The following is a 72,089-nucleotide window of genomic DNA, read 5'->3' as shown; positions in this document are numbered from 1 at the left end:
GCTTCATGAAATGTTTTGTGAAAGATACATTCATTAAATTACAATATTTTCCTCATGTCTTTGTGCTTCTTTCGACCAAAAAAAAAGGAAAGACATATTATTTGGGTTATTAATAGCAGAGTATAATTTTAATGGTCTGACCCACTTGACATCTACCGAGGCCGTATGTGGCCTACAATGTGAAATGAATTTGACATCCCTGATGTACATGGAAGAAAATGCCAAAAGCGCCCTTGTAAGATATGTCAAAACCAGAACCGGAATCAATATGTTAAAGGTGGAAAAAAAAAAAAAAAGAAAACCAACAAAAGAATCCCAGACGTGTATAGTTTCATGAAGCAGGTCTACACGGCGGATGTGGTGTCGGTGATGCCTGATAATCATCCATGATTTGATGTAATTGGGCAATTGGGGGTAATGGGCTTCCACTGTGGTCCGTCCTCTGATCTCATCATAACAAAGCGACATGAGTGGATTGCTACCTTTTATGTCACATCGACACGCTGTCCAATAATAGGACGGGCATCTACTGTAGTAATTGGCTCTGTTTTCATTTCAACTCGGGATAATATTTGGATTGTAATCGGATAAGTAGGTCATCGAGCATCAGACATAACAGCAAAATCCAACCATCTAACAAAAGCTACATTAAAAATGATTCCTTTAAAAAAATACTTATTGTGATGTAACCCTCACTGCTGCCGTATTGTATTTTTGTTTACCTTATTTGACTATGTCTAAGTGGTGGTCTACGTGGATGTAACTGAACGTCTAAACTCAAACTTGAACATCTTGAGACAGCAAAATGAGTTGGCCAAACATCGCACCCCATTTTGCCTCAATTTGTCGAGAATGTCAGGCGTCCGGAAGGTTCCGGACAAAAATCCGTACCCTACAAATGTCGACTCAGGCAAGTTGATTGAACAAAAATATTTATGCACGAAAAATAGGCACAAGGCTGACAAAGTACAAATATTGATGCTGGACAACAAGCCAGGATTAATGGGAAGAAAACAAAAAGCGCTTGCACTAGGCAAGGTGCCTTGAAACATGAACAAAAATAGCTTGTAACAAAAGTACAAGAAAGACCTAACCACGTGGAGAAACACACCAAGAACCACTTACTCGAATAACAAAGAACATAAGCAAAGGCAAGAGCAAAAAAAAAACAGAGAAATGATCAATCAAAACCCAAAAACAGAACAAGAGTAATAAGAGAGCGTCTCGACAAAATGCACATGAGCAATGACTTGAGAAATTATCTGAAATCTTGACTTGAGTCCATGAATAGTTGCAACAATTGTGTACAGGTGAGTGGCAGAAAAAACGGGAAGGCCTCTGCCACCTACTGGACACTAACAGAACATGATCATGACAGAGAAGATGGCTAAAATAATCATTTATAATAATAATAATAATAATAATACATTTTATGGTCTTTGCCCTGTTTTTTTCATTGTTCTTCATTGATCAGAATTAAAGTGTTTTTTGTTTTTACTTACTATTCTTCAATACAGGACACGTGAGAATAGTAAAACATTAGATTCATTTATGTCTTTCTGCGAACTGGTTCCTAAAGGTAGGGAAACCAAACAGCAGGTTGCCAATCGGGAGCAGTTTTCTCCTTTCAATAAGAAAGATATAAACCCTTTATGGTCACTCTTTGCTCAATGTGAAAGCTTTTTTGCCTACATTAGCTAAAGTAGAGAATTAACTAAATACCAGAGTGCGGTGTTTTTGTAATAATGAGGTAAGTGTAGCAAACCCCTGTCAGGAATACACAGATGCGAGAAGTATAACGTATCAAAGCCTATAAATGGATGACGTCTGACTTCGCAAGGATTGAACTCTACTGCCATTACAGCTTTAATGATACACCGGCCGGTGAGCATATTACTTTTAACACCCTCATCTGCATAATGGCATCAACCTCACAATAGTTGCAGCTGAGTGATGGCCTCCCTCTTTGCGATCGTTCTCCCTCACCTTTATCTCACACAGGCAGACGCCATAATGCAGACAAACAGGATTTAATTAGCATTAGTGGGCACTTTGCATAAATAGAAGCACTCGAAATGTGTTGCTCGCCATTTGTTGTAAATGACCAGATGTCACTGTAACACAAAAGCAAAGTGAAAACACAAAAACGATTATATGTTGTGTTGAAAGAATACCACAAACATGGCAGACATGCCTTCAGAGAAAATAGTTAGCTATTGTTTTGAACAGGAATCAAAAATAAGTTTGGCTTCTTATGCATTGGAAGCACAAAATTCTTACAGAGTTCATTCTTGAACACTCCACCTATATGGTTGGATTTTTGAAATCCATGCAAATGTTCTTAATCGTTGTACTTGAACCTTTTCAGGGACAGTGGTTACTCATGTTTTCAGTCACATTTCAACATTAGCTGTCAGTGTGGAAAAGCAAGAAAAATAGGCTCTCACACTCGGTTGTGCAGGCAAAATTTGATGCCATGCTCTGTCCATGGTGTTCGATTTTCAGAATCAGAATCATCCTTATTGGCCAAGTATGTAGAACACACAAGGAATTTGTCTCCGGTATAACACGCTGCATTAGTATCGTCGTAAACAACAAAATCATTGAACGATTGAACAAAATGAATGATTTTAGAGTAACCAGTAGTTTTGTAGTACAAGAAGAGTGACTGTCAGTGACTGTTTAAGGAGTTAATGGCTAGAGGGAAGAAGCTGTTTAAGTGTCTACTGGATTTGGTGCGCATGGATCTGTAGCGTCTGCCTGAGGGGAGTGGCTGGAAAAGGTGGTGGGCAGGGTGCGGGGGATCCAGGAGGATTTTCCGTGCCCTTGTCTTGATTCTTGCAGTGTGCAAGTCCTCAAGAGTGGGTAGGGCGGTGCCAACGATTTTTTTCCGCTGTCCTAACTGTCCGTTGAAGTCGGATTTTGTCCTTTTTTGTGGCGGCCCCAAACCAAACCGTTCTGCTGTAGGCATTTTGTACTATGCAAACAGTGATGAGTTGATGGTGACCTCAGTGATCCTCGAAAGCAATGATTGAACATGACAGCCGTTGTTACTGTCTGTCCACAATTCAGAGGTCATTTTCTATGTATGATTGGTCACTTAAATGATTTTTTTCGCCCCCACCGAATCTCATGGTGTGTGTTGGGTGACAATGTATGCCACTGGTATTATCGCTTAATGTTTGGTGCTATTTTGTGTGGAGGGATACCGTGTTATGGGGTGTATATAAATAAAGGGGGTGGAGCTTCCCTGCAGTTCGCTTCTGGCAGTGACGATGCATTGAGGCACGTTGGGTGTTCAGCGACTCAGTGGTAGCGACCACAGAAAAATGCGAAACGTCTCCAGTCTTGTGCCTAGAACATCGTGTAGTCGCCAGCAATGATGCCTACACATGAACCGCGAGAGACTTCCGCAGTAGTAGGTTCAACAGTGTGAAGGTAGGGAAGCTGTTCAAGTGTAACAATAATCAATTAATAATATGGTACTCGAGTGCTCACTGTTTAGTGTCCATGTAACAAACGACACTTAACAATGGAGTCGACCACAACATTCAACAATCTGCTGCAAACAAAGGGCGGAGTAAACTATCTTTATATTTTCAAAGCAGAAAGGTTTGACTCAAAGCTTATTTCATTTTGAACTCTTTTTTTTTTCACAAGTTTCAGTTTTGGGCTGACATGATGATGATTTCTGAAAACAACCCATATACCTATTGCACATCTGTCCGCCATCATCCCATGCCCATTGCGTGCAGCATATTCTATACATCCTTTGAAACTGGCTTATGTTTTGTGCATTGGTTGAATTCCTGACTCTGTAATTTAACAGTTTCACACCGCAAATCGAGAAACAAAACCTTTTTCCTGATTGTGTACATGTTTATTATTTTAAAGTTGTTTTGAGACCATCCATTTGAATTATCTTCGCTCTTCCGAAAATGATTTGGAATGCTTTCTGGTATCATTTTTGGCCTTGTCCATTACTAGTGCTGTGTGATGTGATCCAAAATATATATTATGAAAAAAGAGTTAATGAAGTCTTTAAAACAATTTGACAATGTTAGTAAAAACACCTTGAAGTCTAAAAGAGGTAGATTCACCAACACCAGTGAATCTCTGCAAATGACACAGATCCCTGACAATGTTATGCCATTTATCAAGAAGATTGCCACTTTCCTTTCATCTCTCTGTCTCTGCCCAACCCGTCTCGCAATATGAACTGCTATAAAATTCCCAACTGCTCATACGTGACCTCCATGTCCGCTGTGAAATATACTCGCTGCTTATTCTCGGCAATAATTCAGCATTAAGCATTGCAGCGGGAGCCATAAAATGTCTGTGAGCGAGGTCGTCCCTCACCTGGGGAGAGTGGTCGAGCTTGATGAGCGCCGTGTCCTTCATGCTTGCCAAAGGTGCAGACTTAGTGCCACTCACTGTGCTGCCATTCCAATATGCCATTGCTTTTTTAATTCATTCAAATACGTTTAAAGTCTTCTGTCATATAGGTACATCCATCCATCCATCCATCATCTACCGCTTATCCGGGGCCGGGTCGCGGGCGCAACAGCTTTAGCAGGGAAGCCCAGACTTCCCTCTCCCTAGCTACTTCTTCCAGCTCTCCCCGGGGGATCCCGAGTCGTTCCCAGGCAAGCTGGGTGACATAGTCTCTCCAGCGTGTCCTGGGTCTTCCTCTGGGTCTCCTCCCGGTGGGACATGACCGGAACACCTCACCGGGGAGGCGCTCAGGAGGCATCCGAATCAGATGCCCAAGCCACCTCATCTGGCTCCTCTCGATGTGGAGGAGAAGCGGCTCGACTCTGAGCCCCTCCCGGATGACTGAGCTTCTCACCTTATCTCTAAGGGAGAGCCCGGACACCCTGCGGAGAAAACTCATTTCAGCCTCTTGTATCCGGGATCTCGTTCTTTCGGTCACGACCCATAGCTCGTGACCATAGGTGAGGGTTGGGACGTAGATCGACCGGTAAATTGAGAGCTTCGCTCTTTGGCTCAGCTCCTTCTTCACCACGACAGACCGATACAATGTCCGCATCACAGCAGACGCTGCACCGATCCGCCTGTCGATCTCCCGCTCCCTCCTACCCCCACTCGTGAAGAAGACCCCAAGATACTTGAACTCCTCCACTTGGGGTAAGAAAAGAAAATATAGGTACATGTACATAATATTTATAAGGCCAAATTTAATGGTATACATGCATGTAGAAGTACATTTTGAAGTAATTCACATATGACTTAATACTGTATACTAATAGATATAAACATGTACTGTATAAGTTAGGTTAGTTTATTAATAACAAAATACAGTAAACATATACCGGTACATGTATGACAGTACCGTTTATGTTGCTAATGTGACTCGCTGTTGTTTTGCTGACTTTCGCTGCTTCTCGCGGACCTATTGCGGACTTAAGAAAAAAAACTTTTTTATTTTTTATTTTTTGGAAAGAAATCTGTGATGCACTGAAGCCGCGATAAGCGAACCGGGAAATAGCGAGGGATCACTGTAACATGATGACCAACATGCCCACGGATTTGCCAAAGCCTTTTTTTAACAAGATGGCTAAAAACCAAACTCAGCTTTTTCTGCCCTGGGTTAGTGTGACTGACATAACCTAGACAGTGAGCTGAACTCCAAGAAAAAGGCATGTTGTTGTTGGAGCCTTTGTCTTGATCTTCTTCCTTTCTCTTTTTTTTTTTTTTTTGTAAAATTGTAACATACCGGCAAAATAGAGCACGTAGGTGCTCCTGCATACACAAACAACATTACAATGTCGCCAACATCACTTCACACCTGCGTAGCACCTGAACTAACATTAACTTTAGCATAATTTAGCAGCTAACGGCTAACAGTATCGGCCTACTTCTAGAACTAAAGTTTCTATATATTGAAAAGATAGAGACCAACGAGAAACCAAAAATAAACCAAAACACAATATAACACCACATTATTATTGGCATAGCTTTCAGATTATGCTCTGTGAAATCAAAGTTCAAATATGAATATTGTCCTGCTTTCAACCTCTTGTGCGGTGGCTTTATGAGCTTCCAATTATTTGGCTGCTGCTTCGAGTGCTAAGCCTTGGCTGCTCAGTGGTATCGTGAGAAACAATCAAACACAGAAACAGATATACTAATGGAAATTGTGACGTCTACAAAATAAGAACAGCACTGTTGTTTTACTCAGAAATGAGGGGCAGAAGAAAGCTTACTGTTTAACTTAAATTGAGTGTAACATTGGTGTTTTACTTTTTTCAGCGTGAAGAATGCCATACACCAGCACTGAAAAAACTTCTCATGTTGGAATTCATTCTGCTCTAACACAGTCATACAAAAAAAATGCATTTTTATGAAATTCAATAAAAACACCACAACTGGGAAACAGATTTGGGCACCGCAGAAGAATTTCAAAGAAAAAGAAAGGACAGAAAACAAAACATTGTAGATCAAGCAATGCATGTTTTATGAAATTGGTTATGAAATCTAATTCCAACTGAATATTGCTAATCAGAATCAGAATCATCTTTATTCAGATTATTATAATTATCTTTTTATTCAAAGAAAATGCTTTTTTGCTTTGTTTGCCTCGGACATGGTGTGACTAAGATTCATACTTGGTGTCACAATTTTTTTTATGCCCCCAACCCCAAAATCGTGTTCTCATGAAAGATTCAAACCTTCAATTTGGTTGAATTACACCCATAGTCATCTACCATCTGGTCAGGCAAGATAACGCTAAATCATAAAAAAAACTAATAGGTCATTCAGATATTTCCTTTGACAGAGAAGCCCAGGCATGTTGACCTATCAGCTCAAATTGTTTGTTTAACAAAAGAGTCACAAATAGCTCTGGGAAATATCCAAATTGAATGGAAAAGTGACAGGGCCTTTTGGTCATGCTTTGTAAGTACTATTCAAAATTTCTCCATGTACCGAGTTTTCTAATTCTGATAAAACAGGAACCCGGGCAACATCTGGGCCAGCCATTGTTTTAAAAATTCTGCAATAATTTCATATGGAGACCAGACAAAGCAAGTGGCGCGTTCCACTCCTAATTTGTGCCCAGTCCTTAACAGCTTGAAGCTGGGCAAGATGGATTGGTGAAATGATGTACTCAGTGTGTAATCTTACAAATCCAGCTGGTGCGACTCTACTTCCAGGCGATGTAGCCCTTTTTAAAAGCCACGAATCATCGATCAATCAGACAACTGATTTAAAATTTACCGACACGCTATGTTCAATGGGTTGCTTTCAAGCTGTGCTGAATACATTTTGCAATTCCAGCTGTTCCACCAAAAATGCATTGCTCTTCAGCAGATGTCTGGGATTCATTACGGGTAAAGGTGGCAAAAGTATTTCACCCCAAAAAGTTCCTCTCAGCTTTGTTTTTGTTTGTTTTGTCGTTTGAGTTGTCACCAAAGCAGAAACAATTGTTGTATCCAAGGCACTGCTCTTGCCGAGTTTATTATCACAAAAAGTGTTTTTTCTTGTCAGAAACCCGTGTGTTTTGTGTAAAATCAATCCAAATTTGCTAATTTTTGTGCTATATTATCAAAGAACACAAAAGACCAATGGTCTTAAAAGATTCGTCAAAATGCAGTATTGGGAACTCGGCTTTGAAAACAACTGGCAGTGAATGAGATAAGTAAAAAAAAAAGACTGAAATATACTTGAAAACATAGAATAAGTATGTTTTTACAATTAAAACCTTTTTGATTAATTTTGTGTGTACTCATTTTAGTTTTGCTTTCATATAGTATTGCTCATTCAGAGAAGACAAGAAAAATCACGCCGCATTGTTTAAGAGCTAGCACATTTTGAGAACAAAACTGATGGAACAAAAATTCGGTTGGTGGTATGCATGGTGAGCAAGGTGGGCACTTTCCAATGAGATTCTTGTAGCCGACAACACCAACCAGTTGTCTGAAGTTACTCTCCTTGTTTTTGTAGTTGTTGTTTTTGTTGTTGTTGGGGTTTTTTTGGGGGGGGGGGGGTATTTTTTAAAGTTATCTTATTTTGACAATGTAATGTGTAGAGAATACATGTGTGCATTTGTAAACGTGGGGAGTGAACGTAAAATGTCATCATAAAAATAAAACAGACACCTCAAAAATTGTGGGGATTAGTGCTACATCGGAAAAAGTTAGTTTTCATTTTCAATGCAACAAGAATAATCTGGTTGTTCATTTTACATTCCAGTTTATACTTCTTGGCATAATGTTGTTGTTGTTGTTGTTGTAATATTCCTGTTTATTGCCTGTTCTCGTATTAAACCCTGGACAGACTTTATTTTGTGCAACATGTTTGGCTTGAGGCCTTGGCACGCCAATAAATAGAAGCACATTGTGCCTTTTATGGCAAAAGAAAAAGCAATTGTTTGCTAAACTGCCAGTTGGAGAACAATGAAGTGACATACCTGAATAATAATGAAACTGATCGACTCTGATGGCTTGTTGGGTTAGAGCAGGCGTGTGCTGAACACACTCAAATGGACACTCTTGGAGCTGCTCTGGTGTCAAATCTTCAACGTGAGCTCTTTATCTCCTGACGCTTGTTGAAATTATTTAATGTATGGCAGAGTGTCTACATCCAAGCCATCATAGCGAGATGGAATTTTACAACACCGGTTCAGTTCAGATGGATACCTCGCAGTCAAAGTACGGGTATCTTTTGAGTTTTTTTGCTTGCATTTTACTTTTTATTCTTTTGTTTGTCTGCTTTTGTTGGGTAGTTTGCCAAAGTTCTTTTTACTTGATGGCAGCAACTACAGTCACTTCACGACATCCAACCACCATCAGTTGACATGGTTACCGCACAGTGAATGTATATGTAACGCTTGTGTTTTGTGTTCAGTTTTTTTTAAACATGGGTATTTTGCCAAATGTATTTTCTTTCAAAATGGGTCTGAAGAAGAATCATATTCAAATTTAGATTTGTGTATTAGTTCCAGAAGGACGAAGTTATTTCTGTATTTCTTTACATAATGCAATACAGACTGTTATTTTCCTTCTTCCATTTAATTCAGAGGGAAAGTTAATTTGAGATACAACTGATTTCAATTACGACCGTCATATACGATCAAATAAACCCATACATAAAGGTACCCCTATAGAATTAAAATGAGTAAAAGAAATGTGACCCCTCCACCCCCCCCCCCCCAAAAAAAAAAACCCCCAAAGCCAATAGTCATTCCTGTTCATGAAAGCCTCGGACACATGAGGAACGCATATTCACGCACTAATAAATAACAAATGCTGTGTGGAATATTATCTCTTCTGGCATCGGGCGCAGGCAAAATTGTAATCTGTGATGCATTACGATTCCCGCTGACTCGAGCGTGTATTTAGTCATACTGTATGTCAAAACTGTTTGGAAAGGCTGCATGCTTCGCATGCTCCGCTGCTCAACCTGTACTGTGTTTTATTGTTTTGTCTGATTGTAAAGTGTCCTTGGGTGTCTTGAAAGGCGCTTATAAATAAAATGTATTATTATTATTATTATTAAAACTATATCTAACGAGGTCCAATGTAAGGCCCGTATCAAAACAAAAACCTCATCCAGAACAAATTAGTTACGATCGTTTTCACAACTGCCAGTGAGATGTGTTCTATTGTCTCTTTTAGGTTCGATTGTTCATGTGGATTGTATGCAAAAAAAATAAGGTTAAAATGCTTCATGTTGTGACCAAACCAAACTTAAGAAAATGAAAATAAATAGAATTTTACAAATAAACTGAAAAACAAACTAACAAAAAACCCTCAATAACTCTTGAGTCCCAAGGCCGGATAAAGGAGGAGGGTTGGAATTGTGACAATAAAAGAAAAAGAAACGACAGAAGAGAGTGCATTTGTAACTCTCACGATATTTACCGTAGCGTCTTGTCCGCACTATAAGGCACACCTAAAAGTAGTCAATTTTCTCAAGAGACAATAGTGCGCCTTATAATCTGATGCACCTTAAAATGGATCAATATTCTGATATTTTGGACATAGTATTTTAAATGCTCTGTAAATGTTCTTTGTTCGAGCTGCAGCGGTTGTGAAAGCTCTATATAAATAAAGCTGTATTGTATTGTACTCCCTTTAGCATAGCTCCATCTAGTGGATGCATAATGCAACCTCAGCCACTATTGTAGCTTCTATTCTATATGCCTTATAAGGCGGTGTGCCCTATATATGAAAACAATTTTAAAGTGGGGCATTCATTGAATGAGTGTCTTATGTTCCGAAGCGCCTTATAATGTGGAAAATACAGTACTTTTATTACTCACCTTTTGTCTCTCCCATGGCATTATTCATTATTGGTCATTTATGCAAATTAGGTAATGGTGTCATTCAGCGAGGAGTTGGCTACACTGGTTGTTTTTCCTATGTCACCCAAAGTGAAAAGCGACACCCCCAGAGGTCAGACCTTGGACATACCTAGTTTAGGACCTCCTATAAAAAAACCAAAATGGCCGCTTGTGCGCCAGTGTGTTCGGCGACGCTCCTGCCATTTCGGGTTTTTTTACTTTTCGCAATGCTTGTTACCTCCCTAACAGCGTCTCGGTTGGTTTATGATCGCCGATCGTTGTTATTGATTCAACAACACGTCGGAGATTCGGCCGCGTTTTGGCAAGACGGTGGTGGAAAGACGCTACCTCCGTTCTTGGCTAACCTGCCGGCTGATCTCTTCCGCGTTCGCTCGCTCCCTTCACGAAAGCGCCGCCGCGGCAAACGCAGTGGTCAGCTCGTGAAACTGAAACGGGATCTGAGACACACTTCGATCGCTCCGGCGTGGTGTGCCCTCGACCCCGTCGCCTCGTGCTTGCTAACAGTCGTTGGCTCTCCCATCGTGCCACGGCATTTCTACCCTGCGCGCCTTTCTCGGGGAGGAATTCAGCGAAACCTTTTGAGGGAATTCCCCCGGGCTCGGCGATTGACAGAGGGAAGCCCTCCCATTGTTACTTCCACAAGGATCGCGTTGTTAAACGCCCGGTCGCTGACGAACAAGACCCATATTCTGAGGGAGTATTTTCTTTCCAATGACTTGGATTTTTTGTGTCTGACGGAGACTTGGGCAGGTACCGGTGAGTACAAAGCTTTGATTGAATTGTTACCACCTGACTGTGATTTCCTCGATACCCCGAGGACATCAGGACGTGGTGGAGGTACGGTAAGCATTTTTAAGAACAATTTCAAATGTAAACGGTGCACATTCACCACATCTGCCAACAGCTTTGAAGCAACCTTCTTTGAAGTTGGTCGTGTTTTCCCGGTGCTTTGTGCTGTCATTTACCGTCCTCCTAAATACAACAAAGACTTTTTAAGCGACTTTTCAAGCTTTCTTGCGGAAATCAGGCTGAGATATGATCGTATTCTCCTAATGGGGGATTTTAATATCCATGTATGTTGTCCGGAAAAAACGCTAGCAAAAGACTTCTTAAGACTTATCGACTCTTTTAATTTTGTGCAGTATGTGACCAGCCCGACACACGAACAAGGACATATTTTAGACCTTGTCCTTGCTCATGGTATAACGGTGTCAAATCTGGAAGTCCTTGAAAATGGAATTTCTGATCACATGGCAGTTTTATTTGACGTAGTCTTATCGCATGCTGCTGTGAAATCTGGCGCTCCTAGTTGTAAACGCCGAATTTTTAACCCTCACACTGCTAGTCGTTTCTCTGATGCCTTTAATAACCTTTTGCGTACCCTCGTCTAACACAGAGGAACTCACCTCTTGGTTCGACTCGTCATGCCGGGCCATCCTGGATTTGGTGGCTCCTTCAAAAATTGTGCTGCCAAAGCCTAAACCCGAGCCATGGTTTAACGACATTACCCGCGCAGCTAGGCAGGAGTGTCGCAAAGCTGAACGCAAGTGGAAAAGAGACAAATTGCATGTCTCTTCTCAAATTTGGAAAGACAGCTGGCGTAACTACCAGCTCACAGTAAAAGAGGCCAAAAGAGAATATCTGTCGGACCTTATTCTAGCCAACCGTCACAACCCTCGTGCACTATTTAAAACGATAGATTCTGTACTCAAACCCCCTCTGCCTACTTGCTCGGATTCTTCAGCCGAGATGTGCAACAGATTCCTTCAGTTCTTTATTGATATGGTCTCTACTGCTAGGATTCCGGTCCCAAATACCGCATCTGACCCCTCTGTCCATGTTCCATGTTCAGCTGTCCTAAATTCTTTTGATACTGTGTCCTTGGCGCTTTTGGAGGATGTAGTTCGCCAGACGAAGCCATCTGGCTCCCCTTGCGACTCTCTTCCCCCACGCTTCTTTCAGGAGGTTCTCCCGAGTGTTGGTGCATCGGTCTTGGATATCATCAACAGCAGCCTTTCTTCTGGTGTAGTTCCCCAACAGTTTAAACATGCTGTGGTCCAACCCTTGATCAAGAAACCTGGTCTTGATCCAGATGAGCTGTCAAGTTACAGACCCATTTCCAAACTGCCTTTCATTTCCAAAATTCTGGAAAAAGTGGTGCACATGCAGTTGAAACTTTTCTTGGATGAACATAACATCTTGGAGGTCTTCCAGTCAGGTTTCAAGACGATGCATAGCACGGAGTCAGCCCTGTTACGCGTTTCTAATGACATCCTCCTGGCAAATGACTCTGGAGACCACGTGTGTCTGGTCTTATTGGACTTAACTGCAGCATTTGATACAGTGGATCACAGTATTCTGCTGACTCGTTTGCAGCACTTGGTGGGCATTGGCGGGAGTGCTCTTGATTGGTGTAGGTCCTATCTAGCTGACAGGACCTTTTGTGTCAGCCTTGGCTGCTCTGAATCACGCACTGCTCCCCTGTCATGTGGTGTTCCACAGGGCTCAATTCTGGGGCCTCTGCTGTTCTCGCTGTATCTGCTCCCATTGGGTTCCATCTTAAGGAAACACGGTATTCCTTTCCACTGCTATGCAGATGACTGCCAGATCTATGTCCCACTGAGCAAGAAAGACACCTTCTCATTAAGGCCACTCCTATCCTGTCTGGAAGAAATCAAAACCTGGATGGCACAAAATTTCTTGAAGTTCAACGAAAAGAAGACAGAGGTGATATTGTTTGGCCCCAGTGGACCTTGTACATTCCATCCTGTAGACTTGGGCCCCCTATCTCCTTATCTGAAATCAACGGTCTCAAACTTGGGACTTAAACTGGACAGTGATTTCAAACTCGATCGGCAAATTGGTGCCGTTGTTAAATCCAGCTTCTTTCACCTTAGACAGCTGGCCAAAATAAAACCTTTCCTCTCACATGAACACTTTGAGACAGTAATTCATGCCTTTGTCACATCCCGGCTCGATTACTGCAACGCCCTGTACTTTGGAGTCAGCCAGTCCTCCATCAAGCGCCTTCAGCTGGTACAGAATGCCGCTGCTCGCCTCTTGACTGGTACTCGTAAGAGGGAGCATTTAACTCCTACTTTGGCATCCCTTCACTGGCTCCCCATTCATTTTAGAATTATTTTTAAGATCCTCCTCTTTGTTTTCAAATCTCTGAATAATCTCGCGCCACCTAACCTCTCTGAGCTCATACGCCCCTACACCCCTGCCCGGCGCCTCAGGTCTGTGGACCAGTCTTTGCTAGACGTACCAAGAACTAAACTGAGGCTCAGAGGGGATCGAGCCTTTTCTGTTGCTGGTCCATCTCTCTGGAATGACCTCCCACTGAACATTCGGCAAGCCTCCTCGCTGCCCATCTTTAAAGCCCTCCTCAAAACTCACTTGTATTCTTTGGCGTTTGACTCAGCATGACTTAGATTTGCTCTTGATTTTACTGCTTGGTGCTTTCTACCGCCTTATTACTTATTACTTATTACTGATTCGTCTTACTGTTTATTGTATATGTTAAATCGCTCCATGTACAGCACTTTGTATGCAGCGATGGCTGTTTGAAAGTGCTCTATAAATACTGTTGACTTGACTTGACTTGACTATATATTCTGCCTGTCGCAGTTACCGAGAAACGGGGTTGTTGCATATGTCGATAAATCAGGAATAAATGGTCATTACTTGTTGGGAAACAAGTGTTTGGAGCCAATGCGCACATACCTCTTGTTTACAGCTTCTCCTCGGGCTATCATCAATACCAGCTGGGCGGGACAGCTCTGACACAATTCTGCCTGCCTACTCCCAAGCCAAACGGTTTATAGTCACCAATTGATGAATACGTATATCGGCACAGCTGTAAATACCCTGTGTGGACATCTCAATTCCACTCTATCTTGCACTGAGATGCTGTTTGAGCGTCTGGGTTCTGGTACGAATTGCATAGCTATTCAAACTTTAGTTCGAGTGCTTCAGTGGGACAGAGAAAGTGATGTAAACCAATTGGCAGGTGATAAGTAAACTGTAGTTGTCTGACTGAGTTCACGAAAACCTGCTTGAAAGTGAATCATGTTTTACCGTCCGCATTTCAGTAGCCGGCTAACAGGTTGAAAGGAGAGACGAATCTGACTCAGTCATTCGTCCAGAGTTGGTGGTTGAATAACTGTGATGCTATTTCAGACCAAATCCTCAAAATGAGACGGATCCTCAATCTTTGATGCCATGCTGTGGCTTCATTTGATGGGGAATAATATTGCAAAAAGATTGCGATATTATGCCACTATTTTTTCCAGGATACTTGCTTGTGACTGATTTTTTGTTTGTTTGTATTTTTGTGGGGGGTGGGGGGGGGTCTATGAATTACCAAGTGGAAGTCCAAACCAGTTCTGCAATAACCAAAATGGTGGATCTCCTGATCAGGTTTGATCATGCGTCTTTGAGAATTTTTATTTATTCATTGCTTCATTTTATGTCCTGCTATGATAGAGATGACTGTTAATTTTGAGATCCTTGAAATACAAACTTTTTAACAGCATCTATACACAACTGGTGAATTCAATCAGTTCTTGAATGGATGTATAGTGAACCCACCCATTTATACCAGGGGATATGTTGTACTAAAAATTATATTCAACATTGCAACATTCCCCACAACAGTATTCCTTTGTGTTAGAAGTGTAAGTGTAGAAAGTGTGTGTGTGTTAGAGTGGCTCTTTCAAACACTGACTGCTACTACTACGTGTAGTGATTTAAAAAAGGGTTTTATATCAAGCTTTTCTAATCATGGAAATACACAGAGAACCTATTCTTACTCCACTTTCTCCTCTGTGTCAAGGTCCAGTATGTGAACAAAATCACATTGATGATCCTCAAGTAAGTGCCTTTAAAACGGTCAGCTTAGTTTAGAATAGACTGCTCTTGATTTGGTTTTGGATGTGCAGATCTGTTCAGCACTGGCATTGATCTACCCTAGTGGGATGAAACATCAACCAAAATAATGATAATTTGGAAAAATTATGTCATGGTGGTCGATTAATTCGGAATGGTTATAAATACAATGGAACCTCCCTTGATGCCAACGACCCAGATGAGTTGTTGTTTTCAAAAAATATCTCTGTGCCCACACTAGTTTCTGAACAATCTTGGCATAGCCACGGAGGAATTCAGGAGCTCAGAATGGGTTTTTTTGGTCTTGTTTTTCTTTTTTTTTTTTTTAATTGCTCCATACATACATAATTTGCTCCATGCGTCAGATATCTTTATTTTTTTCCTAAAGTGGCCTTCACATGCCACAATGCACCATAAAATCTGTGCCGCAATGTCGGAGGTGGTGGCCATTTGAGGCTAGCAGAAACCACAGCGAACGTAACCATTTCTGTACCCGAAAAGGCTGACACCGCACGGTAAGTTGCCCATGTAGGGTTTTCACCTTTACAAGTTCTATATTGCACATAATTTAGTTTTTAACCACACAACAATTGAAACAAGCTAAATATAACATTCTGAGCCTATGATGGATAAATTACATTTCCTTTTGTTTCAATGGGGAAACATTACCTGGGTTTGCAAACATTTCGGTTTTGGAACACATCGCAAGAAAAAATTCAATTGGTAACTTAGCGTTGCACTGTACTAGCTGGAAGCTGACTGTGAGGAATTTAGCAAATTGAAAGCCGCCTCCATCTCCGTGTGAGTGTCGTGCAAACCCACTACGGGGGTCTCAAGTCAGTCCAACGTGCTCATTACCGCAATCACATCAAATTGCTGCTTTTTATCCACACTTTCATTTCCCACTGCTTCTGTCTGAGCTTCAAAGAAACCACAAAATAATTACTGAGGAATGGGGACATTGTCTTCACGGAGTGGTTTCTGTTTTTGCTGGATATGTTTGTTCTTTCCGAGCCTCTCAATAAATAAACAACGACCAGGGAGGAAGTGTGTAAAATATTCATCACGAGACTGCAAAGGATCACTGTGGAGGATCACTGAAATATTCTTCATCAAGCCCCATTTTAAGACTCCTTTTATTCACAAGAAGGCCTTGAAGTTTTATCATCCAAATCACTTTTACTAGTACAGTGCACTCCGCTTAATAGAACACCGGTTAATAGAGTAATCCGCTTAATAGAGCAAAAGGCTCTGGAACGGATTTGCCTAATGCAATTTCCTATAAAGATACTACGCTTAGTAGAACAGATCTCCGCTTAATAGAACAGGCCGTAAGCAATGAACATTGTAAACTAGTGGTTTTCGAAGTGTAGCTATCGCGATACTGTACCACTATCGCGAGAAAACGCGGTAGTTCTAGCCGTATACAGTAACAGGTAGCACGCGTCACTCCACACATAGACACACGCACGTCACAATGGCTTCAACTTCATTCAAGAGACGAGGGCTATCACCTGCGGATAAGAAGGACATACTCAGACGACACGATGCATTGCCGGATTCTCAGAAGGTACGCCCGCGGTTTCCAGGACTTCCCTCTTATCCAGCGCATTGAGAGGGAAGTCAACCGCAAAATTACGGACGCCTGTTTCCAGACAAAAGTAACGAAATTTTTCTCGTGATTTGAGATTTTGTTTGACTGAAGTTGATTAAATTGTTGTTTGATTAAAGATATGGACGTCCACAGTCGAAATATCTCTTCTAACTCGTCAGCAGGGGTTTTTCTGCGTGCATAACTTGGTCGTCGACGTGTCTGAAGGTGTACCTAATAAAGTGTCTCCGGTTAATAGAAACTCCGCTTAGTAGAACAGAAGCGCTTCGGCCCAATGGTGTTCTATTAAGCGGAGTGCACTGTAACTACAAAATGTGACACCATTGAGGTTTGCAAAAGACGATAACTCGTGAAGATGCTTATCAGTTTATTCTAGGCAGCCTCAAGTCTGATCACATGCTTTTACATACACAGAAACTTTTCTCTCCTTTTTTATGTTTTATTTTTATTCCAAGTAAACAAGAGAGCAGCTGGTCCTGAATCACCCCGACGTACTGTGCCCGCCGGAGACCTGCATTGCTAAATCGGGACACCTGGATAAAGGCCAACCCACTAAATCTCAAGTCACTGTGTACTAGAAAGTGTTACACCTCTTATATTTATTTACAGACGACAAGGATGTTCAGGTTTTAGGCACGCAAGACATATTTATTTAAATAGTTTCAACAAAACCAAAAGATCTGAAAGTACAAAAATATAATATTGGCTGACTTTGACATCACAGCCGATGGGTTTATTATAAAAGCACTAATTAGTCTACGCTGGACATGTTGCACAGGTGCATCTCAAGGAATTAGAATATTGTAGAAGCATGACAATGAATTCCGAAAAATTTTACCGGTTCAATTTCAAAAAATGCAACTCATATATAAACTGTAGATTCACAAGAGGAACAGTTCATGCTTATTTTTTCAAATGTATTTTTATATTTATAGCTGACAACTAAAGAACAAAAATGTAACCATGTCAAAATATGTACGGCATTTTTAAAACAGAAATTAGGAAGGAGTTGGCCTTCTGAAAAGGATGTTTGAATTAAACTATTGTACTGGAATACATAAATGTATCTACTTTATTCAAATTTACAGTGAACCCCAATAGTCGTCGTTCTCCACTGGCAAATTCACCTTTTTGCTCATTTTAAGGGAGAACCAGGCTGCCATTATATGCGGACTTGCCTATTTACCTTTTTTTGTGCTCAGTCCTAAGCCATGTCTCTAATAATAAATATCGTTCTCAAGCACCTCCGTTGAACTGAAGAGAGGAGCTTCATTTTGTCAGTATGTGGCTTTGTCGAACAGAGAGTATTTTATTAACTTTTGGCAATCACACATCCTTTTGTGTGAGTTTCAATGACCCGCTCTGTGGTGGACGTTCACTGTTTTGAGATGCGCCTGTATATCCTGTACAAGTTATAGAAATTATTTACAGTCATTCAACATGAATGCATTTTTATCTCCAAGTGGAAACTGTTTTCTCATGCTGACTAATTTGAAAATAGCTTAACGTCTCTGAATGAAAAAAAAAAGGGATGGACGACGCAATCGATGAGGAAATTGTCAGCTGTGATGTTGATTTTCTTGCACGACTCTCCTGCGACCAGCAAAGGCGTGGTGGCTCAATTAGAACAAGATGAGGTTAGAAGTATCACAAAAAAAGCAATTTAGGTAAAGAACTTGGTACATGACACTCTGCTTAGTATTTCCTGGCAGTTCAGGAAATGTGTCTTAAACCAAGGCATTTCTTTGCTTGCTTTTAACTCCATCCATCACCTGGCGCTGCTTTTTTTTATTCCATTCAAAGGATACAGCAAAATTGTGCGCCATTTTCTACAAAGTTGTCTCGCTACTCAAATGATAACTTCTCCTCCAACTTAACATGCAATTTTGGATTGTGTTGTCACTGTCGGAAAGGAATTCTGTCATAAACTGCGGACACCTAGTACTGGCGCATAGGTGTGTCCACAAAATGGTGCTATTTTCGTCCCTGTTCAAACCATCCGGCTTATTTTCTTTTGTGGAAGGTTGCCCAGCGAATGAAATGGCAACTGTTTTAACTTAAGTATCAATTTTGGGGACTCTCAACATTTGTATAAATGACAATTAATTGCATGACCAATTGGTCTGACTCTGATTTTTGGAGCATTCTACACCAGAGCTTTGAAAATAGAGTATTTAAAAAATCTGCCTGTCAAACATGCAGTGAACTGTGGACGTTTCCATTTTTTCGCCTGTAGACTGATGTGTCCTGCCATTTCAACAGTCTTCTCCATTGTGCACTACAGTTTGTCAGCCTTTCTTTCCTTCTCTTTGTGGTGCCTCCTATTTCTACTCTTCTTTATATCCTGCATGTGCTTCCACTTGCCGACTCCCAAGGTTCGGCCGCGGGCCTTCAACGGCCTCTTCTCAAGCCAGAGAGAGTCGCAGTACTCTTCCAGGGAGCCCACAGAGGAGCTCATGAGCCTCAGGTAGTCTTTGAAAGGGTGGCCATGTCGCAGTTCCGTCATCAGGTCCTCGCCAGCTTTGGTCTTTCGGTCCAGTTGGTCTTGTGGAAGGAGCTGCAGCGTGAGCCGGCGGAGTGTGTGGGCGAAGTGAGTGTGCTCCTGAGCTTCGCACTCGTACACGCCGACGTCTGACGTGTACACGGAGCGAATCAGGAGGCCTCTGTCCGTTTGTATGACGCGGTCATCCGGCCTGACCTGTGAGAAAAAGAGGACGTCATGTTTAAGCTTTGCGATGAATTGGTATGGAAAATTTCCAAGACGATTGTCAGTCGCCACTTTAACATTATGCACCCATTGGGTTTCTCCCCTTAAAGTTGGCCCCCTGGCGCATCTCACAATTTAGGTGATAAAAAGCAGACTACGTTTTCTACTACCTCATAGATCTAAATTGCAAAAAATGTCATGGTGTGTTCTGTCAGTTTGGTTTTGGGAAGGAATATTGACAAAAGGAGTGATTCTTTTATTTGTTTTTTTTTACTTCCCATTTTGTTTTGAAAAACGAATCAACAAATGATACACGGATTGACAGTCTCACAGAAATAAATAAAGATGTTACCCTTGTTTTAAACCTTGAAACAACTGCTTGTTGAACACACACAGAGCAGCAATATCTGCATAAAAGAGCATACGGCATTACTCATCTGCATTTTTATTCACGGTGCTCTGTGGGGACAGCCTCTGTTACTGGAGATTGGGGGTTTGTGATTTTTTTTTGGCCTCTGATTCTTGCTCTTAATTATGCTGCAGACATGCTACTCTTAAGCCTGTCTACTATAAAAGCCCATAGACGTTTGCTTTAAAATAGATGATATTACAGGAGCATGAATGATAAAGTGCGCTGCACAAGCAATTGAAAATTCATATGCCCACAATACCTCTACAAGGGCTTTGTTTCATCTAAAAGTACGACACGATCCACGTCTTCCTGGGTGTAATGGGCCAACATTCCATTGTGTAAAGCCGTAAGCGTGGAAACAGTTCCGCTCACATTGTTTGTGGTGGGCTTTTTACGATCAGTGAGACTTGATTGGTTAGCTGTGGTTCTCGCACAAGGCATCAGGAAGCAAACGAGTTAACAGGGTTCCCACGGGTCCTTAAAGTTAATAAAAGAAATAAAAAGTTGTAAAATGATGTCCTTAATTGTCCTTAATTTTCAGGGAAAGCTTCAAAAATCAATAACAATCCTTAAAAATTCGTCTGTGGTGTTCATTTCATTTATGTATGTCATTTTCTCCCCCCTTCCAATTAATAGTTTTGTCGGAAAATGCGCCTGCCACCCTTCCCCTCAAACCCCGCTGTCGGGCTACATGCCTTCCTGGTTTCTGCTCTGCTTTTCTCGCAGTCTCCGATCAGTTCCGATGGTCACGTGATAACTTCGGGTCATTTCGGGCCGATTTGACAGACAGTATGTCAAATAAAGGGTTAGCTGATTGCCCCTAAAAATAAAGATGTGCCCTTCCTTTGGCTGCAATGATTTGAACACCAGCTCAGTAATGTGTGGCTTTCTGTTCATTAAATCCACTGTGAATCCCCCGTTCAATGGAGACAAGGTCCTTAGAAATGGCTAACTTAGCCCTCAAAAGTCCTTAAAGGTCCATAAATAAAAAGCAAGTGGAAGAGTGGGATTCCTTATTAAGTGATTGTGGTTGAGTGAAACATGTAGAGGAGGAAGCAAAATAGACACAACATTTAAATCGGAGTTAACATCAGTGCATGCCTGGGGTGTCCAAACTATATCTTCCAAAGACGACAGTAAAGAAAGATCAAAACCTGAAAGGCCCCTTGATATTATTAAACAGACTAAAACCATCCTTCAAGAAATGACACATTGTTTTAGGTTATAAGACCCGTTGTTAAATACAGCTTTGCGGACTATGTGGAGTGTTATTTGTTATTTCGACATGCCCAGAATACCTCACCAGTCACCTCATTTGGCTCGTCTCAATGTGGAGGAGCAGCACACACACCAAAAACACCCCTTTGTGTCCAGGCGAGCGTCGAACACATGTCTGACTGTGGGAATCGCTTTGTTATGATTTCCACTGTGTCGGGGAATAATAAAGGAAGACGCACACGCGCCGGCATGCAATGCGCAAACACTCGACTTTCTGCTGTGAAGGGGAAACACAAATGAAAGATGGCCGGCGGTGTTCATGGCCTCTACACCTGTGGATTAACTTTCACCCATGAAAGCATGACAAACTTGGGACAGTGGTGCCTTGATTTACAAGTTTAATTTATTCCATGAGCATGCATTCCAAATAATGGTTGCCCTTGAAAGTAGTCAACCCTACATAAATCCCTCTGATACTATTGACGGTCATTAAAATCCACTGGGGAAAAACAAACAAATGTAACCCCCCCACATTTACTTAACAAAAAAACACTAATAATGATTCAGTATGTGCCAGGGGTAACAGGGAAATGGTTGGGGGGAGCATTAGGGGAAAAAAATAATAAAAACCCAACTTCAAAAAAGATAGATTTTCTTTTTTAATTGGGAGAAAAAAATCAGTGAGTATGCAAATTCATGGATACATAAATGCGAGCATGCAAGGGTCCATTGTAATATATTTAAGCTCCTCAAAAATGTGAACATGTCCATTATGTGTTTCTTAATAAGAAAAACAACATTCAATTAGATGGATAAAAAGAAAAAAAAATCAACATTAAGTCAAGTCAAGTCAAGTCAACAGTATTTATAGAGCACTTTCAAACAGCCATCGCTGCATACAAAGTGCTGTACATGGAGCGATTTAACATATACAATAAACAGTAAGACGAATCAGTAATAAGTAATAAGTAATAAGGCGGTAGAAAGCACCAAGCAGTAAAATCAAGAGCAAATCTAAGTCATGCTGAGTCAAACGCCAAAGAATACAAGTGAGTTTTGAGGAGGGCTTTAAAGATGGGCAGCGAGGAGGCTTGCCGAATGTTCAGTGGGAGGTCATTCCAGAGAGATGGACCAGCAACAGAAAAGGCTCGATCCCCTCTGAGCCTCAGTTTAGTTCTTGGTACGTCTAGCAAAGACTGCATTACAACTAAAAGGACTCATATACAGATTCTTCAAGCTGAGTTTTAAACGTAATCTTTGTAGCACAGCTTTTGAACACATTAAGTTCCGAAAGATATAAATACAAAAAAAGTATGAAGCAATAAAATAAATAAAATACTAGACAAAAAGTCTTTCATGACACGATCTTAAGATTGAAACAGTCTTTACCAATGTGAACATATGGTCTTTTTTTTTTGCCCTGAACTCTCTCTGCCTAAGATACAGTCAATCGCTCCACTCGCAAATCTCCTCTGAAGTTCCAAACTGATGTATGACTACTTGTTACTGAGAAGATAATGGTCACTAAATGACAAAGCAATTTTGACGCATAATGGCTATTATGGAGTGATAAAGTGCAGATGTACTTTTCTTCTGTCCTTGCGGCTAGACACTTACAAAGCTCAGGACGCTCATGAAAATCATTGACGACTCAATTTCAGGAAGTCGTGGGTTTCTCTTCACTCTTTTTATTACTTTTTACGACGTAGCGGTCTACTGGGAGTTGTCCGTTCATCTGTTTGAGAAGCAATTGGTGTCCTGAGTCTAAGCGCTCCTTTAATTTTCCTGTAGGATCTGCTGTAATGTGATTTGTGTTGGCAATCTGGAATCTGACATCCAATAAGTCAGATACAAAACGTCAACTAAAATGAGAGAGAACGTTTTTGGATGCTCCGAAGCATGAATCTATTCTATGAAGTTCTGCGCTCTAAGTAGGCCACCTCAGAGAGAGGCTAGTCAAAAGTTTGTATTTCAGACTGACCTGCTCCCTGTGTTTTGATCCAGTCCTGTGAACAAACCAGTGAATCCGGGCTTGCTGAGATTTGGGGATGCACTCAAGGAACGTCGAGTTACTCTGCACACCAAAGAGAACTCGCTCCTCCACTTGACCCACGCCAAGACCTGAAAGAAAACGAAAACCGTTGTGTTCTAATACAACTCAACTAAATCAAATCACAGTGAAGAAATTCTACATAGTATCGTCTACATACTGTCCTCTGTCTGCCAACACTGGCTGGCGGGGTCCCCATGCTTGATGTCCTGTCGCCTGGCTCTCCTAGGCAAAAAAAAAAGTCATCATAAATAATTATGCTAATAAATTAAATTACTCCCGTGGATGAGCGGATACGGTAGCCAGCATTGCCGAAGCACTTTCGGAAATTTATTGAACAGGTGAAGTAGCCAATTGGCAAAATATAAAATGAATACACAATGCACTAAGGAGCATGGAGCGCATGTTTGTTCAGTCAGTGATTGAAGTGAAGCGTGACCAGAAAAAAGGCAGCCATACTCAATAAGATACTTCTCGACTCTCAACTCAGAATTGTGTTGAATTGGACAAGCAGACAAACAAAATGAAAACACTCACAAGTAGCTTGGAGCAGATGTGGAAAACGGAGCTGGAGTCCAAGTTACTGATCTGACTTACTTTTGGCTAAATTGTTTCATTTTTTACTTTTTTTGTTATAGAAATATTTTACTTTTAATCCATATTGAAATGGCGCTGTTTTTTCAGGGTACAGGATGGATTTATGACATTCAATTAATTTAAATGGAAAAATCGGTGTGACACAGTATAAGTAATGTGAGTTAGGGGCTTGGTCTCGGAATAAATTCAGGCCATAAATTAAGGTACCACGAAGCTTGAGAAATAATTGTCGATCGTGACTGAGCACCAATATTTTACCGAATGCTTCTTAGTGCTGAGGTAAACCAAAGCAATTATGTTGTTGCTCTCCTGGCCTTCATCAACTTGCATTGCCCTCCCCCTTCCTCCCCCTTCTGCCCTTTGTCACCATATATCTGTCAACTACACACTCGCTGATTCTGTGAGGATCAGCTTTCAAAGAGCCTTGTTGTTCCCCCAAAAGAAAAAAAAAAAAACATTAGAGCATCCCCGTTGGCCAATAACATGGCACTCTGGATGGTTGGTGAACTTTAAGTTGATGAGTCTATACAACTCCCAATTATATGTTCTGGAAAATACTTATACATAAATACATACTGAAAAAGGAGCCAAATCCCCTCAAGAAAAGCCCGATATCATTCATGACTGTTTGATCATTGTAAATGTTTGCTCACCTCTACATATGACATAGTAAGCGCACAACAAATTGATGAATAACTAATTTTTAAAACAGAAATCAAGTATAATGACTTAATGAATTGTGGATTACATGTGACAATTTGAAAATTTCGTTCAGACTTGAACAAGCATCACGGAACTTGACATGCTTATTTGCTTTCCGGGGCCACATAAAATGTTATGGCGGGCCAGATCTGGCCCCCGGGCCTTGACTTTGACACAGATGCTGCGGATGGTGGATTACAGTTCGGTCATAGACACTAACTCCTGTTTCCTCCCAGTGGTTTCTCATTTGTTTTGCTTTGCCTTTTCTGTTTTCAAGACATGTTGCTTGAGTTTGCTGTTTCGACATTTTGAAATCTTCCTTTGTCTACCAGTATGCTTGCCTTTAACAACTTTCCCATGCTGTTTGTACTTGGTCCAGATTTTAGACACAGCTTGTTGCAAGTGTTGATTTTTTTTCCAAGATGGCGCGTGAGTAGGCAGCCTTTGGCAAGTGCTCTTCAAGAGCCTTGCTTTTTTGTTCTTTTTGTCTTTTTGTTTTGTCGCATGATATTTGTTGTTTCATCGTGTGGACCTGATATGGACTGTTTTCTGCATTTTTTGGCCACGACATTCGTCAAAGGAGAAGTATCTGTGCTTGGTGGTTGCGCCTTCTCGGCAGCACGTCTGTACCAGCACAGATTTTGATTGGGAGGAAAGTGTTTTTTGCGCCTGTAATGGGCAGCATTTTTCACAACCCTGTTTTGTTCAGTGGAGATGTCGGCGCTGTTGGACAGTCGGCGTTGGTGCAGCTGGATGGATGGCTGCTGAAGTCTCTTTTTTTGGCAACGGATGCTACGGCTTCTTGTTGACTTTGAAACTTACAGTAGCTTGAAGCCGACGTGTGCACATTTTGAGAATGACGTCTCTGATCCACTGGTTAAAGGACACTTTAATTCTGTCCTCTTTCATCTCAAACTGCTTCAAACAACAAAGCGTGTGAAGGAAAAGTGGTTAGGACTGCACGACTGTCCGTGTTTTATGTTATGTGTTGTGTTTTTATTATTTTACTTTATGTTAACTGTTTTGTTAAGCGCTTTGTTACAGCTGCCACTGTTGTGAAAGCGCTATATAAATCAGCATGTATTGTATTGTATTGTATTGTATTTGACGGATAGAAATGTACATGGTGTTTCCATATTTCTTTTCCCTCAGAATTGTTTTGTTTTGAGAATAAAATATCGCCATATCAAGTCCTCACCTCTTGGCTGCAGGGATGTATCTGGAGCACATGTGCCCATCCCAGGCACAGTGGGGGTCTCGGGCCAGGCAGCAGTCGGCGCAGGCTTGGCCGTAGAGGTGACATCTGCTGAGCGAGAGCTGGGCCAGACCCTCGCTAGACCCAACGTACAGCTGTTGCTACATAGCCAAACACAACACACACATTTCACACCCTCTCGTTTACATTACGGTGTCGTGAAAATGCAACACAGTGGATAAGGCAAGCAAATCGGAGCAACCCCACAGTTCAGCCTTTACAGTTGTACTGTTGCACAGAATAATAAACTTTTATTTAATTATTGAAAACATTAGGTATCAAAGTACTTCCCGATGACAGAAAATGAGTACCGCTGATTCATAATTCATAAAGTTGATGTGTTCATAGGTTTAAGTTATATTCAATGTATGTAGCCACGCCCAAAAGGACAGGCTGGGAACAGAAACTCCATCGTCAGGATTGTGGACGACTTTCTCTGACGGGTATAGACAAAATATGATGAATGTGTTGTGTAAATTCTAGCCAGCATTCCATCTCACTTTGAAGCATTTCAACCCTTTCATGCACCCTGTAACCTGATAACATGATAAGCTGTCCACTGTAGTAACCGCTGTCCCCGAAAGTTAAGTTGTATTTCATTGTATGATATCTGCTTCACATCTGTGTTGCATGGAGTGAAACGACTTCTGGCTCCTCAGAATCTTAATCTTTTTCTCTAGCCGGACATGCAACTATATTTCTCAGAAATTGATCTTGCAATGAAACAGGGATATATTTTTTTTAACTTTTTAGAGATCAATGGTTAGTTATATACGTTTGTTCCATTTCAGAGATACAGCTGAACATTGTCAAGTTATCATATTGTGTAGTATCAGCTCAAGCTTGTCCAGAGGTAAGGGGATTCCTCAATGAAACATCCAACCCCCTGGAACCCTCACCCTCTCTGTCGGACACGTGCAGGTCAAAACGCAGCGAGAGATTAATGGCGGCTTTGATTAGGGTTGAAGTGTCTCGTGACATGCCTGACCTTTGAGATAATGAGGCGTGAGGGGGCCGAGAGAGCTTGAAACTCAGAGACAGTGAAGGGAGGAAGTTGAACAAGCATGATGACTGCGAGGAGGGCAGGGGGGGTGGCTTTTCCAGTCGGAGATTAAACAGGACCGAGTGGGTCGGAGGGGCATGAAAAAACAAATAAAGCAACTTGTTTTGCACCCGCAAAACAACCGCTGATGAAAAATGGCAACGTCTCAAGTATACTGACAAGAAACATGAACCGAAACAGCCTTTGACCTTCAGCTACCTATTAGGTTCTTGCTTCGGTTTTTAACTGAAAACGTTCAACTGTCACTTGATCTTTTGTTTTACATCGGTGATACCTAAAGTGTGGGATGTGAAAGAATAACTGCTTACGTACGTACTCTTTGGTTGTATTTAACTTTGAAATCCGATGCATTTGTGGTTAATCTTGAAGCAGTGTTTGGTTTTAAACATTGATTTAGGTCCCATTTTTATATGGAATCGATCTATTTTCATTCAATCCTCATGTAAGTACAGTCCCCCCCCCCCTTATATTTAAGGGACAAATAAACTCCCAAGTTTTACTGCGCTTGTGGAAACGAGCAATTGTAAATCAGTTTTAGCATTTTGATTGACTTTCTACTTGCGAGAGGCTCCACATGGCTTGAAAAAAAAATCACACCACACTATTTGGCGTCAAAATAAAAAGCCTTTTTATTCCAATTGCCATTTCAATTGATTTTTCCCTTAGCTCGTATAAAACCAAATGACAGAAATCTTTTCTTCTCCTTCTGAGCTTTGTTTTACACTCGCCTGACACCAGCCTTTATCCTTTTTTTTATTAACATCAACTTACATCACCTTCCACAGATATAATAAAAATATATTTATATTTATTCTTTACAGATAATGTGAGTAAACACAACCCTTAACATATCAATGTTTTAAAATGTTTTAAAACAGGCATGTCCAAACTTTTTCCTTTGAGAGGGGCACAGTGGCCACTTCAACATTGTCCGACTTTATTTAACCTGCTAAAACAAATCAATCAAGCAAATATATATTATAATTATTCTCGAGGTATTCTTTGTGTTGTTTTGGTTTTAGCTGTGTTTAACACCTGTTAAAGGTGATAAATAAAAATGGTTTGGGGTTTTTCCTGATTTTTGGGCTGCCAAAGCCCTGCATCCGAAGAGTACAACCGCCATTGCCCTGAGTAGATGTCCACATTTGGTATCAATACTAGAGTAATTGTTAATAATATGAGCATTTTTAAAGCATTGCTTACTTGAGGAACTTAGTTATTCATATATAAGATACACTCCTAAGTCAGACCTGGAACAAGACAGCAGGAAAGAAAACATTTTTACTTCTGTAAAATAATTGTAATGCCATAATTCAAAAGGCATTACAAAGAAAAATGTTACTATTTCATTTCCAAATAGTTTATCTGAAGATCTAGAACTACGAATCAACTATAACATCATGTGACGTGGCTCAACTGTCTTTTGTCAAGAGTAACACGTGTGACCTTCTCAAAAATATTTGCAGCTTGTAAGCCCCAACACAAGCTGATAAATTGTTTTTCCACCATATAAATGGGCACAATATATTCAGCTCAATTTTTGAGATAAGTGTACCCCACTTTTTTTTTTTTGGTCCCTTGTCCGGCGAAAATGACCAAAGCGAGACATTAACTTTGTCCAAATGTTGGGGATCAAATGTGTTGAGAAGTTAGCACAGGAGTGACAATTGAGAGCTACCCACCAGCCACTCCATGAAACTCCACCACCCACGACCCCTCCATGACACTTTTACCCCAATTACATAAGGAGTAATTGAATGAGATCTAACCTGCTTTGAAGAAATCTCAAGACTGAGAATTGGAGTGGGAACCTGTAAACAAAATAATTATATAATCATAAACATTCCTTTTTGACCACTTTCTAAAGAAATTGTTCATTTTTCACGCTTTGTCACTGCACATCTGCACATCATCTGGTGTAGTAATGTCAAGTGGTTCACGAAATAACTTTAATTTGTGTGTGTGTGTGGGGGGGGGGGGGGGGGCGTCCAACCTGGAACACTTGAAGCTCTTCAAGCACTACTTCCTCTGTGGACCGCTGGTCTCTGGTGATGCTCACCACCTTCAGAACTGTGCCAGCATCTGTCACAGAAAGACAGACAGTGAAAGTCAAACGCTGGTACACTTTGATTGTGAAAGAAACGTCCAGTACTTCAAGCATTTTACCCAAAAATAAGCCCAAACAAATTCAAGCTTTTTTGTGAAAAAGAAAAGTAAAGAAAAAAAACTAACAACAACTTTAAAACGACGTATTGACACTCATAAATCGAAATCTATTTGTGTCATGATTCGGTTTGGGACCAACAGGTGGCACTGTAGGGCTCCCCCTGCAGCTGCACACCTGTTGGTTGTTCGGTAATTAGTGGCATAAAAAGGACTCCCGCCCGACCATTCATTGTCGGGTCATTGTTGCTGTTGGCTACTGTCATTTTTGTTGCTGTTTGTTTGTTTCAGTCAGGTTTTGGTCATTGTTATGTTTTATATTCAGTCATGTGTTTTGTTGATATTTTGGACTTTGTTTGTTTTGGACTTTTCTGAGGTGTAATACAATCCTTCAAGTACACCCGGCTCCTTCCTCCTGCCTGCTTTTTTGGGGTCCACCACCACCTTGCTACGTGACAATTTGTTGTCAATACATTTCAAGTTACTCGATTTCCGTACAATTGTTGAGAACATTTAAGTGGTGTTTAACATTTAAATACAACACATTTGCATTGATTAGTTGAGGTTGTTTCTTTTTAGGCACTAACTGGAGTAAAACGTTTGAGAATTACGATTGCACTGTTATCATTGTATAAAAGGCATCCAAAAACCAGGAGTCCACAAGTTAAAAACACAGATGACACTTTCTTGATGTTGCACTTCTCCCTGGTGGCCACTTTTGGTAACACACACAAACACACTCACCTGTCCCCAAGAAGAGAACCTCATACTGTCCGTCCTCGGCTAAAACTCTGTCCACCACAACCCGGGTCAAGGTGTAGTCCACTCGGACTCGAGTGAACACGGGGCGGCCGCTCAAAGGGTAGACAGAGCGGAACATGAGAGGGTGGAACCGAATGAAGCTGACCACCTCGTCTGGGAAATCTTTGGTGGTCTTGATGCGAGGGTCGTATGTTTTACTGGGACACTAGAAAACAATGCATAATATAATACAATGTTATACCATTGGACGCAGTCACATTTTGCAATAAATTATAAGAACAGTAATTGTGTTTAAAAAAAGGAAGTAGAAGAGCTGGCCGGAGTTTGATAAGATAAGATATCCTTTATTCGTCCCACACTGGGGAAATGTTTGTCGCCCTCTGTCCATATGAAGAATGGTGAGCTGAAAATGCCAGTAATGTCTGTTCTTTCGTCCTATTAATCATTGAAAAAAAATATTTTTCCACTACGTGGAGAGTAAAATGTCTGAGTGTTGTATACAATATAAAACAGTTTAGATGCACTGTCATGAAGTACAAAGCTATTTAATACATGTGTAATTCATCCATTGTACGCGTCGCTTATCCTCATGATGGTCACAGGCTTGCTGGAGCCTATTATAAATAAATTAAAACAAAATAGTCAGTAATTTTAGATAAATATCGTTGAAGACAGAAAAGTACATTTTAGTGAAATATATAAAAAGCAACTGCCAAAAGAGGAAAAAAACCCTCAACATTACACAATTAAAGAGTACTTTAGACAAATTAACAAATGCACTAATATGTTAATTTTTAAAAAGCAATGAAATTGATAAGTCGCACGGTGGCTGTCTGTTTAGCAGTTTGTATGGAGAGATGCAGGTTCGATTCTGGCTCTATATGAAATTGTATTAAAATAAAAATGCCAGCAAAAAGTTCCATTATGTATTGGGTCTCCAAAATGTCCAAACTATATTTAATAATTCAGAATTTAATTATTTAATGGGTTCACATGATTCCACAATTAATGAATTTATATTTTCATGATATACATTAAGAAAATGGATGGATAGAAATTCATGATTAATATACTTAATGTTTGCATTCAGTTTTGCACAAACATGCATCTACTTTATATTCTGAATGATGATCAGATTTTTGTTTTTTTTTTTTGTTTTACATTTCAATTTTCAAGAGCGTGAACAATTTCTCTGACTGTTCTATACTCCTATTTCCATGCCAGTCTTGTCCTTATTTAGGCCGTAAATATATGCAGCTCTGGAAAAAAATGCTGAGGCAACTGGAATGTGATCTGTTTCTCTGATTAAATATAAATCAGCATGTATTGTATTGTGTTATGCTATTTATAGTTCACCACTTGAGTAAAAGTAACATTTTTGCTTTCGATATGACTGACAACATCACTCCCAATTTCCAAACACAAATATTGTTTTAAAGAGCATTCATATGGAGAAAATGAAACATAAAAAATACCTTTTTTCCGTACTCTCTTAATTTTTTTTCCATATCTTTTCATTATTATTATTTTGATTGTTCTCCGTGTGTTGACCAACCCACCGTGCCAGGACGCGGATATGGTATCCTCCCATCATACTCGACCCAGCGGTGGTCTGGCCCTTCCTTGTGAGCGTAGGGCCCGTTGAAGACGGCCCTTATATCCGCCATGTTGTACACGCACACAGCCGAGCCTCGAAAAACAGAGCTAAAGGCCAGATCACAACAGGAGATCCAAGTTTCAAAAATAATTCCAATAAAGGATATGGCAGGAGGTGGGATGACAAAAGAACAAACCTGGAGGTGGTGAAGACCGCATACACCTTTGGATTCTTTGGATCCCTGGTAGGAAGCATAAAAATGTCCTCTAAAAGAAAGACACAGTGTAAATTCAGCCATGAAAGATTAATATGTACAGGTATAGTATTTACTTTTGAGTACAGTGGTTCTTATTTATATTTAAGACAAGCGGCTTCCCGAAATTTGATGTTTTCATAACCATGTGATATAATTGCACCTTTTCCCCACCGAGGCACAGTATAGGATTATATAATAAAAGGTCAGCCTCAATGCAATTTGCATGGCTTTTATTGCTCTGAGAGGAATGCAAATAAGTTTCCAGTGAATTAAGAGCTGCAAATGGTTTGCACATGTTAAATGTTTTCGTAAAATTTCAAAGAGTCCATTAGGGGGTGGAAAAAAGTGTTGTGAAAAACAAAAATTCCGGATTTGCCAAGTATTTTAACATAAAAGACGAAGATTCAAAATAGACTCCTTCCATGGGAACCCGAAATACAAGAATAACAATTGACTTTCTGTTTACCCCGATTTGCCTTTTGGGAAGTTTCAACATTCCGGAAAGCTATCCAAGTGAAAATGTACAGTGTATACAGTAAATATTCCCATCTCCAGAATTCTATGAAACATTTTGTCAACATACTTGCAGGTTTATACAGGACATGTACCATAGTCATTTCCCACATAAGGAAATTCTGTTATATGGACAGATTGGACACTGCAAATATGATTCCCTACTAGAGATTTTTACTGTATTCTAGGGGTTCATAAATACATGCACTGCATAATTTTTGCTGGATAATTTAGAAAAACAATTGCCTCCGACACAAGTTCAAGTGACACACACTTGGAGTTGCCTCTCACAACAGGACGAATGAAAAAAATCTCAAAAAGCCATTCCTGACAAAGTCAGCCATTTTGTGTGAAATCCATAAACTATCAATATAGGGAATATGTCCAGTATAAGCCCCTTTCCAATCGTGCATTTGTAAACACCGCAAGGGTATCACCACAATGTCATACTGTATTTTTCAACCAAAACAAAAACAAAAGAATCTGCCAGACATACGTAGCTCATCAAAGTGGGTGTCCACTCCGTCGGGTCCAGGTATGGAGCACACAAGTCTTGCTTTGAGGAAGGTGGTCCATTTGTTGGTCAGACTCCTTAGGCCACCCACATCATTCTGAAACAGAACCGCTGTCATCACTACAACAAAAGTGCAGTAAGACAGCTGGACAAACTCCGGTGCGGCCTCTTTACACACTAATGAAATACCCGAATGCCACTTACGAGCTGTGTTTGTTGTGCTGCTCTGACCATTACATCCTTGTTCATTTAACAATATCCAGCAGATACGGCTGGAACAAGGAAGTGCTGTGTTTTGTTAGACTTTATAGAACATAAAAATAAATAAACAACAGGCGCGGTTGCTGACTGATAACCTAACCTTGGCAACAAATGTGTTTCTACAAAATCAAACTGTGTGGAATGAATTGTATTTGTTTGGTGGCCTTCAGTTCCAGCCCGGACACTGCCTGTAACCCAGACGAACCTCCTTCCTGCCTGCCTCGCAGCTTTATCTTGAGTCATAAATACACCACTAGCTCTCTCTACAAGAATGCAGCAATAGAATATTGAGACCTAAAAGCAAACCGCTGGGAAGCTCCCATTTGGCCCAGATCCAACACGCACCCAAGGTTTGAAATGAATGTTATCGGCCATGAATCTGTCTGGACTCCCCATCCTACGTCAACGTTGCTGTAAACTATCAGTTAAATAGGAAGCAAAGTTAAACTGTCAAAATGTAATCTTGCTGGGGTGAAGAAATGTGTGTTTTATGTGGGAAAATGCTGGGCAGTTAGCATTCAATTATCATCAGGAGAAATATTCCAGAAAACTTGAAGACGACTGCAGGTGAGTGTGTGCTTGTGAAGTTTGCATATCTGAAAAGTGGTTATAACTCAAATTTTGTGTCACAACAAAAAATGGACAAGGCGACAGCCTGTAGTGGAAAAAAAAGGGAAAAAAACAACATAAATCGGGGTACCACAGGAACACAACATCAGAAAATGTCTCAATCAACATTTAACAAAAGTACAGTACAATGATCTCAGTCACTGCACTCTGTTTGTATTTGTGAGTTCCCGCTGAGCACAAGCAGGGTTAAAAACATGATTTACTGCCTCTGACAACAGCACCAAGTCTCTCTTTCACGGGACTGCAAAACAAGATACCCGGGAGAAAAGGCCTCCTTGTATGGGAGATAAAGCACATCGAAAGTGGATGACACAGAGATCCTTATCCTATCAGATGACACCAAGAGTTATGGCTCCTTCTCTCCGTGTGTGAGAGGATTTTTTTTTCCTTTCCCCATCTATGCACTTCTCTGGGGCTGACCACCCTCTCCCCTTCTCATCCAGTCTCACTCATCACCTTGCAAACGCGAGCCACGCGTGACAGGACGCTCTTGTCGTTCCCTTCCCACGACACCTCCCGGAAGAAAAAGTAGATTTTGTCGTCGTCCGGATTGTAGGTGTCTGCGATGGGGTGTGCGGATATGAACTTGGCCTCTGTAGACACAAAGATAAGAAGGAGTTATTTGGGGAAATAGTAATAGTTTCCAACAACAACAAAAAAAAAGAGATGAATTGTTGAGTGATAACTGGTGAAAATGCAAGCAATTACTGTACGTGAATTGTTCAGGCAAATGAAATAAAAAGGACTTTTGCTTGAAATGAGAAGACAGTCCATTTAACGTAAGGAATCGTATGCTTCCGACGACCGTGACGCCAAGTTGTGTCGCGCGTAGACGATCTTGGGTGGGGGGAGGCAAGTTCAAAGCGTCGCAGTGACGTTACATTAACATGAGCTCAAACCACTGCAAGCTGAGCCAACAACGTCGGAGTGACGGACCAACTGGAACAGCTTAACGTATGGCTGCTAACGCTCTCAACAACAGAGGGTTATTGTTAGTTCTGTGATTAAAAGATGATCCATTGGCACGTGGGGAAAGAAACTCATCGCCAAATGATGAGTTCTCTCCATCCCTGTCACCACATATTCTGTCTATGTATACACTACATACTGTCTATACTAGCCGAACAATGTGAGAATCACAGAGGCATTATTGCTCCAAACAGTTCAGCGGATGAGAAATGTGGAGGCCAAATGCAAAGATTTAGATGCGGGTGACAAATGCCGATGCGCAAGTCATCAATTGCCGGAACACGCTTGAAAGTGGAAACGTGTGGTACATCAAAAGACAGTTCAGTCATTACGGTTCACGCCAAGTGTGTGAAGAAGGCTCTGGTGACAATTTAGTTGGCTCATGTCCAAAATTCGATGCACTGTAAAGCCAAAAAGCAATGATTCTTTTCCATGTTATAATTTTCCAACGGCAGCACCTTGAGTTTGTCACGTTAGGTTTTTTGGAGTTTTTTTTTAATTTTTATTTTTTTATGTTGACACAGGAAGTTCTGGGTGCGCATGGAGGCAGTGCCGATGTACGGATAGCCATCAAAAGAAATGTCTAGTGGTATTATATTATACAGCACAGGGACTCCTCAGTTATAGTCAGAGTTCCATTATTACGAGGAAATGAAAATCCAATTTTATGGTCATCGCACATGCCACAAATAAAAGCAGCAAATGGAGTAAAGGAAAGGGAGGACTGATGGGTCACCCAAGGATGGTGATTCCTTTGATGAGAAAAAGGAAGACCAAGAGAAGCTCGAAGGGAATGAAAAAGCACCTCCAAACTATGTGACAATGTGGGATTTGGAAAAAATGCTTTAACTCGGAGCAACATAAGACATTACAAGAAACTCAAAGACTTGCACATCAGTTACTACATTTACTACCCTTAGTACCACTCAGTTGCGAAGACATCATTATAGCAAATATTTTTCTCAAAACAATCAAATGGAAAAATTACCCTTCCTGAAGTGTAAGTTTTAGATTAAATTCTCAAAATCATACCAAACCATGCATGTTAAGTTCATTGAAAACTCATTGTCGACAGTTGTGAGTATGAGTGTGAATTTTTGTTTGTTTATGCATGCCCCTCAATTGGCTGGCGACTGGTCCAGGGTGCACCTCAAAATTAGCAGGGATAGGCACCAGCTCATTGATGTGTAAAAAAAAAAAAATGGACGGATATGCTGAGAACGGGTCAGTGTTTGACTGTTTGTATGCGGTTAACAGTGTGAGCTTTGTTGCAAATTGTAAATTCCTCAGTAGGTGTGGCAGCCATGCTATGATGTTGATGTAAAAAAAAAAGTCACACTAAATGAATAAGCAAGCTGTGTCCTCTGCGCTGGAATTCCAATAACCATCTCGCCGGCACAGAGAGGCTCTTTGTTTCAGAAGTTTGGAGGAGCGAAACGCAATACGTTTTCAATGCAGTGTGTGTGTGTGTGTGTGTGTGTGTGTGTGTTTACCATTGATCCAGTAGTCCTCTGAGATGTCGGTGCGTATGTAGTGCTGGTCAGGTGGCGGGCCGAGGGAGCGTGTGAACGTCGTGTCTTTGCCCAAGAAATCCGAGGCAGTGCCCGCATACAGATACTGGTCTGGCTCAAATACAGGAAAAGCTCAATCAGTGAGTTGCGAAAATAGGCTCTCCAGCTTTCTCTAGCATACATAACACACACATATGCAGTTGTCGAACAAAGGAGATGATAGTGTTCTATGCTAGACTTATGGTTGCAAAATTCTGGGAATAGTCAAAGTTTGAAACCTAATGTCGGAATTAGCACTAATTTATGGGAATAAAGCAGGGATTTGCAAAATAGAAGGTAGGCCTTAAATATGGAACATAAATATAGTTGGGTGGGAACGACTGTATATTCCAGTATAATACTGCCTCAAACAACCAGATTTGATGCAATTGCAGTGGTACCTTGAATAACATTCATTAATTCCCATTGGAATATTTTCAATTTGAAATATTTGCCAAATTCCTGAAACCCCTTAAATTCCAATCGAAATATCCCTCGAACCTCCTGGACATTGAATGAAAATTTTCAATCCACTTTGGAATCCCAGCTTGAGTATCATGGGATGTACCTCATCATACCTGTGAGGACTGAGGTGAATGCCTGCAATGGATCAAAAGGACATTTCAATCTGCCAGACGCCACCGTGGAAGAAAGCAGCCGGAACACTCCATCCTGACAAACAAATTGGTACAAAATAAGAAGGTTGGACATTACTTGAGGTATCTTGTTCTTCTGTCATAGCTGTAATAAGGAACATGTATTTTTTGGACAGACAGCACAACCGAGGAAGATGTGCCAAATTTTGAACGATAAGGGAGGACCTTTTCCCTCTGTTTCAACCGTCGGATCTGAAACAACGATACGACTTTTTAACAGTGTTTCCTGATTCCAAGTGTGGCACACTCGTCTAATCTCATATTTTCTTTCACTCACCAAAACTGTATTTACTGTTCATTAATTTTTCAAAGAGCTCCGTGGTTGAAGTGTTAAACCAAGCATGTCCAAAGTCCGGCCCGCGGGCCAAATCCGGCCCGCGGTCGAATTTCATCCGGCCCTCGGCCCCTGTCATAAAATCAGTGCCGTCTGGCCCGCAGGTTGGGCGCAATGGAACACGTGTTGCATTGACTGAGGTTTGGTAGACTGGTGAGTGATGTTTCATAGAGTACTGCTTCCCTCTAGTGGCTAAATGAGTAATAGCATTCACTAAATGAGTAATAGCATTTAGACACTAGAGGGCAGTAGCACTCTATGAGACATCACTCACGGGTTAACAAGACATCACTCCGTGTTCATATTAACCTCCCAGTTTATTGAAATGGCGACAATCAACAGAAAAAGGAAAGTTGACTGCGAGGGACGACGATTCAAGGATGGATGGAAATTGGACAATTTCTTCACTGAAATACGCAACAACTGTGTCTGCCTCATTTGCCAAGAGACAGTGGCTGTTTTTAAAGATTATAATGTCAAGCGACATTACCAAACAAGACACGCTGACATGTACGACATGATTACAGGCAAGGAACGCATCGAGAAATTGAAGCAGTTTGAAGCTCGTTTAATCTCACAGCAGCAGTATTTTGCAAGAGCTCGAGAGTCAAACGAGAACACCACAGCGGCGAGTTACGCGGTACCAACGCTAATCGCAAAACGTTCCAAACCTTTCAACGAAGGTGAATTTATCAAAGACCACATGATGACGATGGTGAAGAAAATATGCCATGAGAAGCAGCAAGAGTTTGCCAAAGTCTGGCTGGCACGTAACACTGTGGCTCGCAGGATTGAAGAACTCTCAGCGGATATCAAACGACAATTGGGAGACCCAGGAAAAGAGTTTGATTTTTTTTCGCTGGCTTGCGACGAAAGCACAGACGCCTCGGACACTGCTCAGTTACTTGTTTTTCTGAGGGGAGTGGACAATGAAATGAACGTGACTGAAGAACTACGGGACCTCGAGAGCCTGAAAACCCAAACAAGAGGAACGGACATATTCTCTTCTGTTTGCGCTGCCGTGAATGACATGAAACTCCCGTGGAATAAAATTTCTGGGATTATTACTGATGGTGCACCATCCATGACCGCCGATCGAAGTGGACTAGCAACACTAATAAGTAACAAAGTAAGTGAAGAAGGAGGTAAAGCTGTAAAACTTAATTGCATCATTCATCAGCAAGTTCTGTGTGCCAAACATCTCCGATACGAACATGTTATGAAACCAGTGATAAAAACTATTAACTATATCCGCTCCAGAGCGCTATGCCACCGTCAGTTTCAACAATTTCTAAGTGAGATTCATGCGGAATATGGAGATGTTGTCTATTACACTGACGTGCGCTGGCTCAGTCGGGGTTCTGCACTGTCACGCTTCTATTCTCTTCGGCAGCAAATCAGTGAGTTTTTGGCTGAAAAGGGACAACCTATGCAAGAACTAAGTGACCCTATGTGGCTGTCTGATTTGGGTTTTCTGGTTGATATTACAAAGCACCTTAATATCCTCAACACCAGTCTCCAGGGACCAGACGCAGTCATAAGCCAATTATATTCACACATCAAAGCCTTTGGAATTAAGATGAAATTGTTTGAAAGACATCTGTCGCAGACCCAACCCAATACTGCACACTTTCCAGCGCTACAAGAAATCATGACCACATTCCCACAGAGCAATGTCAGTGCGCAAACAAGGATCTACGCATCAGCTATTTCATCTCTGGCTGAAGAGTTCAGACAACGCTTTCGAGATTTTGCAGCTATCGAGAAGGACATTGCTTTGTTTTCTTCACCTTTTTCCGTGGACACAGATGATGCGCCAGACCACTCGCAGCTCGAGCTCATTGAGTTGCAGTGTGATGCTGAGAGCCGGAGTCGGCACCAGCAACTTTCTCTCGGCAACTTTTACCGACAGCTGAATAAGGACAAGTTCCGAGAGATTCGAGCATTTGCTAAGAAAATGCTGAGCTTGTTTGGGTCGACGTATTCGTGGGAGAAGACATTCTCGGTTATGAACATAAATAAAAGCTGTGTGAGGACACGGCTAACAGACGATCACCTGCGAGACATTTTGCGCATCAATACCACTGCTTTTGAGCCAGACCTGCCCTTTGTGCTTCAATCCAGATCTCAATATCACCCGTCACATTAAGATCATTTGTCAGCTGGCAATAAGTCTCTGAATAAATGTTTAAGATCGACATCAGTCCTAAGTTTCATTCCAGAGTAAAATTTAAAAAGTTCAATCAACATTTATATTGACTGATGTCATATTTCAAATGATCCCTGCAGTTGTGGATATGTGTATTGTTTGTTCATTTCCCTGTTGTTCGAGTCAAAGGTTTTGTGACTATTGAAAAGTCATGCTGATACATTTTATGTTTCAAATGTTGCAATTTGCGCTCAGGAGAATCCTGTTTAAGAAAAAGTCAAGTGAATAATCAGTTGCATGTGATATAACTGTTTCGAATGAACCAAAAGAAATTATTAAGATTGTTGAAATTAAAATAAAAATAGAAATGTGAAACACAGACTGGCTTACTAAAATTTGTTGAACAATATTGTTGTTCAATGTAAAGAATGTCAGCCAAGGTCGGCCCCCCGACATTTTACCACATAAAATCTGGCCCCCTTGGCAAAAAGTTTGGACACCCCTGTGTTAAACTGTTCACATTGTTAAATCAAATAAGCACGTATTTTAGATCAAGCTCTTCAGACAATATTGCCGTTATTTTGAGCTTGGTACTGAAAACCTGACGTTTTTGAAAAAGACACCAAAAGACACCGACAGCAAAACATGTTCCTGAATTTCAGGAACATGTTTTGGTGTTGGCCGTGTGAGGACTGCAAAATGAGCCATTCTTAAAGGTTGGAGATGAGATTCTTCAATCCCTGCACAAAAAAAAAAACCAACAACTCAGATCTAGAACTCATACCTCCAAGGTGACATTATCAGAGACTCTAGAATGCCGGGGTTGAAAAATGGCAGATCATTATCTGTCCTCAATCCAAGTCAACACTTGAGATCAATTTGGGTCTGCTGTTCATGCTAATGTGATCAACCAACCACATTGACTGAGTTGTTGACAACTTTTGTTTGCCAATTTCCAATACCACAGTAACACCTTGGTTAGCATGTTCGCCTCACAGTGAAGTGATCCAGTACGGTAATCGGATCTCTTTTGGAACATCTTTATTACGATCAAACAAAGAGTCAATATCAACAGGGGAATGAGCTGCACAAATGTATGATCCATACAAAAGTATAATGGCAAGAAGCATTGTTACAGAAAAGTGCAACAAATATTTCAGAACTTTGCAGGGTTTTCCTTCATTAGCCTCACCTGTCTTGAGCCAGTGATTTCAATGAAAGCGCAGATTGGATTGAAGGCTCCCGTTCCACAGGCGTAGACATGTGTCAGGTTATAGTTGTGGAGCACCCTCACAAAGTTTGCACACTCCTGCTGGGACAAGGCAGAAAAAGACGAAACAAGGTCATTGATTGGAAATATTCGAGGATATACACAGGCCAGTGAAATATTTAGAAAAAAGCAAGCACAATTAATGCGAGTGACTTACATTCAAATGTTTGCCTGCCAGTTTGCATCCTTCCACTCGGTCGCGGGGTGCAGGCCAGTGAATCTAAGGAGAGACAGCAAGTCGCGTTTATGGAGAGGCCTCCATTTGCAAGTGAACCGATTTAGGAGATTTTCAAGTTACGAGTCATCGCTTGGTCGTTCAGTTCATATTTCAACCCTATTTTATGGGTTTTAAAAAGAAAAACAATGTTTGTGGATTGCATCTGTATTAACAAAGGATAAATCTTGACAAAATAAAAGATGACATTCTCCCTCCTGTTGTGGCACAACATTAGTGGAATTTGGCGTTTTTACTATAGCGTGGTGTAACTATCGCCTCCATGTGTGGTTGCTGTAAATCAGACGTCGCACAACATACCATTTTCCTGTAGAGCACCTCGCCGTGTTCGCACAGGCCTATGTGCTGAGTGTGTAGCCTCCCCCCTAAAGCCTACCAAGGGGAGCGATCGCCAAACGTTTTCATTGGGCTCGTACAGGCATGCAAACATACCTCCTTCCATGTTAAAACATCTCATGAGACAAAATGCCGGTGAGTAATTCATACACAAAAATGGCGTAAGCCCATGAAAGAACTTAAGCGAAATGAAGATTGATACCCATTGTTTTACTTATCACATTAGGACCTTATAACAGCTTTAGAACCACACACCTCTCAAAACAAAGGTGAAAACACCTGGAATGCTCGCAATGTGCTTTAACATCTTTTCCAAGTCTTAAATTACAGAAAAGACCCCAAGGTTGTCTCTCAAAGTGGTCCCTAAAGGGCCAGAATATGTTTCTTGTGGTGCTAATCTCCCCAGCATCAGTATCAGTGACCAGAGAAGCAACACTCGGAAAGCGATACGAAGAGTTAAAACAACCAGATAATGATCAAATAAACACATGGCCACTCCACTTGCAGGTCAACCTGGGCGGCATTAACACTCAAACATATGGAGAATGCATGTGAGTGTTTGTGTAGAAGTGTGTGTCAAATGGGTATTTATTGAATGTATGTGATTCTATGTTTACATATAACAACCCGTAGCCGACAGCCGATTTCAGTCAGCTGTTGAAACAACTGAGGATGGAGTGCCGTTCAGTGTAGCCACGTACTGTATACACAGGAAAAGAATGCAGGAATCAATCAATCCAAACGTAATTGCTTGTTAAGGTTTCAATGTCAGCACATGATACATTAACGGGCTGCCCTTAACTTCGCGTGCTTGTTGCAAGCAGACGTTATGAAGATGCCAACAGTGACCCCAACAGTGTCAGGGCTCCAGACTCATTTTAGTTGTCACAAAAACATGTATTTTAGTTCAGCATTGAAGACTCATATTTTCCCCACTATAAGGCGCGTCTAAAAGAATTCAATTTTCTGAAAAGCTGACAGTGCGATGTGCCTTATATATGGTGCAATATTATAATTTCTTGAACGCAGTATTTTAAATGTTCTGTAAAATGCTTTTGGAGCTGCAGCGGTTGTAAGAACTCTATATAAATGAATGGATGTATTTTATTGTATTCCTTTTAGCGTAACTCCATCTTGTGGATGCATAACACAAACACCACTATTGTAGCTTCTATTCTAAGCACCTTATAGTGCGGTGCATACTATACAGTATATGAAATCAGTTTTCCAATAGGCTGTTCATTGAAGGGGTGTGCCTTATACTCAAAAGCGCCTTATAGTGCAGAAAATACGGTAATTGCCCGACGGTGTGACTGTGAATGTTTGGGGGGCGGGGAGGGGTGTGTGTGTGTATGTATGTGTGTGTCGTTATGTGCCAGACGATTAACTGTTGACTAGAACAGGGTGTATCTCGCTTTTCACCAAGAGTAGGCTGGGATATACTCTATTTACTTCTGACCCTAAAAAACAAATGCTGTAGAACATGGATGGATGGATGGACCTTTTCTAAGGAGTTCTTACAGCTGCTCTAAATGCTCCTACATCGGCCTAAACAAACTGTCAACTCTGGCAAATGTTCTGTGTACATTCTCATGCGAAAAATTGCTGACAGAATCAAATTTTGCTTCCAACTTTGCACTCATATGTATTCACATTCCCCTGCCATTGTGTACCTTTCTGGGACCCTTGGCCAGGTTGTCAGGGTCAAGCAGGTAGATGTGATCCCTGGCACCCAGAAGAAGGCGACCCCTCTCCTCATCCAGCAGCAGGGAGTGTGACAGCAAGCCGTCGGAGGGGCCCAAAAACAGAGAAACACTCTTTGCTTGCAGCAGATCTGCTCGAGATAAATGGCATCAACACAGACAATTGACAGTTCGTTCATTGTTGTTGCGGTAAAAATGAAGAATGTGGACATAAGGTCACTACACAAATATTTCAGCAGGATATTACTTGGATTCTTTCTCAGCGTAGCAAAATCCCTAAAACAAGCACTGGATTTCCTCTTTTCGGGAGAAACGTGTCTCGGCTTGAAGTGAAACGGCCTAATCCTCTGTGGTTCAACACCTTCACTGAGAAACCGGATTAAAAAAAATAGAATAGCAAAGAGTCTACTACCTCAGTGGGTGTGTTTATGGATATCTGCATCAGGGTATTTTCACAGCCTGTTCATTGACCATGAAGACATCTCTCAAGTCAACAATTTAAATTCTCACTGTGCCGATTGAGTGAAGAAAAGCAAATGCGTCATCTCAAGCCATCAGTGTACTGTAAGCTGATAAGAGTCGAAAAAAAAGTCAGGCTATCTTGGGCATCTTGTGTCAGATATCGTTCATTAACCATCACAATCTTGCTCTGATGAACCGTGAAAGGAAGAACTTTGACAAATTAGACCCGTAGATTGCTGCCAAGGAACACCTCTCAATGTCCGGCAAGCGATACAGTTCTGTTCATCTTACAAGTGGAACCGTTGACAGCGTAAATTCAACCATGATCTGATTGTGTTCCTGCTTGTCAATAACTCTATAAATACTGTTAGTATTGTATTGGCAAAGAGGAACGTGACATATTAAAAAGAGAGAAAGAAAACCAATGGGAGAATCTTCAGCAGTTTCTCTTCGTTCTTCTTGGAATGCAAACATTTACTACATAAAGAGACATTAATCATACCTTTAAGAAAAAACAATGTTCTGTTTGATCCGTGTTCCATTCCCTTTGTTGCATCTTAGTAACAGTTCTCTGTTGTCAAATCCAACAGTCTAGGCTCCATCCTGTAAGTATAACTCTCCTGAGATTAAACCAAACGATATGTTTTAGTTGGAACAAAGCTTCATATACAGCAAGACCTTGATGACAAATTAAATTTGTCCACACATTTAAAAAGCTCATGCTGATATTGTGGCTTTCTGCTCCTTTTCTTTCACACAAATACTTTAAGCCTCCGGAGCTGGAAAATCCATGGGTTGCCTTCATCCCCCAATCAGTAATTTTAATAGGCAATGTGAAAGGAGCTTTCGAAAACGAGCAAAATACTTTTTGGTTCCCACAATCGACAGTAAATCCATAAAGTTTAAAGTGGAAGTCAAACCTTGAACTTTCTTCATGAGAATATGTTCTATGCAGACTGCACACTAGTCTTAACACAGCATTCTGATTAATACTGCATAGGTGGAATATGAGTTGAGCAACAAAATCCACCCATTTTTTTCCATCTCAGGGGGTAGCCATTTTGCCGCTCGCTGTTGACGAAAAATGACGTCACAGTTGCTCAGGGCTCAGCTAATGGCTCACCTTCAGAAAATAGGGAGGCCTATTTCTGAGGTGACTTCCCCTTTAAGAAAGCTAAGGAAGGCTTGAGACTAAATTTGTGACAATGCAAATGTACTCAATGATCTCACACTCAACAAGCCTTGGGAAGTATTTTTGTGGCTTTCAGTTTTCCTTTAGAGACAAGTAAAATGGTGATCATGAACATGTACGTTACCTACTTATTTTAACCTTCAACTTGGCTGAAGCTGAGTCTACACATACTGGCAATAAATAAACTCGCATCTGAGCAGTTTTCCATCCCTCAAGACAGCAAAGGACCGATTCCCAGATGTTTCCGAAGGTTTATATTGAGTGATATTCCTGTGGTATGGGGTATGTTCAGAGTGCTTTTTTTCTTAGTGATCTGCTCGTAAAGCAGTTGGGGTTGTAATTACTGAACTTGTTCAATATTTACGATGGCAAAATCTTGGGTGCGGTCAACAACGAGCTGGATTGAGTTAGAGACTTTATAGAAGGTCCTGTTCAAGACACAAATAGAAGAGACGTAACTGGTTGTTTTTTGAGGTGATATAAACTGTCTCAGGCGGCACGATAGATAACTGGTTAGGACGTCCCCTTCACAGTGCAGCGGTCGAGGGTTCGAATTTGGGCTCTGGCCTTCCCGTGTGGAGTTTGCATGCTCTCCTCGTGCCTGTGTGGATTTTCTCCGGCCAGTCCGGTTCCTCCCACATTTCAAAAACATGCATCATAGGTGAATGGAACACTCAAAATTGTCCCAATGTCTGATTGTGAGTTGTTTGTCGATGTGTGCCGTCCGATTGGTTGGCAACCAGTTCAGGGTGTACCTGACCTACTGCCCGAAGTCAGCTTGGATTGGCTCCAGCAAACCCACGAGCCTTGTGAGGATGAGCGTCTCAGATAATGGACAGATGGACAACCTTTCTCACAAGTTACTCGCCGTTGAGAAAACGACTTGTGGAAAAAGAAAAGAGTTTGCAAGCATGATGTATGCAGAGTTACATTGGATTCTTCAATTTCTTCTTCTTCTTGATCATTCTTCTTTTTATTTTCTGACTGTCTGGTTACCCTGTGGAAACATCCTGCCTCGTTGGACAAAAGTCTTCATAATCTGTTATGTTCTTTTCTGGAGGCCTCCAGGGGGAAACTACGAATAAAATGGATCAAGGGCAGGATGATGATGAACAACAGATGGAATGATGCTTTATGACATAATTTATTACGGTTGCCATGCATGGAGGTAACTGCTGACTATAGTCTCAGTGCAGTGCGTCCTTGATGGCAGTTGGAGGAAAAACTGCTGTTTTCCAGTGCATCAGTGAAGCCTTGGATAAACTCTGACTCACTGTGTGGGGAGTCCTGAGGGAGTCACTCTGAAAGGATTGACACTGTGATTACCCTCTTGGTGTGAAGGATTGGAGAGGTTACCAACCTTCAATATTTGATCTTCTCCATCTCATCCACTCATCACAATCCGTCTTAATACCTCCTCTAGTGCAAACGCACCCCCTCTTGTTCATATCTTTCACCCCCACATACCTCATACTCACAGCAAAGAAGGGAGATTAGGCCCGCTCGCCCCATCAGTAACCGGTAATCTGTAATGCCAACATGCAGCACAGCACTTTTAGATCAGCCTGCTTAGCCGATATTTCTTAGCACCTTGCCGCTCACCTCTCCCCAAAGGGGAGAGCTGTGGCAGTCAGCGGCTCTTGATTTGGGTCCTCTCGCAAAGCGTTCACACACACCAGCTTGAGTAAAACACTAGCAAAGTGGCTTAGACAGCGATGATAAACCAAACACCCTTTGTACGACTATCAGGAGTTTCAACTAAAGCCAGCGAGCCAAACATTTCATTTAAATCCCATCAACATTGTCACAGTGTGTAACTTCATTTTATTGACTCATGCGGTGGTTTAAAGGCAAACTAAAAACAATGACTCAGTGTTTAAGGTACAAAACATGGGGTCCTTGTTTCTGTTTCTACATCAGAATATTTACATCAATCAAAATACGGCACATTCTATCACTAAGATACGCAAACGCAGTCATAAAGTCTTCCATCAATTTGCTCTCAACAGCGCTTGTACTCATGAGGGCCAAGGGTAAGCTGGAGCCCATCACAGTTCACTTTGGGTAATAGGCGACTTACACCCTGGACTGATTCCAAATCAACTGCAGGGCTCATGTGGATAAACAATCATTCACATTCACATTCACAACTATGAACAATTAAGAGTCTTCACTAAACCCATGGGAAGAACATGCAAACTACATGCAGGAATGATGGAATCTGATGCAGAACCTCTGAACTTTGAGGCGGACGTGCTGATCAGTACGCCACCGAGCTGTCGAGTGAAGTCATAATTTGTTTTCTTCCCAGCTGTACCCTTGTCAGGGCTGACGTTTCGGATAAACCTAATCCAAATGTTCCTGTTAAAGTGTATCTTATAAATTGCGGCAGAGGTTTTATGGATGGATGCCCTTCTATTTTACCTATGAGCTTGTCTCATTTGGGGTCACAGCACGTCATGCTACATTCCATGTAGACTATTATGCATCCAAATTTTTGAGACAACTACCCTCGGGTTCTCCCTCATTAAATTTATCAACCTTCTCTCAGGTATACATCCAGTTCTGTTGCATGACAGGTCCATCCTCATCATCCTTTTATTAGTATACTGTACTCACTATATCTCCTGTGGATTTGCTCAAACCATATAAGTCTCTTCCCCAAAACATCAAACCATGGCTGTTCTTCTGATGACCCCATTTCTAATCCCATCCAACCTGGCCATTCCAAAAGAAAAGCTCTTTGTTTTTTTCATTTCTGCCACATAAAACTGTGCCTCCTGTTGTCACTGCAGTAGATGAAGTAAAAGTTGTAGAATTAGAAGGATGCCCTTCTTGACTCAAAGCCGCCGTATTTGGCGAGGCTTGGGACCAGCACTGAGTTGGTCTGCTTTGCTCCCCCTACCCACCAGTCGTTCATTGCACGCCATTCTTAACCTTGAAAATGTTACAAATCATAAACTGAGGATCCACCCATCATAAGCTCCAAGTGTCACGATTGATCTGTTTGGGACCAACAGGTGGCTCTGTAAGGCTCCTCCTACAGTGGCACACCTGTTGGTCATCATGTCATTAGTAGTAGTTTCCTGTTAAAGGGCTCACGGCCCGACGGCTCAGTATCAGGTCATTGTTTTTGTTGTTCTCGCTGCCTTTGTTTCTGTTGGTGTTTATGCCTTACTTTAATGGATTTTTGTTTTGTTGATACAGTTTGCTAAGTTCACCCTGCTTCTCCCTCCTGCCTGCTTTTTGGGGTCCTCTACCACTACCGTCCGTGACACCAAGACACTCTGAAGAAAGTATGAACCACATTAACTTTAAAATTGGGAAGGCAGATAGTTTAGTGAGCAAAGTGCATTGGCAATTAACTGCCAAGATATTGTTCACTGTAAAGCTGACTGATAAGAAAAGGGCACATGTGACCCGGCTGTTAGCTGAGGGTGCCTCTAAACCATGGATGATGCTATTGCTTTGATCACTTTCCCCTCACAGAAGCTGAGTATTCATGGAAGATTAGCTCCATTATGGTGTTTGAAGAATGTGCAGTGATGGAACGAAGATGTGTTCACTGTATGACTAAGATAACCAAACATGGAAGTTTTGTCTACTGTCGCACACTCTGAGGTCTGAGAGGGTATTTCCCTGAGCACAAAACCAGCTGAGCGCATGGAAAACAGGCAAGTGATGCCAAAATACAGAATAGTGTACGTTGAGATTCGGACTACTCATAAGGGCTTGAGAAGAAGAATATGAAAGGTCTGCTGTGGTTTAGTCTACCTTAGCTGCTGAGCAAACACTACAGAGCACAATCAGAATTCCCACAGGTACTTGCATTTTATTTATGGGAGTCTCTCAGGACATACAGTAAATATGGATCTGTTTGCAGCCATGTAGCCTTTTGGATGCCTTTGACCAGGGCAGAGCTCTGCGCATTGGGTCAGCCTCAGTTTACTTTCAGGTCGCCGATGGGATTTGGGTTTACGAGCGAGACTGAACAACATTTGTGTGGTTTCTGCCGGGGATACATAGCATGGGCAATTTTAAAAAAATACTTTGAAGTAGTGTTCAGCTGAAGTCTGAAATGAATATTTAGGCAAGCCATCATCTGGGTTTACCCTGGTGGCTCAAAGCTAATACTCATGGAGCACACAGCAGAGGTAACTGGCTGATATTCACTCAACGGACAAAACCAGACGGCCTTGCCAGGAAATTGAACTTTGTGACAAATAGGGCTGCTCCAGAATGTGCTTTCAGTACTTGCTTTTCAGGTGACAAATTATAAGAAAACAAACAAAAATATCTTGGCAACAAGCCACTGAAGAAACTTTAGACAAAGCTGTACTGTGGTGGTGGTGGGGTTAACGCCGTTATTATATACTGTATGTTGGAGGCGCTAATTTTTACAGCTTGGAAATATACTTTTTCACAAGAGAAAGAGTGCAATAAAGTCAATAGCTAGTTAGGCTTGAGAGCTATATGAGTGTCGACCAAGGATGGGTGGGCAAAGTCTGGCCTGTCATACTCACTTTGCATTTTAATGATCCAGTGTCTCGATATGTTTGTTTCATTTATTTTGACTTTTTTGTCTAAAAAAAGAATAAGTTGTGTTCTCATTTTGGATTTATGTGTCTCATCCAAACATTGGTTAATTGATTGATTATACACAATGAAATACAAAGTACAATGGTGGCAGGATTGACGAGTTTAATTTCTTCCATGACCAGACACTTAATTCAAACCACTCGTATTTGAAATCATCTTTCTCCATTTAAATGAATACAAAGGCCATTAATTCATTCCAGACTCCCTCAAAAAAACAACTAAAATATGTGTATTCTCTTTTCTAAAAATAAATATAAAGCATACACTCTACTAACAGCATAATGAAATATAGCATGAGATGAGAATCAAGCAGTGTGTAAATCATGATTAATTCATCAGGATGCGGGTATGTGTGACTTGGCCACTGGGTGCAATATAATAGTCATTGGCATTTGTCATCCCATCTATGGCATTTTGCATTGTCTCTAAGCATTAAGATAGCGGAATACAAAGTTTTGTGGTTGTTTTTTTAATATCCAATGTGTAATTCTCATTTACTTTTAACGTAAACTTCAAATTAGAATGGCAATAAACAGTTTGGCACCTCTTTCGGAAGACTCGTTCATTATAAAATCTCTATATATTTAACAGTTATTGTTTTCTGGAATTCATCCTATATTGAGGATACACGGAATTGACCATTATGTCAATCCTGAGGAAAAAAATGTGTATTTTAGTTTCTCTGTGATCCAGCATATGTAGTCGTTTAGCACTCATAACCCAGACATGGGAAGCAATAATGTATTATTTAATAATAGGGTGCAGCTAATAATACATTGAGGTAAACACTGAATGGTTGTAATAGGTGACCACAAAAGATAAACACCCAAAACGATCATACAATTCAACAGTCTGTCATCCCTTACCTCTTTGGCTCAGTTTGAGTCGAGGGACACTTTGTTTGAAGCTCACTCCAAGCGGGAGGATGGCCAACAACATCAATCCCACTAATGGGACGCCTGGATGGTATAGCGCCCTATTCCTGCTGTCTTTGCTGCCATAATTGCTGCCAGACATGCAGCGCTGAGTCCCATCTTCATTTAGACTTGGATCGCAAGAGCCTCCTTTCGTCATGGCGCGTGGATGGATCTGGTTTCCCCTCTGTGCTGCCCTGGAGGGAGACCAGGGCATAAGTTGTAGCCAGGGAGGAGCAATCAGAAGCGTGTGTGTGTGTCTATTCTAAGTCCAATGCAGGACATGCACACACACTTGTGTTTGGGACCAACGAGCGGCTTCACCATGGAGCCCTGCAGGCATTTCGCCCTTTCTCCTCGACCATACTACCTCTCCGCTCTTGCCTTTTGTGTTGCCTTTAAACCTGTTTGCTCACAACAAAGGTCAGCCCCACAAAATAAGTAACACTCCGCTTTGTCATTCTCGCCCTCCACTAACTTCTTTTCATCCAGATAACTAATTTAAGGCTTTTCCTAAATTACACCTGGCAAAAGTTCAGAGCAATCGCCAATGATGCTGACAGTTCCTCCTGTCCGGTTAAAAAAAAAAAAAAAAACACTTCCTGTAATGGACTGAAATAGGTCTCTGGCACACAGATGTTAGATCATACCCAGGGGCTGAGTGATATGTATCCATCCAGCCACCGAGACACTCATAATTATTTCTTTTTGATTCGGACAAATGAGTGAGCAAGGGGTGATGTGGAAGAAACTGTTATTGTGGTATGTAGAAGTAGGGATGGGTAAGATTAATAATTAACTGCATAAAAGTATTGGTTCACACAATTATAAAATGTTGATTCCAAACTTATATAGATACACACTTATTGGACATTTATACCAGAACAAGAAGAAAAAAATTCCCCTAACCTGCACGAATGGCTGGGCGAAGCAGTCTTTCTATTAGTTTTGGATTATAGTGACATTATCTACAGACATGCCTCTGTTTCCACTCTAAAACTACTAGACTCTGTTTTTCACTCAGCACCGACATTCAGCTCCACCCATCACTGCACTTCATATCAGAAGGTGGGATGGGCAACTTTATCTGTACGACGAGATATGCACTGGCCCATCTATTCACAAATCTTAAAAGGGAACATGGCATCACACATCAGCGCTTGATTAAACAGGTCTCATCAAAACAACTCTGCAGCTCAAAATTCCCTGGACTGCAAAGTTCCCTGCTGTTGCTAAATCCACTTTGTGTTGCTCTGTTGCAGACATCTTTTATGTTCTACAGCAGGGGTGGCCATTAGGTAGATCCTAATCTACCGGTAGATCTAAAACAGGTCCCAAGTAGATCCGAGGAGTGTCGAGGAGAAAAAAAAAAACAACCATTTGTGTGTCTTTGTACATGTTCATAATATTTTTAGTGTTAATGTACACTGCACCCTAATCATCTTATCAGTCTAATTTTCACCCAAAAAATATTTAAAAATAAAATGAAGCAGGTAAATCTTGAATTTATGGTGGCGCGTGATGACGTCACCGGAAGTTGTTAGCTCTCAGCAGTCTGCAATTGCAGCTTGTGATCAGAACTGTTGCGCTCTATCTTTTATCATCATTATTCTCATTCAGAGTTTGCTTCGTGTACAATTCACCGAGGGCCCGAGCAAAGAATAGGAATCTAGGAGGGCCCAGGGAAGCACTTTAAAACAGTACGTGTGAGCTACGATAGTTAACAGGCTGCAAAAGTGCGTTGCATGCCTCAGTTTCAGGCTGTTTCTCATCAGGGCGTGCGTGTGTGTGTGCGTGTGCGTGTGCGTGCGTGCGTGCGTGCCGGTAATGGTAGATCCCGGGAGGTTAGTTGATCGAAAAGTAGATATTCGATCCAAAATGTTTGAGCACCCCTGTTCTACAGGTTCTGCATACCCAACTGTACAGAGTGATTGAAGAAAAAATGTTATTGATCATCAAAGTCTGAAATAAGTTTTGTTAGGAAAATTGGGTGAATCTGCTTCATCTCGTTCATGTGATAGGATGAAGTCCACAAGATTGCAAAATTGATGAAAAAAAATGACTGGCGAGCATCTTCGAAGAGGGGAACAGATCAAAGAATTACCAAAAAAGATGGGGATTATGAGACATTTCGGGGCGCGTTTACTGACAATAGACTTGTACCAAAACAAACTTAGGCTTGCAAATGTGGCAGTGATGCCCTTCAAACTCCTCTTTCAAGCAAGCACGACAAGCCTTTAGAGTTTTTGGAAAGAAAAAAAATTACCTCAAGATGTGACTGGCTTATTAAAGACAAAAACAAGTACATGGCTCCAACAATACATTCAGCCTTTTGTATTTCATCATTTATTTTTAACCCTTTCAGGGACAGCGGTTACGACAGTGGACAGCTTTATGACGTTATCACATTACAGGTTATCATTATTGTAAGGGTTGATTGTTTCTATGCTTTGCAACAATATGTCTTCACGTAAGAGTGATCATCGGACCAAAGGCCGGGGAAGGCTGTGCTACATTATTCATCCAAACGCAACACAATTATCATGTATCATTTGAACAAGATGGTCAAGAACTCCAGTAAATTGCTTTGGAATGTAACCGTTTTTAATTATGTTTGCTTTGTTGTTGTTTTCTGGATTTCATTTTTGAGACTTGAGATTTAAATGAAGGTTTGAAATGAAAGGAAATGAATGTCAGGAAACAAAAAATAATGTTTCGCCACATAGTCGCAATACGGGAGATTTTTTAAAGACAACTCCATAGGACCGGGCAGCAACAGGGACTACAGGGAAGAAAAATAAGAATCATAGTGATTACAGGTCAAAAGATGAATACAAATGCCTTCTATTGATATCATGGACATTTAATAATTGCATGACTGAGGGGATATATTATCTTCGTGATGTACTAAAATTGAGCGACATCATCAACAAGGTTTGAAACAGCACAGATCAATAAATAGACCGCAGGAGTTTGCACTGCCTTCTGATGTTTAATTGTTAAAATGTCTATTGACTGATGGGGAATGACAGCCTCCCACAACTCATCCGTATTGTTGCCCGAGCAAACCTTGAGCAACAAATGTTGTGATACATTTGGCATGACTGCTTAGTCATTTGGTCATGACTCTGTGAATCTTTGTATCGGCCACTCCAACTGGCAGCAGAGCAACTGTTTTCCACTTCAAGGAAGGGAGCAGAAGCAGTAGATTGCGTGTAATGTATTGAATTAAAAGAGTTCAATTACACACCCGCCGGGTTGATCAAAACGGAGTTCCAGCTCATTTTACAGCAATCCGAGCTACTAATTAACCCGGCAAACAATGAAGTGCTTCATGAACCTCAGGAATCCCCCTTATGCTCCCCTTTCGCTGCTAATCACTACGTGTCCCTGATTCCTTCCCGCTTTCCACCTCTTGTAACATAATTAGCCTCTCACTGACCGCGTGAACAAAGTCAAGACAAACTAATAGCGGTGATGTAGCGCTCGTGTCATGGCAAGCAAGCTTCTGCTTGCAGTCCCTGGAAATATATTATTCTTCCCAGTCTTCTTTTGTCAAACTAATTTCAAAGGTGATGAAATTCTGAGTGCATTCACTCATTCATTCACACCCACACTCAAAAGATTGCAATGCTCAATGGCATCTTAACAAGAGTACCCATTCCCCCACTTGACTTTTTATTTGTTTTCCGTGTCCTGTCTGGTCGTGTACTGTTTGAAATTCTAGTCGTTTATACAGAGCCAAGACTATGATATCAGGAGCACTGTAGCAATAAAACAGAGATTAGACCCCGATAAAGAGATGTTTAGTTTAGATGACAAATTGAGGCACCTTAACACCTTCTGGGGTTACAAACTTGAGCTGTGCTTGACAGATGGACGATCAGCAGTGTTTGACAGAGCGGGATTTCAATGGGAATCTTTTTGCACTTAAAAACACATCCTGCAGTCAGGGACCAACACAAATCTCGGTTTTGTAAATATTTCTCCAGGCTCAAATGCAATTTAGCCAATCAGTAGCCGGAAAATGCAAGAGCAGCTACTTTGGTAGCACACTCTGAATGCCTAATATTGTTCGTTCTTTATTTAGGTCTGTATACACGATGCTCAATTTACTCTAAGCATGTTTAAAGTCAGAATTTGTATTCCTGAATTGAAAAAATAAACGTGAGAGTACAACTTTGTTGGACGTGTTTCTCTTGAGGTAAAGGCACACACTGTCCATCCGATTTTCAGCACCCTAAAATATTTTTCGAATGTAGACAAGGCCAAAACACATGGAACCATGTTTTTCAGACACACCCATGTTTGCGTGGACATGGCCCTCGACTTTTCAGTTTAACCCGTCTCTCTGAACATTTTTTTGTTGTTTACATTGCATTTAGTTGTGTTTCATGTTATGTCTTCTTGTGTGCCTTTTTCATGTCTTGCTCGTTAGGTTTTGTTTTCACCAGTCCTCATCAGCCCGGTCCCTTGTGTAAACTAATCAGCTTCCTCCATCCGCTCGTGTCTTGTCCAGGTGTGCCTCGTTTTCTCGTCATTTGGCTTGTATTTAGGCTGCGCTCAGAGCGCAGGCATATCGAATTCCAATCAGATCCCTCCTCAAATCCGATTTTTTTAGGGCTGACTGTCCACGCATTTTTTACCAAATATCCAAATGGGATTTGTCCCTGTTCAGACTTCAGCATTACTGACCCACTTGATAGATTGCTGTAGCAACAATATCGGAACGGAGACGTCATCCAGCTCATCTTGTGTTGGACGTCACCGGTCCGCACTTGGATGTCCACCGTATGCCCCTCCAGCCCCTCCCCTTGATGATTATATTTAGGCATTTTTTAATGGTTTCTTCCATAGCCCCTTACCCTCACCTCTGTCCACTGAGTTTTCCGGCAACCTAAACATGAACATCCATCAACTTTTAGTAGGCTGTTTGGAAGTGCAATGACCAACTGGTTTACTGTCAACATAAATTTTCCTCCATCCATCTCAAAATCAAATGTCCTGGGTTTGAATCTTGACTTTCTATGAGGGATTTGCATTGGCCATATTGGTTTTGTCTGGGTACTCAAATTTCCTCCCACAGTCCCCCCCAAAAATATAATTGTCTATGGCTGTGGATCTGTGTCGATGTTTGTTGGCCTCGGTGTGCTTTTTAATTGACTAGCGACCAATTGACTCATGACGGAAGAAATTCTTAGTAGTTGAAAAGATGAGTGGTCTTTTTGAAATACCTGAGCAATACACTCATAAAGGTGTGAATATCAACGGAGCATTAGGCCCAAATGCTTTCGAACTTTTCATGTTTGTGAACAATAGGCATGAGTGTATTTCAGATGGCAAAACACGTGACTCCCGCTTGCCTGATCTGAAAACATTGACTAAACTTGCGTTTCATTTACTCCAACAAAAGTTTAGTCTTTAGTTTATTTGCTTAAGAAAAAATGAAATGACTCTGTTCCAGCACAGCCCTTGGGCGAGGCGGATGAATTGAAGGTACGTTGTAAATAGTTTTACCGAGGTGATCAAAAAACTGCCTACAGTAGAGGCGGAGTAGCCCCTTCAATAGAGAGACCGAGAACCAAAGATTTTATCAAGCAGGTTTGTATAAAAATGATTATTTGGGTTGTCTTTGAGTATTGAATAAAAATATAAGCCAATGGCTGTGCATCTGTCATGTCTGCTATTAATCGGAGAAACTGAAAACAAAAATCAAGTCCTCATTGAACTTGTGATCTGTTTCTGGGTTTCCACACCATCTGTTTCTGAACCCGCGTGCCTTTTGAAATCTCCTTGTCGAGCGATGCTTCACACATTCCATTTATGGCACCAGAGAGAAGAGGGCTAAAATCACGATCCAAGTCATTTCCCGTTTTCACTGCCTTGGTCAAATGACATGTAGGGTTTGTTAACTAGCGGTGCAATCAGACATTGCGCGAGGTTTTGCTCCCTAAATTCCATGATCCGACATCATGGTTTAAAGGCCTATCGCATCAGTAGACCAACAACAAATCCTAACTTTATGCTATAACCCCGGTGTTGTTAAAAAAATATGGGGCGCAGTTGCCGGCTGTCGCATAAAGAGATATAAAAAGTCCTTTGATGTAATTTGGCAGGACAAGACAAAGTCCATCCAGTTTGAGAGTCAATAAAATAGATGGAGAGTGAGAGCAGGAGTCAAAGCACGCGGTTCCGTGCCATGAAAATTAAACAAACTCGAGTATTTCCTAGCAGCGCCGGCCTGGGGTCCCCCCTGTTGTCTTTGGCAGAGTGGCCTGCACATGAGCAGCGTGTGGAGTTGTGGGGGGGCAACGGGACAACAGTAAACAAATCTGACGACATGCATGGCAGATTTAAAGCCAGACATTCACGTAGTTTCTGCCTTATAATGTAGACTTGCGCGAAGTTCGGCCCGCGAACCACGTCCGGCCCCTCCATCGGCATTGACTGGTGTTAAAGTACAACATTTAAATATGTGGTGCTTTTTTTGAAATTGAGACCAGTGCAAAGCTATTTGTTTCTCTGATTTTGTATTTTACATGCATTACTGTGAGAAAATGAAAAATGGTCAAAACACTATTAAAAAGGTCCAGTATTTTATTTGCCTATTTTCTTCCCAGAGCTTATGTGTGTGTGTGTATAACTTGCAACATTTCCAACCCTGCTGAGCTGCTTTTTTTTTTTTAAAGCAGCAAACGCCAATGCCATCTGTAGTTTTGCCACAGTCTTGTTTCATGCACAGTGGAGAGAGAAGTGGGACTAATTTGGGAGCCACAACTGTCTATCCATTCATTTCCTCTACCACCTAGCCTCATTGAGGTCAGTCCCCACTGGGAATGGCAAATATATGAGGCCAGTGGTTGCCTTTCAAAAAGTCAGTGTACTGTACATTAATAATGTAGGCAAAAAAGATGTACAAATCCATAAATATGTTTTGTTTTGTTTTCTTAACATTGATGAAGTAATTTCCTGCCATCTGTTTTCAAAGCAAAGTTGCCAATATTACCAGCTGCTTTAGTGTATTTTTTATTGACCTATTAAGACCCACAGAAAATTGTGTTCTGTAACACTATTGGCACCGCATCCACCATAAGAAAGGGTACACTTGATTCTTCCATGAGAATGAAATGTTTTTTTCTGGCTTTTTCCAATTTTCAGCAACGAGCAGGAAAACAGGTTAGTTTTATCGAAACCACCAATTTTTGACAGAAAGAAAATGAGTTTTTTGTTGGCTTTTTTTCGCTTTTGTGATCCTGCTTATTGTAAAACAACAAAAACAAGATGAAGAATGGGCTTTTGATTCCATTTTATTTTCAAATAAACAAACGCTGACTCACTGTGGTTGTTTTATGTGGTGTTGGTCTTTCACCCCATGAACTTTGACATTTTTTAAATCATGATCGTGAACCACATTTTTTACAACCTAACAAGACACAAACTCTGTTTATACCTAACATATACTGTATGTCCTACAGTGTATGTATATGTTTGAGTCAGAATTTCCTAAATGTGTCCGACTTGCATGTTGGACTTATAAATGATGTGACAAGCCAAGATCATCTCCCAATCTTTATCCTCACCTGAGAAGCTGTGCTGATCTCAAATCCAAAGCCATGTTAATGCCACTATTTAAGGGAGCTGTTGTCACTACGGAGGGGGGGTGGGCGAGTTGAAAAACATACTTGCACTTGCCGAATATAAACATCCACAGCAATTAATTGAGTTAAAACAATCCAATACCATACTTTGCATCGACACATTCACTTAAGATTGAACACATTTGAGTTTGGCATATTAGAACGGCCCCCCAACAACCACTCCAATTTCTAACGTGAAAATGAAAAAATAACCACCCACCCTTGTTGTAATGCCCTTACAGACCCAGGTTTACCGTAACATCAACAAGGCGAGGAGTCTTCCTCCGGCAGTCGGTTTGTTCATAATGATCCCAAAATGTAGTCGAGCAATTACGAGTGGACAAACTTTTTCGAAGGACATTTCCCTGTGCAGGTTGTCAAAGAGCAGATGGCGGCGAAGCGGCGTGGCCATGGGAATTTGCACACACAGACAACCCCTAATGAGGCAGTAAGTGACAACCCAGGTGCCCCGTGGAGGACGCCATTATCAAATCCCTCCATCTCACCATGACAGGGTGCATTGGCCGGGCTATTTGTCGAGTCCCTGCCACTGAGCAGACGTAACAACGTGGTAAAGTGTCCTCTTGAGATGTTCTTTGTTTTTCTTGGCAATGGTCAGTCACCCGTTTTTTGTGTTATTTTTTGTTTTGTTTTCTTTTTGGTAACCTTGCGTTTAGACAAGCATGCAACTCCCCTGTGAGTCGGTTGCGAGCCTCCACCAGGCCACACAACTGGTGTATTCATTTCGTTTTTATTAAAACTATAGATGACAGGGATTACGCTTTTTAGTAGCTTTTTTTCTTGCTTGTAAATTTGAAGTCTGTCTGTCAGTTTTAAAGTCTTTAAAGGCGGTCTCCTTTTTACAATGTGATTTTGTATGATCTAAGAAATACTTCAAAGTGGATTTGTAAAACTAATGTTGAAGGGAAGAAAGTGATAAAGGTTTTACAACACATCCTGGAATCAGGTCCCATTTCAAAAGGCGAAAGAAACAACTGAAAAGCTTAAATCCTTAAGTTAGGTTGAGACCCAACATGAAATATCTCATCGGCCAGCATGTCTCACGCGTGTTTGTTTGCTGGGGAACTACACAGGGGTTACTTCAAGAAGAAGAGGGGCTCCTCCTTCTCCCGCGACAGGAAAAAAAAAGAACGTTTGAACATCACAAGTACATCGAGTGGTTTTGTTACTTTGCTAAATGCTATCTTGGTTTACAGCTAGTGCAACAGTTGCAAGCAAGTCAATACATTCACCCGATACTCCAACTTCCTCACTCCCCATTCTCCAAGCAGACTCATTTTTGGCTCGGTCCAGCCCACTATTGGAAGCAGGTTGTGTGTGTGTTTATGTGTTTTTTTTTTTTTGATACAATGAAGACAACTTTATTTCCGCGTTGAAATGGGAATTACTGTCCTAAAGGCAGTTTCCTCCTCATTATCATTGTTCTGAACACACAACAATGATTGTACAATACCTTTTGTGTTTTTCAGTGATATAATCCCCTTATAGTCAGGTTCTGGTTCGAATAAAAACTGATGAATTGCCAAGACAGCAGCAACCAGATTACACAACGAGGCATATTCGATAGGATTCACATCATATGTAGTTAAATCACCCTTTTTTTTGGGGGGGGGGGGGGGGGTCCATTAAAATGCTCGTTCTAGTAAAACTTTATAAAATGATAACATAGATAGTCGGTGTGCTGACATACACCAAGATAACAACCCGAGTACAAAAGACGAGATGCTAAGGCTGGCCCTTCTAGTCCGGAATAATAAGATCTGACTGAATGTCATCATGAAAACAGTTACTATTGCGATCAAACAGCAAAAAACAGGTGGCAATCATACAACATTTTGGAAACATTTTCCACAACATTTGCTCAAGTTTTTAACCACAGTGATTGGCTCCGTCTGGCTCAAACATCAAGGCAATATGCAAAATGTCATTTATTTGAGATGTTAACCGCACATATTACTTGCATATTTTTACGATTACACGTCATCCGTCTGGATTTTGCTAATCGGCGTGAATGAAAACTACATCAGTCAAATAATTACAATGTGCAGACATCCCATTGTCAGAGGATCTTTGAAGTTGTCAGAAAGGAATGTAGTGTAGTGAAACACATCGCAGCAGATAACGTCATTGAGGAGTTTTCCATAGATACTGTGACAGGGCTCACTGCCATTAGGGAAGTTTGAATTTCCCACAGCTGTTTACCTTCTTTTAAAAACTCTAAATCATAGTTCCGCGAGGTCTTTGATCATTGAATGATCTTTTCGGGGGTTGGATTTATGAAGTGCAGTCGCGGCTTTGCATGTTTTGCATCAGTTATTTCATTATATCACTTGGGGGGAGGGGGGTGGACAACCTCACAGGTCAATCTGTATCCAAAATCAAAGAATGCCTCCATGAGAGAACGTTCCAGTCTTTAGACCACACCACAGAATATGGATAGAATTCCAAACCTCCAAGTTATGGCCAGTCAGGGTTTTAAGTGCTTTTTAAAAGGAGACAGGCACATTCTGCTCTCCGCTACACCAACCACATAAGGATTTTAACAGGTTTAACATTCCTGGTTGTTGCTGCTGTCGATTTTCTGAGCAGAGTGGGCAGATAACGTCACTCTTAACACACCCCAAACTACAAGAGAACTGCTCAGCATAATCTTTGGGGTGTCCGACAACGGGGCATTTGCTGACTTTGATCGCCATCCGGGGAAGGAAAAACCCTAACTTTGACCTGATTGTCGGTATATTTGTTGCTCTGTTTAATAATTTATGATCATGAATATTAAACAGGCTTAACATTGTTTATTTTTTTGGCCCAACCATTTAGTATGCGCAACACAGAGTAAACACCGCAGGATAACACAAAATCATCTCTCCGAGATATCGGAAATCATTGTTTATTTTGATCATAAGTGAAGGAAAATACTCAACTCCACTTTATTTTTGGAATACCTGTACTTCAAAAACAACCATAGAAGCACAAGTGCTGTACAAATTTGACCCTGTATGTGCGTGTCTTTGATAAAGATTTTTGATGATCATGAATATTGAACAGGTTTAATATCTGATGATCCGGAGCATTTTCTGAGCAGATCATGAAGGAACACCCCGACCGCAGGATAATCTCCTCACATCATTCTCACAATCGACCTATGGTCACTTTGATCGTAAAGGACGAGAATTACCAGATTGTCGGCATTTGTTCTCACTTAACGATTAGTTATGGGGAACATTGAACATGTTTAACAATTACGATTGCCATCCTGTACAATTTTCAAGGCAGAAAAGGGAGGAAACATTACACCCCAGGATAATCGTTTAAGATAATCTTGAGAGACATCTGCCAATCGGGCCTTTGCTGTCTTTGACAGCAAGGAAGGGAAAATGCTCAAATTTGGTGGGATTGTCAGCACTGTCTCAATCAGAAACACTGAATACTTCAGGCAAATCTCACATTTTTGTTAATAGTCTCATTGCATATCATGTGGCAGTTTAACCCATAACTCTTTGTCCCCACTAAGCAGGCTCGATATGAAAGTGATACAGTGCCGGGTCAACAACTGCGGGCTCGAATAGAAATATGGAATGTTACTGGATCTGATGTTTATCACTTGAGACGGCACAAACCCAAAGCGGAGACAAAGTTGTATTGAAAACACAGACGAGGCCTACGTAATTGAGACGCGGATGAAAATGCCAAAAGGCTTTGTCAATGCGGGACAACAAAACAAGTAACTCTACACACAAGCGACTAGGCCGTGACCCCGGCCGCGCCGCGTTGAATTTGTATGAGCGCGCATGTACTAGCATATGTGCGTAACCTAATCCCTTTCTGAGGTGAGCAGATGGGAGCAGCAGGGCATGAAAGTGCTATGTGACAGCTCTAAGTGCTCTCACTTGTCTGTCTGCCATCCAGAGGAAAGCACAGTAACACCAATTGGAGCTATGCAAGCACCACCCGCTTCTATTGTCCTTTCACTCCAAGGCCATACCCACATTGGATATTTTTACAGTATATGTGGTTTGCACAGTACATTTTAAGGGTTTAGGGTTGGGAGCTTTTGGGAACATAAAATTTAGCTTTTTGTCTGGGGGATCGGGGTGGGAATGGGGGGGGGGGGTGTCGTTCAGATTTCCTGATTTGTTTGAAAGTGTAGCGATGGAAATGAGCAAAAACAAATGCCATTAAAAGTATAGTAAGGTACCATCATAAAATTACTGCTGGGTAATATGGGACCATTTTGCCCTTTTTGTGTGTGTGTGTGTGTGTTTTCATCCTCTGATTTGCAACAAATCGCTGTCCTCATACTGGTAATGATAGAGACATGAAACGTCAAATCAATCTCATGGTCATTATCATTCCAGTTCCAGTGCTGCATAACCCATGAACATATTTTCACCAGGGCAGATTTGTTTTGGCCCCAGTAAGTTAAGGGAAAATAAGTATTCTTTTTTTTTCACGTGGCTTCAGAAAGGTACATCCTGAACTATTTTTTTTTCCACAGACCAGGCCGAGCCAGACAGAATGTCTGCCTGCAAGCAATTGGCACCTCGTCACGTAGACTCGGCAAACTTCGCAATTGACGCACATGTGCCCTCTGTACGACGAGGCTGGACTTTTGGGACACTGAGCTTGCGTACAAACTGAACAAGCAAAAAAGAAAAAAAAAGTGCATCACTGCTGGAGGCCAAACGGATGAAAACTTAATAACTTATGACAAGAGCCTCTTTCCCATTCCAGAACTCGAATAGAAAGTGGATTAAGACAGAGCACATTGTTACCTGTCAACACGTCCTCATTTTAGACTACGCGGACGCCATGCGGGGACGAACACGGCGATGATATCATTTTTGGAGTCGTCTTTCTCTTGGCAACATGTCAAAAACCTCCAACCTATCTTCAAAAATTCACATTCTGTATTCATTTGACAGTCTCCAACCTCCACCCCGCCCCCCAGCGTCCTCAAGCTCCTTTAGGGGAGTTGCAGAGAACCCTCAATCCGAGTGGAGAGCGGGGACTTCAGACAAAAGCCATAAAACTGTCTCGCGTTTGCTTTTGTCTGTCGCTGCGCAGTGAATATTCCACACTCAGTCCTCACCAAGTGGAATGTTTGACACACGGTGACTGTCAGCAGTATTTTGGGGCGGATGTGCATGCTAAAAAAAAAAAAACGTGACAGAAGCCCTGCACTGCACACTCGTAAAAACAATGTACTGTCACTTGAAGATTTGAGATGTTTCTGTCACATGCATCGTAAAAAACATCAAAAGGCAATGAAATTCTTACTTCCCTTTACGAGTGTTCAATTCTGATTTTAATTCCTGCATCTATTTTTTTTATTTTTTAATGTTGCCGTATTTCCATGAACAATTAAATTGACATATCTCTGAAGGGAACAAATGAAACAAACCGCATGTCTAGACTTAACCAAGCAGCAACGAGCAATAATACATAAATAATAAATTTTGCATCATGTTTATTTGGCCTGAGCTGACTCTTCCCCCAATTAATTTAAATGAGGCTGACCTCCATATGATACCACTGGTTGCCATTATTTTGCTCATTTAATGATGAATATAACTCTGTTTAATTGTTGATGTTTGTGTTTATGCTGAACTCGCATTATTGGCAGATGGCCAACATGTTTTGGGTTTTTATCTTCATTCGGAAGAGGGCTGATTCCGATCAAGATATCCGATACCATGCACCCCCGCCCTCCACCAAACCAATTATACCTCGTTTTGTGTGTGTGTGTGTGTGTGTGTGTGTGTGTGTGCATGTTCTTTTGTCATACAATACCACAAAACAATTTGTAATTTATATTACTTAAGTTCCAAAGTGAATCTGGAACTTAAGTAACTTAAACATTGAGATGAATAAAAAGCTTGACATGCCTTGTAGCGCTTAGCATGTTTAGGGACCTCGGCCTCTTTCCAGCACTATTAATACCTGTTCCATCATCACGCTACTTTTCTTTTTCGACCCTTGATCCAAAATGACACCCTCCAATGGATTCATTGCTGAATTCCAATGCTAAGTAAACACGCGTGTTGATGAGCCATAATGGCAACTATCCATCCATCCATTTTCCAAACCGCTTATCCTCACTAGGTTTACATTGCTAAAAAAAATGTCACGCAGCACCAGCACCCAATGCGGAGTTTATGTCACGGGCAACAGCTGACTTGAATGAACAACAACGAAAATATTTGTGGATGTTTCACTTTGGGTTTATACACCTGTATGTAGAAGCTCTTGAACACCTTCCAAAGCATTTAAAAATGTTCTGTTTTCTAAATAAGCTTAAAAACATGAGTAATGCATATGATTTATTGATGATGATGTCACATTTCCTTAATGTGATTGATTTCCGAATCAATTTAGGGCATATAAAGATTAATTCATTTTGAAATTTCTAATTTGGTTCCAAAAAAAGTATAGTTTACTGGAAAGAGTCTGTTTCACAGCATATCGTGATCCAAGGATGCTCTTTCAGTCCAATCAGTGGCTGTTGCCTCATAGATACCTTGAAGCATTATCTCAGCATCTCAACAATTCTCTCTGTTGACATTTGGATTCAAACTTATCATTGATAACACTTTGGGGGTGCAAGTGTGGGGATAGCGCAAAACACATCACATTTTCAACCCCAAACAAAAAAAAGGTTGTTTTTTTTTTAATTTGGAGGAGAGACAGAACATTTCTAACTCTTTCATTGGGAACGCATAAGAAGTTGGAGTTCTGGATAACAACGCATTGGCAACATATATGAAACTCGCAAACTTTGTTCACAAACAGCACCGTCATTAAAAACAATATCAATGAAAGCAAATAGGTCATACTTGACACTTTAATAGTTGGTTTACAAGCTTCAATAAGTTTCTTTAATTATAACAATCAGGTTGGTGTTGTGATAATGCTATTTTATTCCCTCATCGTTTTTTTTAAACTGCGTGTACATGACAATGACATCATCAAGCTTGCATCTTACCTTCCTCTCTCATACACGACACATGCCCGTGCGTCTGTGCCGCACCTGAAAACACTGCCGCTCTGCTCGCTTTCCTCGCACAGAGGCTCAAAAGTCAAAATTGAAAAAACAAGAGAGAAGCAGCAGCAACAGATGACTCTGCCTTCCTCCCAACTCCAAACAAACACAAGCGATCCTGTCTGATACAGTGAGCACTTTTCCCCAAAATGTGTCCACTCCCCTTGAATCCAGTGCTCTTGAACTCTTGCTGCACTCCTATCGTGTGTTTGCATGTGTGTGCATGCTTTTGCATTGGAGTGTGTGAGTGTGTTAGGCTGCAGGCTCGCCCCGAGAGGGACAGACTACTCACTTCTAATTGGGGCCCTCAGCTCAGTGGGAAGGGCCCTTGAGCATCTGGGCGTCTATAGATGGATGGATAGATATGGAGTGCTGCCTTGACTGACTTGAATTTACTTATTGAAATGCCACTAACCTGTTACAGCCCCCACCCCCTGCAAAAAATGTCTCGGGAGAAGATTTGAGGTTTAACTGGATTTGCTGGAATCTCATAAGAATTTGAATCCTTATGCCTTTCTTTGGAGTCTTACAAGATTTTCTGAAGTCTCACAAGATTTCTCACAAAATTTTGAAAGCTCTCACAGCACTCTTTGAACTATTCGATTTTCTTAAGTCTCAAGTCTAAAGCGAGATTTCGTGATGAAGTCCCACAATGTTTTTGAAGTTTTATAAGATTTTCTGTAGCCTCAGAACATTTACTGACACCGTCCAAGATTTGCTGGAATGTCACTTTGACATTTTATGAAGTCGCACAAGATTTGCTAAAGTCTAACAATATTTGCTGCATTTTCACAAGATTTCTTGAAAACATCAATACAGAAAACTTTCTTTGAAATCCTAAAATTTCCATCAAGTCAGAAACAAAAGTCCTGAAGTCTCACAATATTTGCAAAATAGCTCACATTTTAAAGGATTTCACAGGATTTGCAGCAATCAGGGATAGAAGTCTCATGAGATTTACTGTCCAGTGGGATTTTTATGCAATGCAATTAACGTCTGCTTTTTCGTAATGTTTAAAAAACTTTTTTTCTTTGTGGCTTTCGATTCAGTAAACCGTTGTTCCATTGTTTTGTTTTTTGTGGTGTTTAAGCTATTTTTATGTTAAAATTATGTTGTTTTAACAATCTTTGTTTTTGTATGTCTGATTTTTACTCCATGTACATTACTTTGTAATGTTGTGACTGTGGAAGTGCTCCATGAAAAAAGTTAAGTTGAGTTTTGAGGTCTTTTTTTATTTTTTGTCGGGAAAGCTTTTTTTTGTTGTCATGCCTCTGTGGTTGTGTACCATGAAAAGCTGAATGAGTGAATAGCAATCAATAAAGAAACTCCTCAAGGTAGCCATCTCCACTTTTGCGAACTGCCAATAGACACACAAAAACCGGGTGTGGTGCTATTCCCATCTCTGGTTTCCTACTTCAAAGGTGACTGGGTGCAGCAATATTATGGATATGATTTTTTTTTTTTTTTTTCTGTGGAAGGTATTTTCCGAATTACTCCCTGAATGATTGCAGCCCCATTTGAGGATGAAACAGATGTGTCAGTCCAGCTGACTATTATGTATCCATGGAGGTGACTGCAAGTAAAGTATGATTTACTGAAAAGCCCCATGGCTAAGAAATGTTACTTTGATTTATGAACTATAATGATGAAGGTTGTGAAAAAAAAACATTACAATTGGCTTGGTGGGTTTTTTTATGTCTTTGTGGCTTCGCAATGATCCAAGTGAGTAACCTTGCAAAGGTTAAATCGAGGGAACTGGAATTAATATATGTTTTGACTTGGGGCTGTTTTTGCCTGTTCCCCAAAAACATTCAAAAATCACTCGGGCATTGTTGTTATTAGGCTAGCGGAATTGGAACCTATTCATGCAAATTCATAGTAATTGACTGGGATTTGATGGAATTTGAATTTAATTTAACCAAATGATCTGTAAAATGAATGTACTTTTCTGCCATTTTCTTGTAAATAAGTCACATTAAAAAATCAGATTTTTGTTCAACTGTATTTCATTTGTCTATTAAGTGCTAAACTTCCATTTGAAAGATTCCTCATTCATTTCACTTTATTCCCTAAGATTTACTTTGGAACATCTTGCAATCCAAATGATGCCTCACTATCTCCCTCGGAAATCGTCATTTTCCTTTTGCAGGGTGGGGCGACTTGGCCTCACGTCTACCAGACAAGAGTGTGCGGCCTTTGTCCCCAGACTGATTTCTAAATCAACATTGATTTCTTCGGCCCCGCCTGCCAACATGCACACGCACGTTTTATTGTGGAAGTTTCAAAAAGCAAAGTACACTCAGGGGGTGATGTCTATAGTGATCTGCAGGTTCGGAGTTCATTGCTTTTGGGATGACTGACAATGCACTTTGAAGTGGGAAGAAGTCATTGTGGTTGTGGTCCTTTTAAGGTTGAGCTACCTTAGAGGGGGAGGTTATGGGTTAATGGGTTAAAACAGAAACCTCCCTCCCCACTGGGAGATTTAGTCGGGGTGTGGACTTCCCCTGGATAACACACACAGACACACACTCACACACACAATAAATCTGTTCGTGATGAACACCATGGATGACACATGTATACGTGGGGAAATAAATGTCATTTTTTTCCAGCATTCTGTGTTAAAGAATTACCTGGATTTGTGCAACTGTGCACCATTACTGCACAAATAAATCCCTGAAACACACAAGTGGTGATATTATAACATTATTACTCAACCCTAATGGATACAATGGTTTTTTTTCATAACACATTCAGTGCTGTTCACTCCCACCGACATGTAGACACAAAGCATATCAAATATATTTGTTTATTCAGTTTTTGAAAGAGGGTTTTGCGCAGCTTGTCTGTGAAATTCAGGTTTGTAAACCACTATAGTGATGAAAGATAAAAATTTGTTGATGGGTCTCCGTTCATCAGGTTCATTATGAGCGAGAGAAAAAAAAAGTGGCAGTTTTGCATGTTTCGCCACCTCATACTTGAACAGACTGACAGATCCATCTATCCATTTTCTGATTCTTTTATCCTCACAAGGGTCGTGGGGTGTGCTGGAGCCTGTCCCAGCTGTCTTCGGGCAGTCAGCGGGAGACACCATAAACTGGTTGCCAGCCAATCGCAGGGCACACAGACACGAACAACCACCCGCACTCACACTCACACCTTGGGACAATTTGGAGTGTACCATTAACCTGCCATGCATGTTTTTGGAATGTGGAACGAAACCTCAGTACCTGGAGAAAACACACGGGGAGATCATGGACCCAGGAAGGCCAGAGCCGGAATCAAACCCTGCACCACACTAAGCAGTCAAACACAGGGCCGCCCACAGTGATATATGTACAGTATAAATGGTGTGTGTCACTGTCATGATCCTGACTTTTTTATTTTTGAGTGTGCGGTGGGTTTGGAGGGTGTTCCCTCCAGAGCTGCACCTGTCTCTAATCCTACTTATCCATCTGCCCATATAAATTTAGCCACACCAACAACTGGTTTACCGATTATTCAGTGCGTGCATACATGTGTGTACGTGCCGTACCTTCGATCGGGGGAGATTGGCTGTTCGAAAAGTAGTTCACTTAAAAAAGGTTGGGCACCCTTGTTTTCCAGCTTTGTTTTTTTTCTGTCCGTTTTGCGAGTTGCTTTCTGGCACTGACACAAGTCATGGAAGAAGAGATTGTTCTGAAAATATTCAGACTTTGGAGTTGGTGTCAAAGGCCACTAGCGTGAAAACAAATGGTGCAATGCGGAAGGTGTTATTTTAGAACACCTGATGACTGTCTTGACAAGTATTTTCTATGTTGTGCTGATCTCACCGGTCTGTGAAATGCTGCGTTGCTGTGGCAGAGCATAGACACTTTCTTCTCCTGAGCTGGGTTGTGTGTAAAAGGCAAAAGTATGCATAGATGAAAAACAGATGTTCCAGCACGGATACTTTAGCAGGATCCCAGTGTAAAAAGACAGAAAGGCTCTGACATCGGATCTCATTACAGTATATTGGTGGGTGGAGTAATGTTGTGGTTACTGTTGTAAATTAATTGTGGGATGTTTATGGGTCTCGGGGAGACTCATTTCCAGAGCAGCTGTCAAATTGTTTAAAAATCCAGAGTGAAAGCTCTGTCATAGCCCAGCGAGGGGTTCTTTCATCCAATTAGGCCTAAGAGGGCTTCATCCAAAACAAAACAGCGAGGAACAGGACATTTTTTTGGTCATATTTTATTGTGTGTGGTTTTGCGAAGGCACTTTCACTGCGGTGTGGCATTTGCATGAGGCAGATGATGTTTGTGCACACAGAGCTTCTTTTGATGGATGCTTACTTTTCTGTGGACGAAAGCTGCTTTCCGTAACTCCATATCCTTTGTCATGGTGGAAGATTTTCTTCCCTAAAACTTATCCACACAGGTTAATTGTTTTGATTCCTCCATCGCTAGTGGTGTGAATGCAGTCTCTACCACACGCTACTTCACCTGACTCTACGCTGCTCCACAACACCATCCATGCATCCATCCCCCTCTACTTCTACTTCTTCTGCAGCATGATCCTGGCTGATCCCTCACAATCGCTGCTACACGTTGTACAGATTTTAAATGATTTACAATGCAGACAAGCCTGTTCCTTAGTGAGAGGCAGTGACAGACCCTTCTGTACTCTACGATGCAAAAAAGGTACAGAATACGTACTTAAAGACGGATAAGTACGTCATTGTTAATGGCTTCTCTTGATGCATTTATACATAATGGGGAATAAAAGTATTAATAATGATTCAGGTGCTGATTTGGTCCGTAACATGTCAGAAAGTAGGCAAAAATGTAGGGTCACTGTTTCTCAAAGTAAAAGCATATGTTTGCAAATGCCTTATTTTGATGAAACACAAAGATAATCAGTCTGCCTTCTTGGAGGACAACAGAAATAAGAGAATATTTACTGTTGAGAGGCTGAAATTCCAAAAATTTGAATTTTGTTGAACAAGATCTCTCAACGATTAGTCGAGTATCAAAAAAGTAATTAGCGATATTAGCTAATCGACAAGTTCTTCTGTAATTGCTGCACCTGCAAAATTCGGTTGTTATCCGATGATGTTAATGTTTTCGATTACTACATGGAGCACAATTACCACCTCGGGCTCCATTATCAGCTCTGTAAAGAAGCAGGCGGCCGGCCAAATACTTTCCCCGTCAAAGGGATTAACGCATATTATGTTGGCAAAACTTTCACTTCTTATTAATGTGTTTGGATTGTGTAAGTGGCTCGTAGCTCTCTTCTCCTAGCAGTTGACAGTTGATATAACGCAGAGGGTTAATTTATAGTCTCCCCTTGGCCGAGAAGCGTTGCAAAACGAGGTGTGAGCGCACAAATGCGTATGTTTTATTAGAATCCTGACTGTCTCTTGGTTGTTTAGAGAAAGTTTTTTTGTTTGTTCCCCGCCACCCCCCCCCCCCATGCAAGCCTGCATGCAGCAGCAGGAGGTCAGCGTGTGTGTACTTTTGTGTTGCAAGCGGTACAATCTGTGAGTAATTTCACGCTGTAATCAGGAAGATCTGCAGCGAGGGATCGCGCTTGCTCACTGAGGCACCTCACACACAAGCACAATCGGCGATTTTAAAAGGCAGCGTAGCTTAGCTCTCATTTGTTTATCTTGAGTAGGTGCGATGCCACCTATCATGCAGAAGCTGGAGCGGCAATTAATCAAGGTCAGATGTTTGATCATGGAAATGGTCTCACGTGAACGAAAGCAGTGAAAGCATGCGGGTACTATTTACAGGTTCACTCACAATACCAGAAAGCCACAGAATGCAAACAAATGTGTACGCTACACACATTGGAATGACAACAATCACCACACATTTATATGAAATGTCCAAATAGAATATTTTGAATCTCGTAACTGGAATGGAAAGACAATATCAAGGTCAGAAGCAATTATAATATGCAATTGTCACGTGGTGTAATCAGGATGAAAAGTTTAACTATGAGAAAAAAAGAGATATTAACATTTAAAAAGTTGAAATAAAAAAATAATGTTTGATTAATTAATAATATTACAAAAATAATGTTTTTTTCTAGAGAGAAAGGTTTAATTGTAGAGGGAGCACTTCAGAAAGGAATCGGGGGGGGGGGAAAGAAAAACAACACGAGGTTGTCACTTGCAGTGTGCCACTGTTTTGGCCTTGAAAATTGTAGGACACAAAAGGGAAATTGTTGCGAGCGCTCTTTTATGTGAGTCAACAATCCCTCCACCTCCACCATCACCACATCCATTATATCGAGTTGTCCATTACAACACTCCACATTTCCACACTATATAACTCTAACTGCACCCATTCTTTAATATTTACACAAACTGCCTTCCATCTCTATTATGTGATTGCTCTTCCCCAACAAAATGTTAACTAGATTGAAAACAAACAAGATTCAGTGCCTTAGTTCATATTGGGCATAGCAAAACAACATCGACAATTACTTCAAACATCGGCACACTGCAGCCACCGCAAAAGTCACACTGTTCAATTAAGTGCTCATAAACAAAAAGGGCCTTTTGGGAGGAAACACATCCAAGTGCGGAGAAGCAGCTCTACATGTTTATTTATCACATCTTTGGCTTTGTTAGTGATGGCCGAGTGTCTGAGGGAGCGTGTGACCATTTATTTATTTACAACTCGGCTCACACTTTTGTTCTGCCGCTTTCTCATATTAATGTTCGCCAGGATACACATACAATCTGTGTTGGAAGGGAGCCAAATACAAATACATTGCTGCCTCGTGGTACGTTTTTAATTTTCTCCATGAGCATATTTTTAGCTCAAAACAATCTTTGCCAATGGAAGTAAAAGAGGCAGAGGTTAAACTTCTGCCTGTGAATGTTGTTATATTATCTGTGTACATTTGTTGCTACACCTTTTGTGTTTCGATAAACATACGTACACAACATGTAATTCTCTTTGTTTTCTCTTTAGTTTCCAACTTGGTGTGACATCAACCATATTAAGACATTTTTTTTTTGGAACAATTGTTCACTATCTGTCAAACTGCTGCTTGTTGGGAAGTGAGTTGAGTTGAATTCACTGACACCATACAGTACGTGTATCTCAAATTGTGGCTCACAACCCAAAGCAAAAAAATGATTGATCGTCTACACAAATCTCAAAAATATTTATAAGTTGGGTCACTTATATCTCAAGGCAATATTCATTGCTGCAGCCCTGGAAATGGGCAAAATTTGCCCTAAATTGATACTTTAAAGTAAAATGTCTGATTTGTGACGTTTTTTTCAGACATGGCTTCTAATGATGTTTTTGTTGGTGTCTTCATGCTACAAATACCCACCGAACTTCACATTTGTACAAGAAATAGAAGGCACTGCAAAAATAATCCCCAAATGTTGGGAATGTGATTAAAATGTTATTAAATGGTCAGGTAATCGCACAACTAAAAACGGGAAACATTCCCTAATCTCCTGCTTGCAGAAGCAGGGAGGAAAGAACCAATCATGGTGTG

General features: G+C 41.1%; 1 protein-coding gene across 2 annotated transcripts; it reads right to left on the bottom strand.

The window, feature by feature from the left end:
- Nucleotides 1-17,450: 17,450 nt before the first annotated feature.
- sema3d (sema domain, immunoglobulin domain (Ig), short basic domain, secreted, (semaphorin) 3D) lies at nt 17,451-64,828 on the bottom strand. Of its 2 annotated transcripts, none has more exons than XM_052060239.1 (18): nt 64,542-64,828; nt 49,851-50,095; nt 42,702-42,862; nt 40,615-40,677; nt 40,380-40,496; nt 36,627-36,720; nt 35,992-36,120; nt 33,986-34,122; nt 32,621-32,735; nt 31,552-31,621; nt 31,318-31,462; nt 29,741-29,963; nt 28,827-28,915; nt 28,603-28,644; nt 25,714-25,871; nt 23,377-23,441; nt 23,148-23,287; nt 17,451-19,527 (listed from the first exon to the last, which is right to left on the bottom strand). In XM_052060239.1, exons 1-18 carry the CDS (start codon nt 64,811-64,813, stop codon nt 19,108-19,110), a joined length of 2,685 nt encoding a protein of 894 aa, XP_051916199.1. In that variant the 5' UTR covers nt 64,814-64,828; the 3' UTR covers nt 17,451-19,107. The 2 variants fall into 2 exon arrangements, with proteins under 2 accessions (XP_051916199.1, XP_051916200.1); XM_052060240.1 differs by lacking the exon at nt 64,542-64,828 and adding an exon at nt 50,194-50,240.
- Nucleotides 64,829-72,089: the final 7,261 nt, after the last annotated feature.

This window comes from Hippocampus zosterae, chromosome 3 (genome assembly GCF_025434085.1).
Source record: "Hippocampus zosterae strain Florida chromosome 3, ASM2543408v3, whole genome shotgun sequence".
NCBI classification, from domain to species: Eukaryota; Metazoa; Chordata; class Actinopteri; order Syngnathiformes; family Syngnathidae; genus Hippocampus; species Hippocampus zosterae.
This window is presented reverse-complemented; position numbering and strand designations above follow the sequence as displayed.

What these genes read in the sequence shown, in the direction of transcription:
- sema3d (XM_052060239.1), bottom strand. Translation starts at nt 64,813, where the DNA reads ATGCAAACACACGATAGGAGTGCAGCAAGAGTTCAAGAGCACTGGATT. An exon ending in AAATCACTGGCTCAAGACAG is followed by an intron (nt 36,721 to 40,379) that starts GTGAGGCTAATG and finishes TTTGTTTGTCAG; the next exon opens with GATGGAGTGTTCCGGCTGCT. An exon ending in ATTCACCTCAGTCCTCACAG is followed by an intron (nt 36,121 to 36,626) that starts GTATGATGAGGT and finishes TATTTGAGCCAG; the next exon opens with ACCAGTATCTGTATGCGGGC.